A 70,664-nucleotide genomic window follows, 5' to 3' on the forward strand; every position below is an offset into this window, starting at 1 on the left:
GTCGTTTGTCATAGCTCTTCGTCGGGCATTGATTACTATAATGGCCTTCCTGTCGACAGTAGTAGCAGTAGGATTTCCGGGTATTGTTGGATTCGGCATTGTTTGTTGTACCCGGGGCAGGTCCTGTGGTAAACGCGGGGTTTTGGGCCGGTTGGCTGCTTGAAGCTCCTTGTTCCGGATCCTGTGGGTGACCGCCTTTTTTGAAATGCCGTTTTTTGTTATAGTTCTTCTTATTGCGGTACTCTTGACGAGGTTGGTCGTTATATCTGCCGTATTCCTCCCGGTGCTGACGATACCCGGGGGAGTGCTCCCGGTCGTAATGTTCATATCGTCTATTGTAATCCCGGTACCGATCATATCTATCGTCCCGGTCGTAGTTATCCCGCTAATCACCGTACCGGACATCATTCTCCCGTCGATCGCCATACCGGACATCCTGTGCCGGTCGGTCGCGGTCCATTCGCCGCAAGTGTTCCTCTTCTTCATCCCGGCTGCTGCGTGGCTCTATTTGTCGGACGGGCGGTGCTTGCCGGTTCAATAGATTATACTCGCACCTATCCGTCGTATGACCCTTGGATTGACAGATTACACATTGCGTCCTCATAGTGCATTCTAGTGCCGAGTGTCCAGAATTCAAGTAGGTTGTGCATTGTATTGCTTGCCGAAACTGGAGGTCTTCATCGGACGGTAACGCCCGTTGGAGTGCTCCCAGTGTGAGCCAGGAGCTTGTCTTTTCCATCTCTCTCACCCGGTCAATGACCTGGTCGATGGTACTTTCGCGGAAGTCAATTACGAAAACCGTGCGTAGGCAAGAGGATTAGGCTCAACGATTAATCCGACTTAATTAGGTTACTTAGCAAGATCGTCCTTAATAATCACACGCGTAAGATATAACAATGAATGCAGAACGGCAATTAACACAGAGAGATAAAAACACTAAGCTTCATTAATTATCCGCTGCCCATTACATTGTATCCAGGCCTTTAAATAGGTTTCCGGTTTGTAGTACAAAACGGTGCCATCCGCACCTGTTCGGGATCGGTCCGGATCCGAAACAACATACCGATTCCGGTCCGTCCGTCCACACTAATAGCTCACTTATAACCATTCCTTAATAATTAAATAACTCCTTCGTTTCACACTTTGGACTCCTTTGCCGGCCGGTAACATTTTTTACGTCGGAAGGTTGTTGTCTTAGACATTGGTGGTGCAGGCTAGGCTTTCATCACGACGATCGTGTTAATCTCTTCTAAGGTATTAGTCATCCTAATAACCGGCGGTATGGGATGATGGTGGTAGGTTGGCTATGTCTTGATTATAACTCAAGGGATGGTCATGTGGAACGGGTTCTTCTATCCAATATATTTACATTATTTTACTTTATTGATTAGTATAGACTCTTAACATTGCCATTACCATATGATACTTGCCAACCCAATTGAATGATTGGTTATTGACCACTTATTGTGCATACTTATAGAGAATGGCTTGTTAAAGAGATATACATGACAATGCAAATTTAGCAATGAACACAAATCTTAAGCAAAAAAAAATTCCTAAAAAATTGAGCAAAATATTTTGAAGATGAAATAATCTTTCTACCACAACAAAGAAATATAAAGTCCAATCACTCTCATACCACCTATGATTGAGTTTCTCCTCAAATGACAAAGGTATATATATAATGCATTACCATGCAGGAATTACATGAAAATTGAGCATAGAATAACAATGTCTTCATTGGTCACACATCCATAAATAATGTCATGGCCCTTTCAACGAGATTAATTAGACATCCTTAACACAAGTTGCCATTGTTTTCTATAAGGTTGACATATTTGGACTATTTTTTTCCCAAGGAAGGTATGCCATTAGTATTAAGAAAACGCCCTAAGGCTATACATGAAATATGTACACAAATGTCATGATGGCCATGTTAAGCTTTTCGGTGTAGAGTAGAACAACTCCACATTATTAGAAATCCACCTATAAAATATATTCATTTGTCCATATGGTATGAAACTCTAATCGTTGTAACTACTAACTCTACCCATAGTGTATTACCTTTTATGTTATCATAAGAACCTCTGAGGTTATGCACAGTCTTTATCCAAATCCCAAAATTTATCTGGGTAGATATTTTTTGTCACGTTGTAACTTGTTTTCTATGGTGTTGAAACATTTACACTATTATTCCACATAGATAAATAAAAGACATAGTATTGTTATCATGCAATGTTTAGCATGCACATTGCTCCATATGACAAAATTAGTGAACTATAATTTATTTCCATTTCATAAAATGTTGTTGCTATAAATGTTTGTCGTTTGGTGTTGAATGGGGGAGGGGTGTTTCCATGGAATGGTGATAAGGTAACTGAGAGGCTATAGCTAAGAAACAAAATGTTGGTGGGTGCTTTAAGGCAATAAGTTTTACTAGTGAATCATGAGAATATTTGTGCATTCTCAATTTAAAGCAAATATAAAATAACTTAGTTAAAAATAGTCATTTTACATAGATATTATGAGAAAATATCTTATTCATAGTGGTACCATACCACATTCGATGATACATATATAGTCAACCACAACATATTTGATCTTGTTGAATTTCCATATGATATGGACGATATGTTTGTCTTTTTATTATCTAATAGTTACGAGATTCTGGATTGGAAGATAATACAAACATATATAATTATTTCCCTCTCAAACTAGATCTACAACAAAAAGTTATATCACATTGTTACATTTAAATACAACATATGATAGTAATTAATATTTGAAGAAATTCTCAAAGCAAATAAACATATTCGCTTCATATATTTATGGTGATCACGAATAGCCATGTACACTACTTGAACATTAAAATTGATACAATGGACTCATTTAGAAAAGGGTTAAAAGAATGCCTGACACATTGCAATGTTCAATATAAGTTTATGTCCCACTTAATTGAGAACACTTAAGTATAGCACACAATAGTAATTAATACTTAGAAAAAATTCTCATTTGGAGTGAATAAACGTGTTAGCCTCGTATATGGTGATACCCATGTACAATGCTTGACCATTGAAATTGATACAATGGACTCCTTTTGAATATGGTTAAAAGAATATCTTAACATGAGGATGTTCAACATAAGTTTACGCTCCACTTGCATTACTGAAGTATTATTCTCGTTCTATTTTCTTGTGGGGTGCAACATCATGGGGAGTTCTTCATGGAGATGTTATGAAGTATGAAAGTAGGCATGCTTCTCATGTCTTTCACTTTTCCCACGGACACCTCTATCTCACCTCATTTCCATCTTCTATTCCACGGTTTAAAATTGAAAAACTGGTTATTTGGCGTACTATTACGTCATTAGCTCTTTGGATAATATGGAAAGCAAGATGTGATGTTGTTTTTAATGATGATCACATACATCTCCGCACCATGCTTATTGAATTGTGGTTGTTATTTGTCCATACACTATGTGGTCAATATGATGATATGTAGAGTTCAATTGACGTTCTATGACAACGTCAAGTGGACTTTAAGAAACGATGGCAAGGGCTTCACTTATTTTCAAATACAACTTCTAGTCTGAGGTGGAATTATGCCATACCTTCTTTTCTGTTGCATAGCTTGTAGTTTTTGCTCCACTTGTTTCTTATATGATATCATTTGTTTGATCAGATTTTGGTATTAGCCTTTGTATCACAATAGAGGTGAGATGAATTGTCTCCCTCTGTTTTCTATATGTACATTTCTCAAGTAATCTACTAAGGTGTATCTTTCTTTAAACATAAAAACCCAAAAAGTTTATGCTCCACAAATGATGGATCAAATTGGGTCTTAGATCCGGATCCACAAAACATGATTTCTTTTTGGAGGATTTGGATTATGGAAAGGAGACAAATATCTAGATTAACTTGGGATCTTGGAGAACTGTATGAACAAGAGGAGGTTGTAGATGCTATTGCTATGAGACATGGTTTGATGCAAAAAAACATTGATACCTTTGATTTCACAAATAGAGACCGATGAACTTGAAATATGGCAATTGGTAAGCAATATCACAAATTGGTTTATTTGGAAGGTTCGATGTTTGAACGTATTTCAAGATGTGATTGAAAACTTGTCTAAATCAATTTTGGGATTTGGACAGAGATTGCGCATAATCTCAAAGGTTTTTTAGATGACATAAAAGGTAATATGCAACAAGTGAAGATCAAACGATCGAATTTTCATGCCTCCTAAGATAGAGGCATATTTTATAGATGGATTTTTTATAAGGTGGAGTGGTTCTACTCTACACCAAACTGTTTATTTAAGTTGACGGTTAGAATTTAGAAAAGGGGCTCATCACTGAAAGGTACATCTTGTATGTATACGAATTTAGTATCTATTTTTGGAAAAAAAAGAAAGGGAAAAAGAAAGTTGATGTCCCACTTAATTGAGAACATTATTTTTGCTTCGGAATCATTTGTCATGCTTGGTTTTTGGTCACGTAGTATATTGTTTCCTAATACACGTGGATCTCAGTTCGTTAGATTGATTGAGCATGAAAATCACAATCCATTTTGGTTTTTATAAGTTCTTCTTTGACTTTTTTGGTATTAACAGACAATGGCTTAATTATCGTATCCAAAATACACTTTTGTTTGATGGGTAGAGTGGAGCCATTCAACATGCAATGTTCGTTGATATGGCAATTCTTGAGAAAAAATGGATCATTAACATCAGAAGTGGGTTAATAATAGAAATTTTGAAGGTTGATTTGACGTTAATTAATGATGATGTCACAGTAATCCGCGTATATGTGTTGGAACGGGGCGGGACCACCGAGGTCTTGAACGAGGGAGCCAGTGTCGTGAAGATTTTCGGCAACGGTGTGAAAATCGTGTGGAACAAACAAAATCGAGTAAGTGTAATGTGCACTCAAACATTTGTAAATAAAATAAGACTAAAGCCTAGTAACCTTTGAGTCCATACAAAGGGGTGCAAGTAAGGCTTGAACCTTGCACCTCCAAGATAAGAGACGAATGAACTTACCACTAAAGCCACTACTAAGTGTTTTAGATTTTGTATATTTTCTTTTTGTATTCAATATTCCGTAGGAAGCAAACATATAGAATCCGTGGGCACAAAACCATGGATACAGCCCATGGTTTTAGCCCGTGGGTTTAGCCCATGGTTTTTGCATGGAGAGACCTATAAAAGCCTATAGTTGGGCTTGTGTAAGGGGGGCAGGTGATGTAAGTAAAAAAAAGAAACTTTTAATCAAAGATCGAAGTTATCCTAATGGTGTTGTATCTTGTCTCATAAAACTAAATTCAAGGGTTCAATCTCTATCTCAATCTCTCTCTCTCTCTCTCTCTCTCTTCATCCATCTATCTATCTTCAATACTTTCTCGCTTACGCTGCTAAAAACATCGAATCCTTCCGGTCCAGGACCCCGGTGGTCCCGCTTCATTTCGCAAACACGCGAGGATTTCCTTGACACCGGTAAGTGAGAGAGAGAGAGAGAGAGAGAGAACTCAAGATTACAGAGAAAACAGAAAATTGTATTACAAGGAAAACAAAAAACACAAATGACCAACGTTACAAAGACTCTCTCTAGACACGAAGGAGAATGTGCTTATGTAATCACCTTCTCTCTAGATTTTCTTACTAGAGACGCCTCTTGGGAAAGAGGTCAAGTCTTAACTACTTAAAGAATACGTGCCATAGAACATTAACTTCTATGACACACTAGTTACTATACAAGGAGGTGGGATGGTCACACACTTGAGTATCCTAGAGTGGTTCCCACACACGGGAAGTTGACTTTGATTCTCAACACGTCCCTACAAACACAACTTTCGGTCATCGGATGGTTGGTTCAAATTGGTCTTCGGGTCGGTTTTGAATTGACTATGGTTCACTTCTACTGCTCCTCGCTCCCCCTCAAGCTCGACTGGTTGACAGTCGAAAGACCCAAGTCTGTCATGAACTGCCGCAAATTGTCGACTCCGAGTGCCTTCGTGAAGATGTTGGTTGTCTATAGGGTTGTACTTATGTGTTGTAGGTGGATATCTTCTGCGATGACACGTTCTTGGATGAAATGGTAGTGCACCTCAATGTGCTTAGTCTGAGCGTGGAAGACAGGGTTCCGAGCGAGGTAAATATTACTTAGGTTGTCGTAGTAGAGGAGAATCAGATCCTTGATGGAAACATCCAGATCCATCAAGATTCTCTTGAGCCAAACATTTCACATGCGGCGACGACCGCGCCCCTGTATTCGGCTTCGGTGCTCGACAGTGCGATTGGCGGTTGCTTTTTGCTACTCCAGGTGATGGTTCCGTTGCCAAGGGAGAAGATGAACCATGAGGTTGATTGTCTGTCGGCTTTGTAGCCTGCCCAATCGGCATTTGTGTGCCCTTCGAGTCGTATTGGTGTGGCCGATTTGTAGAGAATGCCGAAATCCATGGTTCCACTCACATACCTTAGCACTTGCTTAACATAGTCGAGATGGATGTCTCATGGAGTTTGCATAAACTGGCTAAGGAGACCGACCGAGTAACTCAGGTCGGGTCGGGTGATTGTGAGGTAGATGAGGCTTTCGACTAGTTGTTGATAGAGAGTCGGCTCACACTCTCTTGTGCCTGAAACGGTATCTAGCTTTAGATTTTGATCGAAAGGGGTAGTCATGGGCTTACACTATGTCATCCCAAACTTGTAGAGAAGATTGAGGATATAGTGCCTTTGAGAAAGCATGATGTTGTCAGGACTCCGAATTACTTCTATTCCTAGAAAGTAATGAAGCTCCTTCATATGTTTCATTTCAAATCGACTAGAGAGGAGGTTCTTGATGTGCTCAATATCTGCTAAATGCTCTCCTCCTATGACCAAGTCATCCACATAAATGATGATATATATTTGTCCTCTGGAGTCGCTCCGGATGAACAGAGAGAAGTTGGAGTTGGACATGTTGAAGCTGATTTGATGAAGATATTGCGTTATCTTCGAATGCCATGCTCTCGGTGCCTGCTTGAGACTGTAGACAGGCTTTTTGAGTGGAAAAATAGCAGTTGGATGCGTAGTCAACCCGAATCCGGACGGTTGTGTCATGTACACCTCCTCTTCTAGCTTGCCTTGGAGGAAGGCGTTCTTCACATCCATTTGGTGGAGGTGCCACCCTTTTGTTGCTGTAAACGCGACCACGGTTCGAATTGTAGTCATATTTGCCACCGAGGCAAAGGTCTCTTCGTAATCCACATTATGCGTCTATGCGTAGCCCTTTGCCACAAGCTGGGCCTTCTACTGATTGATAGTGTCGTTAGCATTGTGCTTCACTCTGAAGATCCACCGACATCTAGTTGCCTTTTGGTGGTGTGTAGAAGGGACGAGATCCCATGTCTTGTTCTTGGAGAGTGCTTGCATTTCCTCATTCATCGCGTCGACCCATCTAGGGTCGGAAAAGGTTTTTGGTTCTCAAATTGTCACCACCTTCATCATGCATGCATAATGATATGCCATGTAGTTGTTGTAGCTGAATCGGTTGACTACATTCTTTTCTTGGGTGGAGCGAGGTGGTGCTCCTCGTGTCCTCATGGGGGGACATCCAAGACACCATACTCATTGTCGTATGAGTGAGTCGATTCATTTCAATCTGAGTGTTCCTACTCAAGCATTTTGGCCTTACCTTTGGCATCCATCTTTGAACTTGGCTGTGACGTGCTTTTGTCGCTTGCAAGCTCTTATGGTCCACTCAACCTGGTTGAGATCGGACTTTCCTCTCATGTGAGCCTCGGTCAATCATCCTCCTCCGCATCTGTGTCGAACTCGGTTTAGACTGCGTCGGATTGGGCTGATTCGACTATATACCAACATGTTGATTCGTCGAATACGACATCCCTACCCACTCGTACCTTTTTGGTTGAGGGGTTGAAGCACTTATACCCCTTTTGTTCGAGCGAGTACCCCACGATGATGCATTTCTCCGACTTGGGATCTAGCTTTTGCCGCTTTTGGTCGGGGATGTGCACGTATGCAATCGAGCGAATATCCTGACGTGGGATAGGTCCAGTTTTATACCATAGAACTTCTTTTGAGGGGTGAGATCGTGCACTCCAGAAGTTGTGCATTGATTCATTAAATAGACGGTCGGATTCGCCGCTTTAGCCCAATATGATTTTGGAAGATGTTTCTCGTTCATCATTACCTTTGTTACCTCGAGTATGTGCCGGTTCTTGCATTCAGCTACTTCATTCTACCGAGGTTTGTGTCCGCAAGTAAACTCCCGTCGGATTCCTTCCTGTCGAAGGTATGTTGTGAAGGCATCTGAAGTACTCTTTGTTGTTGTATGATCGAAGGCATCGTACATGATGATTGGTTGCCTTTTCGACTTCATTCTTGAATTTCTGGAAGTGCGGGAACACTTTACTCTTCTGGTGCATGGGATAAATCCAAGTATGTCTGGAGAAGTCGTCGATGAACGTTACGTAGTACCAGCAACCACCAAATGTTGTCGTCTAGGCTAGTCCCCATACCTCTGAATGTATTACACTAAGGATCCTTTTGCTTAATATTGCACAGTTGAAGACAACCATAGATTGTTTCTCTCAAAGAGTGATTGTGTTACCCGAAAAGTGGGGAAGTGTCGGAGTCGGAAATGAAGAAGGTTCGGAGTCAGAGTCGGATTCAGATCGGTATAGAGGATCGATGAGTCAACATCTGGCCGAAGTAAATTAAAATGGAAATTATAAGTTAGTTAAAGATTTTGTAGTTATTGCCATGTTTAACAATATATTTTCTTGATGAGGAAGTCCTTCCAGTTGCCTATAAAAGGAACCGAAGGCAGTGTAAAGAACTATCGTTTTATTTAGTAATATAAAGTTAGTTTAGGAAATCTCTGTGTACAAAACGCTCTGTCAATCTATTTCCTTTCTGTTATAAATTATTATGTAAATAGCGATCTCGTCGCCTATTGAACATCGATAAGTTTACAACCCTTTTTAGTATCTATTCGTCTAAACCAAAATTCATTGATATCAACATTCGACCTATACTGTGTCGGCAATAGTTATTGTCGACCGAACAACAGATTGAAGAAGTAGAATTTATGAAAATCATGGAAGAATGTGAAGTTAATAGAAGACTATGTGGTTGTGTGAATGCTACACTGAGGTGGGGATGCTCCTCTCCTTTGGGAACGGTTATCAGTGTTGTTTGCTGAATTGGCACGCTTCGCACACGCATGCAGTTTCCTTTTCGGTAAAAGTCGGGAGTCTGATGACGACTCCATTAGATTGCATTCCTTTGAGCTTTTGGAGGTTGATGTGGCCTATTCTCTTATGCCACAACTCTATGTCGATGTTGGCTATTTGGCCCTAGGTATACATTGCCGATTACATCTCGTGAGAGCCGAGGATGAACATCTGACCTTCTCTCCAATTGCCAGCGATAAGACAGTTTTCTTTTTCGATGAAACATCCTCCATCATTGAAGCAGACTTGCATGCCTTGTTCGACTATTTGGCCAACTGAGACCAAGTTCTTTGTTATTGTCGGAACATGAAAAACGTTCTTGATGTAGGTTTGGCTGCCAACTTTGTCGAATACCAATGTATAATGGACGTATTCACACTATCCTCTTAGAGAGCCCAAGTTCGGGCTATTTCTATAAATAACATAAAGGGCAGTCGCCCTAAGTGAGTCACTATATAAAGTGACTTTGTAACCTTTTGTAAAGGTTGGTTGTTCATTGTTGTAGTTGTTGCCCCTTTTAAGAATATAGATATATTCGTTGTGCCTCTCTCTCTCTCTCTCTCTCTCTCTGTACGTATATTGTTCTTGCCTCTCTCATACGCAGGTAATTCTTCCTCACAGATTCATACTGTGTGATCTCTTCCGCACTGACGGCCTTGTTCATTCCCTACATTTGGTATCAGAGCTTGGATGTCCTTCATCCCGTTGCCGGCCGCCATTCGAATCTTTGGATCACAACATTCTGTTTTTTTCTGTTTTGTATTTGAAGAAACACAGAAGAGAGAAGAAGAAGAAGAATGAGGCTTGCATCTCATCGTGCTAGATCATCTTCGCTTGGAGTAAGCCAGCCGGCTATACTCTGTTCTTCGTGATCGTAACTGCTCGAGGTGAAATCCCCTTGTGCAACATTGACACGATCGTGCTCCACTCGGTTAAACGGCATCCGAACAGGTCACCGAACGTTGCTCGCCGCCCGTTGTAACCACTCGGTGCAGATCGGTCTCAAGACAACAACCCCAATTCGTGCTTCATCCGGCTGATCGACATTCGGGAGGATCAATTGGATCCGTCTCTCTCGTCGCTGCAGTCACCCGAAGCAGAATCGGTCCAGACAATCGGTTTCAATAATCGGTATTTTGCATATATATTCGGAAGCGAACCGGGCTCACTCCGACTCGGCAACATTCGGGAAGACCAATCGGTTCTGTCCCTCAAGTTACCGGAGTCAACTCGAGCAAGTTCAACAATACATATATCCAAAACCGAACCGACTCGGGTTCAAATCCGACTAGAACGATATCGGGTGAGCCGACCGACTGCACTCCAACAAAGTTCGTAGTCAACTCCGAACCGAGCTTCGTCAACCGAAACCGAATCTGATGGCATCAACATCCGGCTCATCGAAAATGAGTCTAAGGAGGTTCGACGGTTCGAACTTCAATTTTTGGAAGGAGCAAATGCAGGACTATCTTATAGTCAAGGGTCAGGTCGATCCAGAAATATACAAGGCAAATGAGTGGCAGAAGCTGGACAGAATCGTCTGCGCCACGATTCGGATGCACCTGTAAGATTCGGTGTACTTCACAGTGCAATCGTGCACGACAACCTTCGAACTTTGGAAGAAGCTGTCGGAAACCTACGAAAAGAAGGTCGCGTCAACGAAGATGTATTTGATCCGGCGCCTCTACAACTTGCGGATGAAAGACTGCGATTCGGTTCAGGCACACATTAACGAGTACGAAAGTTTGAGCTCCCAAATCTTGTCACAGAGGGAACCTCCTGCTTGCTAGAGGATCAAAGGTACACTCATTGTACCCTTTGTATGTCACACTCAGAGAGGGTGACTTATTTCTGGTAGATATCCATGTGTCATCCTTATGGCATGGACGACTTGGACACCTCAACAAGGCCGGCATCACGCACCTATCCAGAGCTGGATACATCCCGAAACTCTCCTTCTCGAACCATTAGTTTTGCGAGCAATGACAGTACGGCAAACAGGTAGCCGCATCACACCCGACATCAGCACCAAGAGAGTCGAGCCCGCTCGATTTGGTCCACTCGGACGTCTGTGGCCCGATGCCACATCAGTCACTCGGTGGTGCCTCATACTTCGTCAGTTTCATTGACAACTCGACTCGGAAGGTGTGGGCTTACCCCATCAGAACCAAAGATCGGGTGTTCTCAATCTTCTCAGATTGGCTCGCAATGGTCGAAAACCAGACCGGTCGGAAACTGAAGTGTCTCCGAACCGACAATGGAGGTGAGTTCAAATCTGGTGAATTCGTCAAATTTTGTCGAGAACGCGGCATTAGACGTGAATATACGGCACCATATAGTCCGGAGCAGAACGGAATCGCAGAACGCATGAATCGGACGATTCAAGAACGCGCTATATCCATGCTCCAACACTCCGGACTGTCGGATGGCTTATGGGTAGAGGCTCTACTCACAGCAGTACATATAATCAATACGTCGCCAAGTAGACCTCTAGGACTTAAGATACCTCAGGAAATATGGACCGGAAGAAAGCCGAATTATGATAAGCTGAGGATTTTCGGTTGCGAGGCATACGCCCTCATACCGAAAGACGAACGCCGAAAACTCGAACCGAGATCAAGGAAATGCGTTTTCCTCGGGTATGGACCCGACGGCGAGATCGGATACCGACTCTGGGACCCCGACCAGAGCCAAATCAACCGAAGTTCGGATGTCGTGTTCAACGAGTCAACTATGCACAAAACTGCCGAAAGGCCTATTGAAGTCCGAAGGGTAATATTTTCCAAAGTGCCAACCCTTCATGACGGCCCAACACACAACATGAGATCGGTTTCACAGGTAACCGACTTCTCTCGCACCGAATCCACAGATTCGGTACAGCCGAATGGCTCGGCTTCCGACCATCTGACATCGACACCCAGTGCGACCAGTCCAGTCATACCTCGAAGATCCGAGAGACTGTCGCAACCTCTGGAGAGGTACTCTCCCGGAATTTTCTTCACCGACGCCGGCGAACCGACGTCCTACGAAGAAGCATCGGCAGCTACCGATTCAGCCACCTGGCATCTGGCAATGGAGTCGGAAATGCACTCCATCCGCGCCAACAAGGCTTGGGATCTGGTCGACTTACCGAAGAATCGACGTTCTCTTCCTTGCAAGTGGGTCTATAGACTAAAGGAGACGTTCGACTCGACCACCCCAAAGTACAAGGCCAGATTAGTTGCGAAGGGATTTCGACAGGAATATGGCGTCGACTTCGACGAAATCTTTTCACCAGTGGTGAAAATGACAACCCTTCGTTTCATGCTCGGTGTTGTGGCTGCCGACAATTTGGATTCAGCTAGATGTGAAAACGACATTCCTCCACGGTGATCTAAAGGAGGAAATCTACATGGAGCAGCCGAAAGGCTTTGTGGCCACCGGTCAGGAACATCTAGTCTGCCGACTCAGGAAGAGTCTTTACGGCCTGAAACAGGCACCTCGACAGTGGTACAAGAAGTTCGACGATTGCATCCAGTCGGTCGGCTTCTCCAAGAGCGATGAGGACCACTGCCTCTTCACCAAAACAGCTCAAGACGGTTCTCCCGTCTTCCTCATCATCTACGTGGACGACATGCTACTCTCCGGTCGGCATACCGGAGAGATCACCGAACTCGTTCGGAAACTGCGATTGAAGTTTGCCATGAAGGACCTTGGTCCGGCAAGACACATACTCGGAATGAAGATTAGTCGGAATCGCGCCAAAAGACAGCTTTTTCTGTCTCAAACCGACTACATCGGACGTGTCTTGGAACGCTTCAACATGCAATCGACCAAGTCTGCTTCGACCCCGCTCCCCATTCATCTTCGGCTTTCTCAGCGAGACTGCCCGACATCCGGTCCGGAGGGGGAAGATATGAAGTCAGTACCGTATGCACCGGTAGTAGGCTCTCTGATGTACGCGATGGTCGCGACACGGCCTGATATTTCTCACGACGTAGGAGTCATCAATAGATTTATGCACAATCTCGGTCGATCGCACTGGAACGCAGTCAAGCATGTGTTCAGATATTTAGTTGGCACAAAAGACCACGACATCCTTTTCGGTCCAAACTCAACTTTAGGCGTAGTCGGTTACACCGACTCGGACTTCGTCGACTGTGTAGACAGTCGCAAATCAACAACCGGATATTGCTTTAAATTCGGCAATGGAGCAATCTCGTGGAAGTCGAAACTCCAGGAGGGCACAACCACCTCAACGACCGAAGCAGAATATGTAGTTGCCTCCGACGCAGCGAAAGAAGCTTTATGGCTCGGTCGGCTGGCGCACACGTTTCGGCAAGTCGACTCCGACTCGGCTCTAGTTGTCTACAGCGACAGTCAGAGTGTCGTTGCTTTGTCGAAAAATCCGGTTCATCACAACGCCTCCAAGCATATCGAAGTTCGATATCACTTTGTTCGAGACTGCGTCATTTTCGAGAAAATCGGTCTAGAGAAGATATCCACAACCGATAATGTCGCAGATGGAATGACCAAGTGTCTTTCGGCAGACCGGTTCCGGTCTCTTCGGCAACAGATGGGTGTAACAACATATCAGTCCGGTTGAAGCCGGACATAGTGTAGGACGGTTTCGAACAACAGACATCGGTTCACTGACGATCGGCTTCAGCCTTTCCGACCCGACCAATTCGGTCTTCTGTCTACGGATCATGCCAATTCGAACAAAACCGACCTGTCCGAGAACCTATGCCTATACCTATATTTTTTAGATAACCCATGTATACGCCCATTACAGGGGAGTGTCGAATACAAATGTATAATGGACATATTCACACTATCCTCTTAGAGAGCCCAAGTTCGGGCTATTTCTGTAAATAACATAAAGGGGCAGTCGCCCTAAGTGAGTCACTATATAAAGTGACTTTGTAACCTTTTGTAAAGGTTGGTTGTTCATTGTTGTAATTGTTGCCCCTTTTAAGAATATAGATATATTCATTGTGCCTCTCTCTCTCTCTCTCTCTCTCTCTCTCTCTCTCTCTCTCTTTCTCTCTCTGTGTGTACGTATATTGTTCTTGCCTCTCTCATACGCAGGTAATTCTTCCTCACAGATTCATACTGTGTGATCTCTTCCGCACTAACGGCCTTGTTCATTCCCTACAAACTTCCCCAAATGGGACATTGTCGACATGTTGAATGGGGTGAATTGTGTCATCCCAAGTTTCCACATACCTGGGTCGTTCGGGCTTTTGTAACTCTTTGAACCAATCCTCATGGGATGTCATGTGGTTGGATGCACTTGAGTCGACAAACCATGCATCTTCTGGGTTGGAGGTTGTCATTGAGTTTGCTTTGTGCCTCATCACAAACATTCTGCCCCGATTGTCATAGTCGGAGTTGGAGGCGTAGTTTGTGAGTTGACGGCTTGTGGAGGCTGACTCACTCTTCTTTTTTTAACACTCCACCTCATAGTGGCCGAATTTACCACAATATCCGCACTGAGCGGGGTTATTTTGTCGGCTGGGTCCGGCATGATTACTCCACCTTCTTCCAGACGCTCCTCTTCGCTTGTTTGAAACGTCTTGTTGGTAGTAGAAGTTATGTTCTCAGGGTTGCTCTTGGTTGTGTCGGCCTTGGCCAAATCGGCCTCTTCTTCCACAACCGTTGTCGTGAAGATCCGTCACTAGGCGCAGATCGCGAGGCGGAACCGTCGGGGTTCTAGACCGGAAGGACTCGAAGTTTGCACAAGCTTTAGCGGGAAAGGAATTAAGATAGATTGAAAGAGAGAGAGATTGAGATAAGATAGAACGCTTGATTTTAGATTGAGAGAGAGATTAAGAACTCTTGACTTTAGATTTCAAGAACAAGGTATATCATGAAAAGGATAACGAATTTTCTTCTTAATATTAATTTTGATTTAAAGTACAAAGCTTTCTTTTTCCAAGAAAATCCCCCATTGATCTTTTTCATTCCCTCTTTTATAGATGCCCTCATGCATTTGAGGGTTCAAGTCATGCATAAAATGTATGTTTGCCATTTGGCGCTCATGTATTACATGTGATGCATGATAACCATGTCACTCATTTTAGCTCTCATGTATAAGAATTTATATGTAAAATTACAATGATAGAAATATAATTTCAATTAAATATTTTGGCTTAGTGGTAAGCCGATTGACTCCTAACTTGGAGGTGCAAGGTTCGAATCCTTACTTGCCCTCCTTGTATATGTATATATATTTATATATTTATATATCTAGTCGCCGGATGCCAGTTTTTGGCCGGTTGGCCGGATGTCGTCGCCTCGCCAACACCGGTTGCCGCCGCCTTGTCTGCCCGTCAGATGCTGATACCGTTGGATCACCGGCTCCGTCGGATGCCGATTCTGCCGGATCACCGGTTCCGTCGCCGCCTGACGCCGGCGCATGCCAATCACCGGTTACCATCCAGTTCCGTTTTGGTTGGCCAAAACATTTACAAGTGGCTAGGCCACCTCCACTTTTAGTTTAAGTTGCCTTGAACTCTCTATGCTCCACACATAGACACAAAGATAATAACTTTTGCTCTACCTTATATATGGTGAGAGCCTTATTTGTCCTGTCTATGTGGGATATCTCATAATTTTATCTTTTTCTTTCGCACTTTCTTACCCACATAAGTTGACACTTATATGTTCGTTTCTTATGTAGTAAAGTGCATCTCTTCAAGATCTTCGTCTTTTATACTAAGATATTAAACTTACTTAGAATTAGTATATTCACTATTATTGTTTTATATGATTGACACTTGATTTTGTACGTTTTATGTGATTTTCACACCATTGCCGAAAATCTTCACGACATTGTGTCCTCTTCCTCCATCAAAGCTCGAATAGACCATGTGTCCTTCTTGCGCATTGTTTCTTGTTCTAACATGATTCTCCTCGACCAACAACATTGATTGGAGATCGAAGGAGGTGACGGGAACTCAACGCTCCTTATGTCCAACGCTCGGCCACAACCGAGATTCTTTTCATACACAGAAAACGGGAAACAAATGCACGACACAAAGGAGAGAAAAAAAAGGTAGACAGGATGTTTACGTGGAAAACCCAAACTGAGGGAAAAACCACGGCAGCCCACAGGCTACAAACTATCACTATATTGGAATGTACAAACAGTGAGTTCACGGAGGCAACGACCTCGTGCTCACGATCTTCGCCACAGGCGGCGGTTACAACAGAGGCAACGACCTCGTTCTCTCTCTCTCTCAACTTGTACACTGTTACACACTCTCTCTTCTTGCACCAACAAGAAAATGACAACTACTACTAGAAGTTTGCCCTAAGTCATATTTATACTAATATGACTTTTCGGCTATTTACAAATATAGTCTCGATGGACTCTCAGAAACATATTTACGAATATGTCTCTTGATCCGGTTCTCACCGGGTCTGTACCATCCGGCTCTCCGTAGCCGGGTACTCCTCATCCGGTTCATACCGGGTCTGCACCATCCGGCTCTCCGTAGCCGGGTACTCCTCATCCGGTTCATACCGGGTTTGCACCATCCGGCTCTCCGTAGCCGGGTACTCCTCATCCGGTTCATACCGGGTCTGCACCATCTGGCTCTCCGTAGCCGGGTACTCCTCATCCGATTCATATCGGGTTTGCACCATCCGGCTCTCCGTAGCCGGGTACTCCTCATACGGTTTCGGCCTCGGCCGAGCTTGTTCATCAGCATTGTTCTTCTCCCTTCCCATCCGGAGGGACCTGTCTCCCAACAGGAGGGAGGATTCTCCCTCGCGAGGATAGTCAACTGAATGGCTCGAACTGAGGTGCTAAGCCTCAGAGGCACATCTACACCACTTCTTCGTCGTCAATCTTAACATTGATCGGCATGAGGGCATCACACAACTCCTTGATCTTCAAGGTGTAACTGTCGATTGGCATGTCCCTCTGTTGTATACCGTTCAACTCTTGACGGAGTTGAAGCTTTCTTGCAGTCGTGTTGGCTGCAAAAATCTTATTGAGTTCCCCCATGCCTCCTTTAGCGTTTTGGCTTTTCGGATGTAGCCAAACATGTGATCGTGGACGCATGATGCAATGCAGTACAACACATGACTCACCACTTCTTCTTCTTTTTGATACGAATTGTGCAGATTGTTGCTGCAATGATCAGCCGATTCTTTCCGAACGTGTGCTTGGGCACAACACACGTAAAGGTGATGGGCTTGGATCAAGCTACCACACACTCTAATACCATGTAAAGAATCGGAGATGATTATGTGCAACTGAAGCATTGTGTGTGTGTGTGGAGAGAGAGAGAGAGAGAGCGCTCAAGATTACAGAGAAAACAAAATACTATAATACAAGGAAGTTGAGTATCCTAGAGTGTGTTCCCACACAGGGGAAGTTGAGTTTGATTCTCGATAAGGCGTTTAACCAAACTGTTCCCGGATAACTTCGCCAACACATGGGCTCGGCCATGCTACTAATCCAGGCTGGTCAACGGACACCGGGCGATGAGCACACAGGCTCAGATGCAGGTGTTATTCCGGACCAACTGTCATAGACACACCAACCGCAGACTCGGACGAAGCATGGATGACAAGGCTACGAGGAACTTAAGAAGCTAGGAACGACATTAGAGCATGTTGTCGTGAGGGAAACCGGCTACGAGCGAAAACGAAGACTTGAGCGCGTGAACCACAACATACACGGATGCACGCATTTGTAAATTATTTGTACATAGTCTAAGAATAGGTCGGTGTGATGTGGACAGGATTTGATATAGACACATTAAATAGATTAACAAATTGAAACGAATCTCTATCCAAAGTGACAGAGAATAAATATGATGTACTTACAAGATGTGATGGCTCCTCCCTCGGGAACCTATAAAGGTCGGGAGAGAGGGCTAAGAGATGGATCGTGTTATGGGGAGAAAGGAGCGTTGTCGGACACCTCTGTTCGTGTGGGAAGCTTGGGTGCTCCCGACAGAGGCTCCACGTTGTATCTCGTCTTTGGTGTGCGTGTGTGTGAGTTGTCGAGATAGTAGTGGCTCAGTTACCGGCGAGCCAGTTGTAATCCATTCTTAATCGATTGAGGGTTTCTTTCTCTTCTAATTGTCTCTTGCATCAATCTGTTCTCGACCAAGCCGGTGAAGCTCTATGCTTGCCGACACACGCTCTTTGTTACACATTTCCCCTTTTCTCACACTCCTCGGTCCAGGACCCCTGCGGCCACGCCTTCGTTCCTTACACGTACATGTAATTACGCGACAACGTAGATAGAGATGAAGAGGGAGACAAAATGGAATGAAATGAGAATACTAGATTGATGTGTCAATGACTAGTGTTGAATCCCTTAAAAGAGACCAAGGAGGTTACAAGTATTTATACAAGTTCTGAGATTGAATATCTTTAAATTATACTCGAGAAATATCTTTAGAATATACATATCTAGAATATACCATAAAATATTTCTAGAATATACTAACAAGAATATATGCTAAATTACACAATATTAAACCATATTCATGTTCACAAGAGTTTCCATATGTTCTAACACAACACTATGTACTAGGTGTGTTATAGGTCAGAGGTTCAAATCTAGAATGTGACATTATCTCCCTTTTTACGCCACCTTCCCAAACTGGTCACCGGGTTGTGGGGATATCGATGATGAAAATATTGGATCTCCTTCAGGACATTTTGTAAATTCTTCGCTAATTCCCACGTGGCGTCAAACGGGGGGTAACCCTTCCACAAGACAAGGTATTGAAGGTGTGGAAATAGGAACACGAACACAAATGGGCGTGATCGACCATGTGCGGCCCTCACCGGGAACACGAATAGTGTGAGCGACCATGCACAACACTCACCGAGAACTAGAACACAAACGGGAGTGAGCGACCATGCGGTCCTCATTGAGAATTGGAACGTGAGAGACCATGTGCGAACCTCATTGGGAATTGGAATTGGAACACGAACGAGCGTGAATGACCATGTGCGATCCTCATCGGAAACTGGAACAATAGGTGAAGGAGTGCAGGTGAAGCGGTCGTCTCGACTTCTTCTATCATGAGAGGGTAAATAGTTGAGATTGACCCAAAACAGGACACAAACGGTAGCACTAGTGAGAAACTGACGCAATCCCCACCATGAAAATGAGCGGTTGTAACCCCCACCGGAATTGGGAAGGTGAGCGATCGAAAGCAATCCTCACCCAAATCGTGATGCAAAATGATACTTATAAATGATAGCAAGTAGTGTTGAAATACTTGTAACCTTCTTGGTCCCTTTCAATCTTGGAACATGTATAAATACTTGTAACCTCCTTGGTCCCTTTCAAAGGATTCAACACCAGTCATTGACAAAAGGTTGCAGGTTCAATACTCACTAACTACGTATTTGGCGTCATTGTGTCGTGACACCAATAGTTGGATCCCAATGATGAGCACACGGGCTCGGAAACACAGATAATGCTCGAGGGGAATGGGAAAATAGAATGGAGAATATAGGCTCAACACCGAGAGAAGAGTCAAACACAGCAAATGAAATGGATTAGACAACAAAGAAATACAACTGGACTCGGTCAGCAACAGAGCTTTGCGCTCTACACGCACGTGCACACGGAGAATCTAGTGAGCCTCTGATTGGGAGCACACAGACCTCTAGCACGGAACAGAGGCCTCACGACACGACAATAAAAGGATGGATAGCAAGAAAACGAGCACACAATTCTCCAATCTGACAGAGCTTCCACCTCCTAAAACGACCGATCCCATAACAATTCAAACCCCCCCCTTTTATAGCACAAGGGGAGGCGGGGAGGCCATTACATCACGCATAAAGAAAACCGATTCTGTCAACGATCTTCCCCTTGGTTTTCCTCCCTACACACTTTTATCCTTCTCCATTTGTGGGTCATTAAAGTACCCATCCAAATCACAATGTCTAATACTTATTAGTCCTAGAATATTTACATACAAGGCCTCGTTCGTGTGCATCGTTGCACACCCCCGTTAACACGCATCCTGGTCCTTCTTCTCCTATGGTCGGAATCCTTCATGACAATGAGTGGACTAAAAAGAGATGGATGGAGGGGTTTGGGTACGAAAATGTTGAATAAATGAGCAAAAAATGTTTATAATGGTTACATTTTAAGTAAGGGTGTTGAGAGATCAAGCTCAACTTAGTTTAATTATTTAGTCAACCATGTAACTTCGTAGTTACCTAGATATACTCTAATTAGGAGTGTTGACTATAACGCCTTAAATAGGACCTTGTACCTAAGTGGGATATTCTAGATCCTCCACTCCTAAGTACATTCAATATAGGACCTACATCTTAGTACCTATATTCTATTCACACTGTACACATGTGCACCTTTGCACATGAGATGTATATATACCTCATTGTGGGTATATATAGGACTTACATCTTAGTACCTATATTCTACTCACACTGCACACATGTGCACCTTTGCACATGAGATGTATATATACCTCATTGTGGATATATAGGACTTACATCTTAGTACCTATATTCTACTCACATTGTACACATGTGCACCTTTGTACATGAGATGTATATATACCTCATTGTATTTGATGATAATGTTGATGCTAATTTAATATAGAGTTAATCATCCCCCATCTTATGTTCTTCATAAGTGTATCATCCTCTCTCTCTTCCTCTCACACACATACACACACATATCACATAATCTTCTGTGCTTAACTTAATCACATAACTAGGTACTAATTAACCCTTGCTTAATTACCTAATTCTTAACAAAGGGCATATTGATAATTCACGATTTGCAATGTCAAACAATGCATTGTTAGTATTTCGAGTTATTAAATTTATGTTTTTTTTATTTCCTTAGACATTTATGTGATTTTAACATCAAATACCCTTAGTGTTTGCTATATGAACTTTTCATATACAATATTCATACTTTTTCAACACAACCAAAATTTGCACCTATTTCTAGAACATTGTCATTAAATGACCAAAATGGGTGCATATGTTGAGTAAATGAGCAATTTTCTTTTATAATGGTTACATTATTAGGTAAGTGCGCGTTGATAATCATCATTAGTTTTTTTGGATAAAGGTAGATTGTTTGGAATTGCATTGGTGGATATAGCATGCTGAAAAAGCATTGTAATGGTTCCAATGTATGAGTTGCAAGGGCTTGTCTCTGGATGCCACAACTTTTGTTTCTATGTATGGAATAACTTGGAATGTGTTGATTGCAAAACACGTTGAACATGAGCATGTTGAAGAATATTGAAATGGTTCATATCTATGAGTTGCGAAGGCTTGTCTCCGAATGCAACTACTTTTGTTGATGTCTATGGAATAACTTGGAATGTGTATATGGAATAACTTGCAAATTAGTTTATTGTTTTCCTCTACTTTGGAGTACATAGATTTGTTTCCTCAGCCATTGTCTTACACAAGGCAGGTTGGGATGAGGCACGTTGATAAATCATGATTTGCAATGTCAAGGGATGCATTGTCAGTATTTCGAGTTATTGAAATTATGTTTTTATGAGTTTTTTAGACCATATGTGTGGCTTTTAACATAAGGTTTCAACAGTGTTTGTTATATGAACTTTCCTATACCAAATTCATACTTTTTCAACACAACCAATATTTGGACCTACTTATCTATTGGAACAAAGTTTGAGATTAGCCAAGAGGCAACATTCAAGTGCAATATAATATGGTAATCTCAACCACGTAGAGGTACTTGCGTACTCTAGCATTGGGGTAAAATGGAAAGCTTCAAACATGAATTCAATTGCATTGCCAAGCTCTACTGCATAATTGTGCAAGATGATGTTTCAATGTTACTTCAAGTCCAACTTTCGCCTCACTTTACTTACTATTACTCTGCTACTACACCAAGTCTTATTGTTGTTAATTTACGTACCACCTAATTTACAACTACATTTAGTTGGGATGCCATCGTGGAATGGTCGGAATATAGCGGGGGTTGAACGCATGACCTTCTCCTCTCCACCCGACACCACCTCTCTCTCTCTCTCTCTCTCTCTCTCTCTCTAAATTTTTCTTTGCGATTGGTTTGTCTGCAACATCGATTGGCAGCCATGGAGTTCTGGGGTATATCTGTCTCATTCCTTTCTCTCTCTCTCTCTCTCTCTCTCTCTCTCTCTCTCTTTAACCATCCTCAACAATTGTATCAGAGAGAGATTCATTCAAAGCAGTGAGAAGAAATAAGAAGCTTCCATGGAAGGAAGAGGAAAAAATAAAGTACTAACAAGAAAGAGAAAGTTTCTATGAGATAATGAAATCTTTCAAGGCATACACAGGCACACACTTGTGTATTGTCTGTATAAATATTTGAATATAAACAATATGAATGGAATATTTCAAGTCACATACAGACACACAGGTATGTATCTATATATTAAACATCCACAACTTATAAGTATGTTTTGATACTAGAGATTAATAGAAAAGAATACATCAGGACACGGAACAACTAGTACATTGATGCATCTAGAACGTTGATGTTTTTTGGTCTCCACTATATTTTCATGTTGCGAAACATACATAATCTATTTGTCATTCTTGAAACTCGTCCATGTTGCTGTATCAGTAGTTTATACAAGCTCACGTGAATAGGAGCTACGGTCATACCTTGTTGAGATAGATAGATTATATTACGGTTTGCAGAGGTAAAATATGTGATGGAAAGACTTGAATGAAGGTTAAAAAAATCATGGGTGGTAAGATGAACAAGTTATTTATACGAACATAAAGAAAACATTAATAGAGGAAAGTGACATGCCTGATTGTTGATTTTCAGGGATTGAAGTGCCTAGTGGCAAGCCAGTAACTTGTTATCCTGGTGATGATTCTTATCTACATGTTACACAGGTCAGGTTTTTTCATCCTCTACATGTACCATTCTTTTTTCACTTTTCCTTTTGACATATGCATGCTCAAAGAAGGCCACCTTAATCTGCTGCTGTAGATTGCCTTGGGGGATAAGCCGGAAAAAGGGAACGAAAGAGTATCTTTAAGAGTGAAGGTTGAAGATGATGAAATTATCATTGGAACATTGTCACAAGGGAAATGTGATCAGATGACAGTGGATTTGATCTTCGAAGATGAATTTGTGCTGTCTCACTCTGGAAGTTCTAGTGTCTTTTTCTGTGGCTATAGAACAAACGCTGTTGGAGAGGAGGAATATCCTTGTCTAGCTCAAAAATGCGTCCCATCATTTGCTAAGCAAAGAAAGTATTGTTAATTGTTAACATTAGGCTTCTTAACTTGAAGATTAGTACAAAGTTTAATGAGGAGGAAGATGAATCTGAAGGTATATATTTGATCAGTTGTCCTGATTTCTAAAATTTTCTGTTTTCCTCTATGCCATGTTTTGACTTTTGATATATAATTGTAGAGGATTTAAAGTTCATTGCTGATGTAAATCGTTCTCTCCATTGGTTACCAGAATCTAGTGAAGAGGAAGAGGAAGAGGAAGAGGACGAGGACGAGGACGAGGAGGATATACAAATGCTGGATGTCAAGGACAATGGTATTTCCTGTGTGCACATATAACGTTAATTAGGAGTTATTGTTTAAGGTTAGATTTAGTTGGTCTAACATATTCTAGATGGCTGTGGTCTAGATACTAGACCTAGGTTTTAGGGATATCTGATATATTAGGACTAACTTCTCTTGAGCATTTTCCATGGATTCTCTTATTTTTAACAATGGTCGCAAGCTCAAGTTATTATATTGGACATCCCTAACCCAATGTATGTGCTAGGCATGCCTAGATTTAATATGATATGCATCTAGCCCTCTAGGATATTGGTTGTGAAGAGAGTTTTCTCTAATGCTTCCCTCACTAATCATAATTAATTTTATTTCTGTTTCTTTTGCAATCATAATTATGTGCTAATATCGGTGATGGTGTCTCCTTCATATCAATAAATTTTGAGCTCTTGTGAATGATTATTCTGTCATCAGGTAAAATGCCTGAAATCATGAAGCCTAGAGAGAAGCATCCTTCACGTGTGGTTGAGATTCCGATTGTTGAAGTTAAGCCAGAAGTTCCTGAAGCTAAGAAAATGTCAAAGAAAGAGGTACAGAAGAAGGTTGGGGTTCCTGTGATAGAAACAGTTAAGCCACAACATCCCAAAGCTAAGCTAACATCGCTGAAAGAGGAGATTGAAGAGAGTGATGAAGATGTGAGTATAAGTTTCCTATCAAGAACAACACGATTTGTTTTCCTTATGTTTATGAACCAAACTAAATGCGATGGTTTTCTACAGAAAGATTTTGGCAGTGATGACTCTGAAGAGGAACGACCAGAGGTAGAACAAAAAACATAATGGTTTGTGGAGTCTCAGAGTGATTGTGGTGGCAATTTATGAATTCTGTTCACTCTCTTTTCAAATCAACCTTTTTAATTTCTCAAAATGCTTTGCTTTCTTCTTTTGGTTTGTCAAACAAACCTATTTATCTTCTCAATCCCATGAATGTCTTACAATTTGTCCAACCTTACTGATATACTACAGTCTGACCGAAAGAGATATCTTCCAAAGAAACAGAGTTCTAACAAAAGCAAGAAGCCCAACGTCCCTTCTGAAGGTAAATATTGCAGTTTAGCAAATATCTTATAGCTAGAGCGTGAAATTCATACCTTTATTTAGATCCTCTTTATACAATATGTGGTTGTTTTTTTTATGTAATATGTGATTGGTTTAGTAGGAAAGCCGGATTTGGGAACGCATAAGCAACAGAAAAAGAGTGCTGGAAAGGTTGTACAAAAAATAGAAATATGTGCTAATGAACATTGATATATTTTCTTCTCTTCATACGTCTGAATAATCTCTGTAATGCAGGATGCTCAATCCATGTCTCCAAAGCTCGGATCATACATTTGCACACCTTGCAATAAGTAAGATTTTTTGTTTATTTTTAGCTTCAGTGATAACTGCAGTTTGTGGCTCCTCCTAATGATAATCTGTTTTGATGTAGCTTGACTGTCAATTGCTGGTTGTGGGGAAAATATATTAACATTAAGTTTCAAAAAACAAAAAACAAAAAACAACTTTTACTAATAAAAAACAGGGTTTGTAAAGTCTAAGGTAAATGTAACATGTTGCAAATGATGAAACAACTATGGTTTTAGGGCATCCTCCGACGTTCTTATTGTGGCAGTTACAACCATCAAAATTTAAGCCAGGAACCAAAACTAATAAAAACAGTGAAATAAAAAGAAATTCCCTTTCACTCCTTCATTCCTAGAAGTTCTTGGAGATATGGAGGATATGAAAATTTCTAGCACTAAAATCCAACGTTCTGCACATGGTTATCTATTTAATAAATGGGATTTGATTTCAGATTTATGGGTTAATAAATGTACAGCTTTGAAATTGTCTCTCTAGCTTAAGATCATGATACTTTAAGATAAATGGGGGGCCAACACGACTTGGTACCAGCAATTGGTACAAAGCACTCTCGTGAGCCTTCTGGATGGGGTATTTGAAATGGTAGAATATAAACAGATGTAAAAAAGGAAATAATTCAGATTTATGGGTTAATAAATACGGCTTTGAATTTGTAAAAATGGGATTTAATCTCATATCTATGGGTTATTAAAAAAATACAGCTTTGAATTTGGCTCTCTCACGTAAGATGATGATAGATTAACATCCCCAGGGAGCCAAAATGACCCAATGGATCAACAATAACTACAAAGTACTCTCCCAAGCCTTTTGGGTGGGGCATTTGAATGGTAGAACATACAAAAAAGTACAAAAGAAACTATAAACTATTTTAGTCGCTGAATTTCACTGTTTTGATATTCCATGATATTGGGATGGTTCCATCCTCATTAGGAGTTCTTGAAAGCTAGTACAAGCCTGTAGGATTTCCTGAAAACCATGTCTAATGTTGTTCTATGTGAGGTGTATTCCAAATGCCACGTTCTCTTGTTTCTGGTACAGTTAAAGCAACATAGATTACATTTCCTCTTTTTCTGCATCAACTTGATGATGTGTTTCACATCCTTTTCCTCTTTTATTGGGAATGAGTATATTGGAATCCTCTCCATTTTGTTGGTGGGTCTCCAATATGGTCGAGTAAAGGAAATATACATGTTTTCACATCCCTTTCATTTCTTCTATACGCACACTCAAATATTTTTCAACATGCCATCTTGCAATCCATTTTCAAATGTCTTGAACATAGTTGGAATTTTCTTTTGGGGTTTTGTGGTAAGCATCCAATTTCTCATATATCCTGGGGAAGGCAAAATAAGTGCCTCCCCAACATGTTTCTCGGTACTAGCCATGATACTCGCCACACTCAAGCCTACCTCCAAGCCACAAAGTACTTCCATCACCAAAAATAAAACTCCTATGCCACAGGTACGCTTATGAAGTAGGAAAGATAAGAATAAAAATGTCTATGCAAGTTTGGTTGCAATTCAATGCATGTGCGCAACAATTTGATTCCTACGATACTAACTCATATCTCCCTCCCTCTTTCACCATGAATTTCCTGCAATGTTGTGCTTCTCATAAGTCAAGTATAACAATGCACCAAACCTCAATCCATTAGAGGTTCTTTACCTCATAACCTCACTCTAGCAGTAAACAACCACGAACAAGCAAGTAACAACTGAGTTACTCTATACAAGAAACCCTCGCTTACAAAAGAGCAAGTAACAACTGAGTTACAACCAAGCAAGAGATTACAACTTGAAATCTTATCTTGTATTTGAGAACAGCAAACTAAACTATTTTGACGAAATGAATTTCAACACAGAAAATGTTACATTCTTTCAATCTCTTCTTCAAGTAATATGCAAACATTCAGCTCTAGGTATGCAAAATGCTCGTCTTGGCTCAATCTCTATTTGGTAGGAGGAAATTCTGAGTTGGCCTATTGCTCAGCAAGCACTACGGGGCATACAGATGTCCATGTGCCTCATTCTCTTTAGGAATCATCCTCTGAAAAGTTCATGAATTGGTCTTTGTATTAGGCCACCTTTGGAGGAAGTGGTTGCCTCGGTGTGAGCCAAGTCTTTGGGTATAGAACTGCCATAGATCTTGCTGTAATACCTTATTCCTTTATCATTTTAGAGAGGCGTACAATGTGTGAAATTTGGAGAGATGTACAATCTTGAAAGGGTGCCAAGGTCTCGGTCTTGAGGCCATTGTTTTCAAGCCACATCATCACCGGTGAGTACCATGATCCTTCTGCATTTTCTGTTGTCACCATTTGCTTCGATGCTTTACTTATAATTCTTTAAGGTGGCTTGGTGAATCCGGTTGTTGAGTTTCACTTTCTGGAATATTGCTTCTACCATCATGGGGGTTGCTGCCAATTCAGCATAGATGGATCTAGGTGGCAAAGCTCTTGTTGGACATGTTAACTTATAGTCTTTGCTAGTTCATGAGCAAAGTAGATGAGTATGCGTAATGGTGAGGTTAGTGATGAGGGAGAGGGTGGTTGTGATGGTGAAGGTTTTGATGGTTTGGTTGGTTTTGATATTGGGCGCATAGGGGTTCTCATTTGCTTGTACGATATTTAGTGTGTAGTCTCCCCAAAAGCCTACAGTTGTACAAAGTTGCCAATACATCTCTGTACATCTTTCCTTGTACCAGTGATTTTGGGGCATGCTCTGAGGAAAGTAGTGTCTGAATGTTGTTCGAAAAACTATTGATGGCGATAGTCTGGAGCGTAGGAGAGAGTTGGAAGATGAGGGCATGGAGGGTTATGTCTGGATCTAGATGGTGGATTCCTTATTGTACATGTTGACTAAAAGTTTCTACTAGTTCATGGTTAAAACAGATGTTTGTGTTTGAGGATGAAGTTGAAGGTAAATGTTGTTGGGACTGATGGGTAGAGGAATATTTCACCTAGACTTGAGTACTGCATAATACGCTCAAATAAGACATCATAGGGTGATTCGGTTTCTATTCATTGTAGGCTGATTCAGTTTCTTATTATGTCTCAGTTCCTTGATCTTTGTTATTTGCTTCTTCATATCCGGTCCCCACTCCACTACCTGTATTATGTAGGGAAATAACATAGTGCAACGAATAAGACTTGAGCCTTTGAGAGTTTGGGTCAGATCCTCGTGTATTCTGTGCATCCCTCTCCACCTGTATGCGTGGGTATAAAGTTCGTCTAAATAGAAATGTGATACCTCCCTTCACAATGGATTGTGTCCAGTGGTTTGCATGTATGTGGACTCCCATTTAAAGCCCTCCACTCAAGATAGATCTTTTTTTTGCTATCTTGCGTCTATGTAATGAGGATGATTTCTTCTTCAACCATCTCCTCTACAATTCTTCCCAGTTGTGCCCAAAGTGTGCTGTTGTTTCAGACTGTGATGTGTAGCCTTGATACAGTTATTTCATAGGCCACAAATCCCTATTCCATGGCCTCGATGTTGATAATGATGTGATCATCATAGCAAATAGTCTTCTTGTCTTCCTTGTGTGATTGTAGGATCTGTGGAATACACAGTTTTCTGAGGTTGATTTGCGTCGTCATGTCATCATCAAGGAAGATAGGAAGGCCATCCAACGACCTCAGTATGACTTGCTTGTTTAAAAAGGCAATTCTTGCTACTTCATTTGGAAATTGTACATGTGTTAGTTAGCAAGCTGCAATGTTGTCTTTTCCCCCTCTCTAGGATTTGGTTAATGGGGTTTCTTCTTCTCTGGTGTACCTTGGCTTGGTCCAAAGTGTCCTTGCTCGTGGATGACACCTAGTCTTCTTGTGAACGTCATCTGCTCTTCTTCAAATTTGGTGTGTACAAGTTTAATTCCGTGTTTTTGTAGTTTTTTAGCTACCTTCACCCATCCAAATTCTTTGGCTTTGATTTCTAGTTTCACTTCTTCCTTGACTTCTTCCTTCACTAACTTTCTTTAGTTAAGCTTTAATGTCTTGATGTCATGTTCCTCTTGAATGACTTCCGTATACCCTTTTTCAACTTGGATAATGTTTCTGATGTTACGGTTAAGTTTGTCCAGTTTGTTGTTGGCAAATTTCTCCTTCAGCTCAAAGTTTTTTTTTTGAGTGCAGAAATTCAGTTTTGTAAGGAATTAATCAATGTATATCTAAGTTCTTATTAAAGTCTATTAGAGGACAGAAATAGGTTCATGGAACAAATAGTGATTACAAATATGGATGGGATTACGTTATAAAACTGAAAAAATTTAAAAGTTCTTGGTTTTCTAGAGGTCCATGATAATGGCCTTAATGCATGTATGAAAAGAAAGAAAGAAATATTAGTATCTTTTAAGGGCCAGAAGTAGCCTATGAGACAAATCATGATTACGAATATGGGTGAATTCATGTTATCCTTGCTGAAATAAAGAGTTTGAGTTGGACAATTTGTTTTGGGAGCATGTAGAATGCCCATGTACCTCGGTCTCTGTATGAATCCATTCTGTAAGAAGTTTATGAAACGATTTTTGTAGGCCATATTTGGGGTGATGTGATCCAAGTCTTTTATGTAGAGGTGATAATAAAAGAGAACAGATTTTTTATTCTCTACAATGAGGCTGATTTCGATCTATTGAACCAAATAAGTATATCATCTTGGATGTGACCCTTTCATATATGACGGCTTGATGATGATTTCATTTCCTGATGTTTGTAAAAGGTGTGCCTTATAGTAGGCATGTTCCAACACTGATGAGAGAGAGAGAGAGAGAGAGAGATTTTTAACATTTCAGGAAATTTTCCAATGAATCTGCGCTGAAGCAACACAATAATGCAAAGCATAAATGAGGGGATTATGGTCTCTCCATCTGGAATTTAATATGCACTGTTTTCTTTTGGGTTAGTTATATGTATATAAAAAAAGTTTCCTGCAAGGCAAAAAGATGTTTTTGTTGACAAATATGATTTTAGTGAATAGCTTTGTTTAGTATTCCTGTTTTTTGTGCTGGTTTAAAATCCCCAGTTTATTGTTATTTTGTTTTTCTTGTTTGTTCAAACTACTTGGTCCGAATTGAAGAAGATGGATTAAACCTTTATGTATTGAAAAACTATAAATACCAAAAAACTTAGCTAGCAATAGAAACAGAAAGTGCGTCTATCTTTTCCTATGGAGAATTTGGGTTGGTCTGGGAAAAGTACTATTACCTTGCTTGGAATAATCTATTTTGCCCTCGTGATAAATGCCATGGACTCCATAACTAATGATGGAACTTTTTCTTGTATTACTTTATTCGTTGGTAAGGAACTGATTATATTCTAGATTATACATCACGACATATATGAAGGATTCTCATCTAACGTTCTCTTCGGTTATATCGGCTCCCATCTCTGAGTTATCCCATCACTATCTAGTTTTATCAGGAAACTTAATATTTTCTGGTATGGATGGTGTATCCATTAGTTTGGGTAGTGCTCCTCGCGAACTCTGTTTCATTTATCATTGTTCGAAGTGTAATAAAATTGATTATTATTGGTAGAGTTGGGAAAAGCAAGATGACTATGATTTGTATAAAGACTAGCTGATTTGATTTTTGTCAGTCTGGTCATACAAGAGTTCTGCTGAAAAAGGTTGCATATCTCAAAGAAGAAAAAGGTGTCAGGTTTGTATCAATATTCAAGCTAAGTGTTAAATGAAATGAAGTTATATTTCAACTAGCAGAAACTATTTGCATGTATATTTATGACTACCTTCTTAGAAATGTTCATATTATAGGAGCACCGTACAGTTTCAATTTCTTGCTTACACATAGATTGAAATATTCATATTCATCAGTATATGAATATTTCAACTCATATTATAGGAGCACCATACAGTTTCAATTTCTTGCTTACACAGATTGAAATATTCATATTCATCAGTATATTTGCTTTCAAGAATGTGTTCATAATTAAACCCTTTGTGAAAACAAAGCCATGATGAATGAAACCTAATAATTCTTTTGTTAAGTATTGTTAGATTAAAAATTTTAACATTGCAATTTGTAAAACGAGTTTATTAGAGTAAAAGTGCATTAATGAATTCAAGACCTTCCAACTTAGAAGACCAATGCAAAGACTAGCAAAGCTCTAACCCACCTCAATTTAAACCAATGTTTTAATGTTTGAAGTAATGTCAACGTTTACTGTTGAATGCATTCATCAAAAATGCCTCAGGTATTTCAATCTATGCTCTCACGTATACAATACTGTTTGCTCCAGTTCTCTTGAATATTGTGTAAATTAAAACTTTTAATTCCCTGTCACCTTGTCAAAGACAAACTAGATTCTAGCACTCATGACCTTTGATATTCATAAGAAATCCATTTAACTCATTCCATAACTCACCTCTTTGATACTCTTGTGGTTAGCATCTAAATATAATCACCTTTTTTTATACAACTTTTACAGAAAAAACAATATGAAATTCCAAAATTATACATATATAAAGGATATAATTATGCATCCCCTTACCTGTGTTATTTATTCATGGGGCCTTTGATATTCATAAGGAATCCATTTAACTCATTCCATAACTCACCTCTTTGATACTCTTGTGGTTAGCATCTAAATATAATCACCTTTTTTTATACAACTTTTACAGAAAAAACAATATGAAATTCCAAAATTATACATATATATAGGATATAATTATGCATCCCCTTACCTGTGTTATTTATTCATGGGGAGTTCGTGACCCTGAATCCAACATTTATAATTAAAATAGTGTAATAGTTATTGTGAACTCAAAAAATTTACAATCTTGCAAAACATCATTCACTTAACACCCATGTCACAATCAATGTTTACAGCGGATGTGACAAGGAAACAATGAAGGCACACATCTAAACAAAATGCTTTCAAGAATAAAGTTATTTTCTGCTTGCAGTTATGTGGTATCTTTTTTTAACGGGACATTCTTCTTCAAAACTGAAAACAAACCACCTTTTTTCTTCTCCTTATCTTTTTCTTCCTCAATAGCCTGCAGATAAAACATTTTACCAATTTATTAGAAAACCATCCCATAGTACTGTTGGATATCGTTGCATCAAGGGAGATGAATGAGCATAAAACACAAAACAAACACCTCTTTAAGAATCCTCTGAAGGATTATTGTTATTTCAGAGAATTCAGGCCGTTCTGCCGGATCTTTCTGCCAACATTTGTTAAGTAGTTCTGCCAGTCTTGGATTCACATCTTTGCGGATCGTAGGCCGCAATCCCTACAGAAAATTAATAACTCAAAACAAACAAACAAACATGTCTCTCGGCATTTTAACTATCATAGAATTAGATGACATATTTCGATAGCCCTTCAAAGGAATAGTATTGAAGCTGAAACCTTTTCCACTACTCCTACTGCTGCCTGCAATGGTGTTAGATGCTCATACGGTAACTGCAAAAGGACATATCAATCTAATTAAACGACTAAAGCATGCATATATTCAAAATACTCTTACAACTAATGAGAGGGCCAGTCTGACAATTACATAAGATACATTGATTCGTGCTTGTTTTCAAGATTCAGACTTCATCAAAAAAAATTCCAGTGAAATGATTTGGATGGCCATGTCCATATTCAGATGAATTTCATCAAATTCATTTTCATACAAGTGAGTGAGAATTCACGCAAAATAAACCAAGATTATCGCAGGTTTAAAGACTAAAATTCCAAATCTAAGGATATTTTGAAACTTTTTAAAAGGCTTTTTTAGTAAAAACCTTTTAAAAGGGCTTTTTAAGCCTTATGAGGCTTATATAGGAAGCAGGCAGCGTGACCTGCATGCAGAAGAAAGTGGTGCCATGTCAATGCTAACATGGTCTCACGCCAGCATCACGCTAACTCATCTAACAGCCACCCTCATGCCACCTCATCAACTCCAGATCCTTTATCAGAAAAAGCAAACGCTCAAAATGAGCTAGCGCAGAAAAAGAAAAAAAAAAAAAAGATGTTTAACGTGATAATAAAAATGTAATAAGGAAAAAGAAGCAGCAGCAAAACTAGCTTTAAAGGGAAAGCCTTCAATTTCCTGTCATAAAGTGAGGATGAGCATAGCATAGAGAAGAACTAAGCAGTACAGAACATTTAGAGCAGCAGAACTTTTGGTGTTAGTGTCTTGTGAAATTTTCACTAGAGTCATTTGGAAGTTCTTGGAAGAGATTTTTGTAATAAGAATTCAGAGGGAGGCAACAGAGTTGGGTGTTTCATATCAGAATCCAAGAACTCACCGTGTTTCAGTGAAGCATCTCGAACATCATTTCAGTGGAATCATCATTCGATTTTATTCATCCAATTTTGGGCATTCTTTCCTAGTAGCATATATAGGTTTATCTACCATTTCTAAATATCTCTCTGACCATTGTAAGAGCTTTTAATTCTTCTTCACCTTCTAAATATCTCTTTGACCATCAAACATCGTAATAGTGGCATATATTATGGTAATGATTGTAGGCATCAACAGTTACTCATTGAATATGTTTTTTCCTTTATTTTTTAGAAATGACTTCTGAGAATCTTTTACAACATAGAATGAGCACATGCTTACCTTGCCAGTCAGCAGTTCCCATATCACGATTCCGAAACTAAATACATCAGCTTTGTGATCATAAGGTCGATGTTCAATTACCTGTGGAATATCATAAAGCAAGTTTTATTATACAGGACACAGAGAAATTTCTCATTGAATGTCTACCTTGCACTTCAAATTTAAAGCTTGCATTAGAAACACATATTTCCTGAAGGTAGGACATATGTTACCTCCGGAGCCATCCATCTGTAGGTACCAGTCTCTGCTGTCATCACTACGCCAATTTGTGATTGGACACGAGCAACCCCGAAATCAGCAACTTTAATAACCTAAATTAGAGCACACCTTTATACATCACCTCCAAACTTCTACTCTCACACTCAGAGATAGGAACTCTGTTACTTCTATTACCTCATGTTCATCAATTAAAAGATTTGCTGCCTTGAGATCTCTATGTATGATATTGGATTGATGAAGATAATCCATCCCTTTTGATACATCAATTGCTATCTTAATCACAGTCGGTAGCTTAAATGTACCATGTTTTTTATGCAGATAGTCATGGACACTCCCTCCTGACATGAACTCTGTTTTCATCAAATGGAAATTTATCAGAAGCCAGCACATACTGAAGTCTTAGATGCAATATGGAGTTGGTTGTGCACCTGTAACAATGCATAGCTTGGGAGGTCGAGTGCAAGCGCCAATAAACTGTACAACATTCTTGTGGCGAACTTTTCTATAAGACAATCAATATGCAATTTGCAAATGGCATAATGTGAAAACATCTTATAGTTATTGGATTGGAAGGATATATTTTATCACTAGTTAGTTTTCATATGGATCTAACCTACAACTCTCAGGATATCTTAAATATATCACATTGGAAGGGCTTACAACAGATTGTATCACAGTTATAGATAGCTTCCTTCACACATTGGACACCATAGAGGAAAACTGCAAATCAAGTTTCTTATACATTCGCCTAAGATGTTCATTCATTCACCACACAATGGCATATTTCTATATGGGATGTATGGTCAAGTTTGACAGGCATCACAAACTGTTTAATGATCCTTGATAACACATTATCACATTCTAATGTTTTCCTGCTTTAGATAAGAAAATAAATTGTAAAGACAATAAATTAACATCTCAAAGAGCCCAAACATTTTTGTACTCCAATATCCTAGTCCTCACAGCTATAGCCTGTGTGCCAATCAAGGGGGACAACAACGAAAAAGCTTGAGAGAATTAAAAAGCATTAGAGATACTTATACAAATTAGAAAACCCAACAAGGATGGAAATGATTTAATCCCTTCAAATGAATATCAATGCCAATGTTTCTATGCATACATTGAAATGGACAAAAAACATTTCCTAAAGAAACACTTTAACCCACACCTCATGATAGAAACCTCCTGAGCAAATTCTTTTTGCAGGTCTTCATTTAATTCTGATTTCAGAACTTTAATAGCCACATCTTGGCCACGGTATGTACCCCGAAACCTGCATTAAATTGGCATTTTTAATTCTTAGGCTAAGAAAAAGTTTGAAGCTAGAGAAATGCTAATACTTACAGATCTCCAAATGATCCACTTGCCACTTTATGATCATATTTAAGTAGTTCAGGATCGATTTCCCAGTCATCAGTACCATAAGATGGGATTCTAAGGAACTCCAAATTTGAGTTCCTAGCAAATGGTGTTACCACATCATCAGGAGGTTGTCCAATGAGACTTTTTTTCTCAATTTCTTTCTGTCATAGATCCAGATTACCACTAAAATTTATTAGCATTGACCCAGAATTTATCATCCTTCCAGAATTCCAATGATGACCTAATCGCCATTAACGTTAACGCACTATCTAAAAGTGCAATTAAATTAATATGACCTCTTAAAGACACAAAAAACTTTGCATTTATATAATCATAAGAAATTTTATGTCACCCAGCTTTTTATTTAAATTCTTGGAGTATTACTGGCTTCAAAATGAAACCCAATAGATATTATCTTGATGCCGGTTTTCCTACAGATGAATATATTATATAAATGGCTGCTCATGGATCTGCATACCTCTCCAGAAGCTATCATAACTTCCAATTGTTGCTGCAACTCTTGGGTATCCTGTCATAAAGACACATAATCCTGACATTCATAACCAAAATAGAGAAAGACAAAAAGTGGATTTATATGTCACGAATACATTGCTTATTAATACAATGATTCCAATACCTCAGTTGGCCAGCCATCTACAACGAAAACATCTAAAGAAAATCCATCATCAGTTGAGAATACATGAGCTTCACGGATGTTGAGTCCCACTTCCGAAAGGGCATATGATATCTGCACATCCCACATGCTATAATATCAGATGTAAAATATTGCAGTTTGTAGAATAATATTTTATAAATCAAAGCATTATTCATAATCCCTCTTTCAGTGACACAATTTACCTCACCAAGAAGTTTTTGTTTATCTGAAGTTGAAAAGGTAACTTCGTGTATGGGATAATGTCTTAGTCATCCAACAAAAGGAAACGTTTAGTAAGTGGACGGTGGTAATAAGAATTGACGGATGCAGATACATGCAAGGCCAGAATTACTATCTATGATTGCTGAATCTACATAACATATGCACATCTTACCTGGATAAATAGTCATCATCACTACTGATGTCTTTGTCATTATCACCTCCTGACGATTTGTTCAACCCTAGTGCCAATGCCTCTAAGTTTACAGAAGATCCAAATGAAGGAGGAGCAAGAATGCTGACATAAGAAGCTTCAATCTTAGAGGTATTAAATTAGGACTATAAAGAATGAAATAAAAGAACAAGAAACTTCAAAGATGACTTGATACCTTAACTTTGCAATAGCCTCTTGTTTTTTCTTTGGATTTTTTGAGTCACTTGCTTCTGAATTTTCCAATCCAGTGGGGAGAACCTATTTTCAACAAACCCATAAAGTAAAAGGAACCTTCATATCTTGAAACTCAAATTGCATATCTGATTACTTTAGTATCACTCAGCAAAAAGACATTTTTCTTGATACTTTTCCAGGCCAATACCTTAATAACAATAAGAAGCTTCAAGCGTAAATTTCTAGAAATTTTCTCATTGTTTTAAAAGCTTTACCTCCTGAAGAGGCTTTCCATTTCTAATTTTATATTGTACATGCTTAAGCCTAAGGCTTGCATCCCTTCAATTCTTTGTAATTTAAAATCTATACTTCTTCTGAGATCTAACCAAGGAATTTTCTTTGCCTTCAAACCTTTCAACTCACTAATCTCAATCATGAAGAATCTAGGAATAGCCTTGCAAAATTAAAAGTCCGGTTGGAAGTAGTGAGAAAATGAAATTCAGAAACATCAATAAATAATAAAAGGTTTTTAGGCTGATATCATCATGTTCAACATATGTGGTAAAGCTAAACCTAAACTTACATGAATAGATCTAATATGGAAAAAAGGAGGGCCCGTTTTGTAAGTTCTTGCCAATTCCAGTAGTCTTTTGTGCTCCAAAACATCTTCAGCCCTATCAAGATTCACATCCAAAGCATATCTGCAATAAATCGCCCAACATTTTTGAGCTCACAGCACAACCAAAGCACACAAAGGAAGAATTGGCAAAAAACTAGAAAGCCAGAAAACAATGAAAAAGGCAGTATGAAGTCATGATGTGGCTGTTATAGATAAAATCAAAACATCTCAAGGGGATAAAGGATGACTGTACATGATAACTTTTTGTACTGTCATTGCTTTCATTCTTTGTTTTACTTTTTCTTTTTTCTATGTATGTGCCGATTGCATAGACCAAGAGTGGATTGTACTCAAACATTGTATGTTATTGATCCCATGGCTCAAGTTCAACCTTCCATGGATGTTAATCAAATTCTCTCTCTCTCTCTCTCTCTCTCTCTCTCTCTCTCTCTCTCTCTCTCTCTCTCTCTCTCTCTCAAAACAAGGTCAAAAGACTAAGTATCACACTTTGAAAAGCTTTGCATTTGATCGTATTTGACTATGCTTTCCACACATCTTCAACCAAATTCCAATCCTTGCACGAATTTCTCTCACAATCACAATTTGCCCCCTCGATTGCAACATCCATTGGTAAAGTTCTTGAACATTGAGAGTCGCTACTCACTTTCACATGTATTTGGTTGAACTGTAATATTTTCGGTCTCATAGGTCATATTTGACCTCCTGAAAACAATAATAGAATCTATCTATCTATCTCTCGCCTCGTCTAATTTCAAGGAGATTAAAACAAAATATAAACGCATGAAAACTCATAGGAGGATTTCAACCAGTTTGAATAAAAATAAAACAACGTAGATCCATGATTTCAGAAAGATTAAATGAAAATACATTAACATCAATATGATTCCAGTTCAATACAAATGTCAAAAAACACATCAAGCCATATATGGTTTCTAACCAGATTTTAATACAAATGCTGAGGACACGTCAATACCCATATGTGTTTTTGTTGAAAATACACAACAACAGTATACCAAATATAGAGTAATTGGGTATTTTTTATATACAACCACATACCTTAAAGGTAGACGTTGGAAATGAGCATGAAGATCATCTACAAACCCGACACTATCAAGAGCTTCACTACAAGAATCCCGTAGCCGTGTGATAATGTTTTCGCACACCTCTCTCTTCTTCGCATTTGCCAAGTCAGTCGGTCGCTGCGCATCAGATTCCATGGAAGCTGTAGAAACCCTAATGTCCTGATAAATATCTACAGAACAGAGCAACTTTAGGGCCAAATATGCACTTAGTTACTTAAGCATTTATTAGATTTGTCTGTGCAAGAGACATAAGAGATTTCTAGGTGCAAACGCCATAGGAGATTTCTCTCTGCAATATGAAAACCTGTATATTACAAGGGAAGAAAGAAGAAGCAGAACTTACCATTTTTCTGCTGTTATCCACCCTCTCCCAAAGTCAACAAAATTAAAAGTAGATAAATTGTTTCCTCTCGCTTTTGGTTACAGCCACAGGAGTGGGTCTACTCCATGGCCAGACGAAGAAGAAGAAGAAGAAGAAGAAGGCATGAATCCCACTCCATGGGCGGTGGGACCTTCTTCCGTCGACTGTACGTACCGTCCATATCTCACTTGAACACACAATATGTATGTACTGTATACAAATTACAAATTACAATATGTACATCATTTGACAACTTCTCCTCCTTGACCAACGAACCAACCAACACATGGTCCCAACACCAAGACCCGGCCTTGGGACCATACCATCTTTCCTTTTGGGCACATACTTCTTCTTCAACACACGGAACATGAACTGCTACGTATTGTACTCGACGTTCTGCTGCCAAATAATTGTGTTTCTTAGGTAGGGGATTTGTTCTCTCACATTTTGTATTCTCGTCACTTTTTGCCAAAAAAATTAATGAAATACAAAGAAGGGATGGGTGCCCGTCTTTGCTAACAGTAGCGGCAACTTCCTTGCTCGTGAGCAATCAATTTGTTGTCGCTATGTGTGATTTGACAATGTCTTAATTGACATAAATTTCTACATCCCTCGTTAGTGAAAACTTCTAATAGCATAGGAGGTTATGAAGCCAAATGAGGAATCCGTACGATTTCTCAAATAGTTTTGTTGGTCAAGGTGAATGGGAAAGCCCAATGACTAAGAATCCATTAGATGTAGTTGTCCATACCTAACAAGCGAACAATGTTGTTTGAAATTATGAATAGTACAAATTCACCAAGTGTTCAAAATCAACTCATCTCCTTGTCGTACACATAATGTCATAGCTATTTGGAGTCAGTATTGGTAACAATAATATTTATAATCACATTCTCAAACTTTTACATCAGTTAGATGATTGCTTTCATTAAGCATCCCTGTTTCAACTACATTAAGAAAAAGCAAAATACACATGTTTTGATGTTGTAATTGATAGTTTATACAATCATAAGGTTCCATTAGACATGCTAAAAGAGTTGATAGTTTACATCAATGTACTTTTCCTTCTTGTGTGCTGAAAAGAGTTGCAAAAGTTGTCTTACTCAATGAGCTATAGAATAAATTGTATCCCCAATACATTATTATAACGTATATATGATATTTTCGATCAAGATAGGATTGTCCACTATTAAAGATGCTATGTATAATGATCTCCACAATTATTGTTTGCATTACTTTCAAAGGTCAAATAAAACACGAATTTCGACAAACCTTGTCATGGGGGTGACAAACGAAGCCAATTCCTAAAAACAACAATTTTCAAACAAGGATGTTTTAGACAAATTGCCCAAAATCGGACCTATTGAAGGTTGATTACCTAATCTACCCAAAGAAAGGCTAATTTAGTTATTGGTCTTAATTTGAAAAGAGGGTCTAAGTAGAGGACCGATGAGTAGTGTAGCTATTTTTCATCAAATGAAGAAAGTGTGGGAACAACACACCATGGACACGTGGTTCCATGTCAGTATAGTTATGGTTGTTGCAATTGACGTTGCTTGGCCAAGAGGCACCAAAAGTCAACACTTAGGATTGGCCTCAACCCAAATTCCACACTAGTCACACCTTTCCCTCTCATTTTGACATAGTGCCCTACACACATTCCTAGGGGATAGGATCTTATATCCATGAAATACCTCCTATTCAAATGAAAATGATAAATATTTAAACTAAATTCCCCCTAAATCTTAAAGTTTGTCCCCCCCCCCCCCCCCCCCCCCCCATAGACAAACCATGAACACACATTTACTTGAACACTTGTGACTTGATAGATATTTTACACACCTCCACTTTCACACTCACATAATCACCCAATCCTAAACAAGCACACATGGTTACACACACATTTTTTAAGCTAAATGCACACATCCTCCTATATTATTATATACAAATTCCAGGTGCACCAATTCACATTTATTTACACACACACACTAACAAACAAACTTTAAATATATTACAAATGTACGCATTAATGATTACACTTAGGGTTGCAAATGTATGCATTGCACATTACTCAAAAATATTTCAAGTTGCAGCACACAAGAGGAGCACGCAAATTTTATGTGCACATACAACATGTTAAACCCATACATAATGCACGTGTGACAACTACACTAGCAAGTGTGAAGGGAAAATCATCACGAGCCCAATCACAAAATCATCGCAAATTTGCATTAGGCATACAAAACATGGAAGCATTTGATTAAATTTCTAGTGAATATTAAGGTTTGAACTCACGACTAATTAGATGGATTGCTCAAACTTATATAATTTGTTTGATGTACACTTTCTATGGGAAACTATATTACAACCATTATTTTCAAATAGGACATAAAAATTTCTTGACAATAAATCCTTTACGGACCATTTGTTTACATTGGTGGAGGCGAATAACTCCTTATGGATTCCATGCTTATTGTCTTCAAAGTGGCCCTTTTGCATAGTTTAATGGTCATCCATGATAGGAACATTTCTACTAATCCCTCATTGTTTCTATATCACGAGTCTCTATTGTTGAATTTTGACAAACTACCCATATTTGTTTATGTTTGCGAATGAATGTATATTTGTCACATCTTTTTCAAATAAAGGCACCAATCTTCAAAATTGTCGCCTTAATTATCTTTCAATCCACCACCCCTAATGATCATATCTCTAAAACGTTAGAAAGCAATGAGGTTAAGCATAATAATGGTAGCCAAGTATTTAAATTGCCAAAATCATGAGTACTTAAGCACATATTCATGGATATGCATCATAATTGCCAATCGAAAAGTTAGGAATTGCTTTGGATTCTTTCGAATGGAAAAAATCCATTGTGTTGTATAGAGGTGCAATGAATGCATATAGTACATGAGCATGTTGTGTCGCATAAAAATTGCAATTGGTACATATGTGTTGGAAAAAGCTCAAAACAATTAACATTTCTCTCGAGGGCATGATCCAATGATACTTGAAGAGAGATTTAGTAACTTAATGTAATTAAAGCACAACCTTTGTCAATTTGATATTTGGATATCTCCTTTAAATGTACATTCTTGTAAAACCATATACAACATTGATGAGTACCAATGATTCATTCAGATCTTGTGCAAAAGGGTGTTGATGTGCCTTAAAGTGTGATTGAGTTAAGCAAAGTGTTACGTTCATGTGAATATGTACACACACACACACACACATGTTCTCAAGTGGGAAAGGATCATAGTTATATTATTGTTAAATTTTAAGAAAGAACTATAAAGGTAAAATTATAAACATTTTTCTAGGTATTTCTTGTTATGATATTTGAAGTTAAAGCTAAGTCTCTCTCTCTCTTCCCCCGCGTTAATCATTGCCTTGATCTCAAGTTAAACGCTTAATCATTGTACTTAACTCTAGGTTGAATTTAAAGCATAAACTAATGGTAGCTTAGTTGTATTGGTGATGTTTCGTTTTGTTTCTCTTCAATTGAGTGCTCAATTTGTAATAGAGTCTCACTTAAGCATTTATTTGATCATGTGAAGGTGATTAAGTTATAGAGTAGGATTATGTTGGGATTACGGTCCCTTCGCATGGGATGGTCGGATATCGGAGATGAATGCCGACAAGCCCGGTTTCGGTTTCGGATCCGGATGACGAAGACCCCGGTTTCGGTACCGGATGACGAATGTACCCGGAGAGCGATCCGGATGCAGGGACATATCCGTGAATATGTTCGCTATGGGCCCCTGAGGCTACAGTTGTAAATAGCCCAAAGTCATATAAGTATAAATATGACTTAGGGCAAACAATTTTGTTGTTGCTTCTCATTTTTCTGTTTTTCCACTCAAGAGGAGTGAAGTGTAAGCAGCCGTGATAGAGAGAGAGAGAGATAGAGCGCGAGAGAGGAAGAGGTAGACGCCTCTGTGTATTTCCGCCGCCTGTGGCGAGGACAGCGAGCTCAAGGTCGTCGCCTTGCAGCTCGCCATTGTATACTTCTCTGTATAGTGTTGGGTTGGAGTCTTGTACTCCCGTGGTTTTTTCCCGTCTGGGTTTTCCACGTTAATCCCTGTGTACTCGCGTTCTTGCTTTTTTTCTTTTCGTGTGGTTCCTATTTTCTGCTGCATTGATCCGCGATTACTCGGTTGTGGCCGAGTGAAGAAGGTGAATAGAAGCGTCTATTCCTTGCAAATTGGTATCAGAGCGATTGTTGCAGAAAATGGAAGGCGGCGGCAGCGGGCAGCCGGGGATGATGGTGCTGAACGCACAGAATTACGCCGACTGGAAGATCAAGATGGAGGATCTTCTGATTGTTCGGGACCTGTACGAACCGATTGACAGGTCGGAAATACCGAAGGGGGTACTTGAGTCGGAGTGGAAGCTCCTGAACCGGAAAGCCGTAGCGACGATCCGACAATATGTCGATGTAAGCGTCCTACAACATGTGGCGAACGACACCAACGCATATGAGATGTGGAAGAAGCTGTCGGGCCTCTACGAGAGGAAGAATGCGTTGAACCGGACCTCCCTGATGAGGAAGATAGTGAACCTCAAGTACCGGGACGGCGAGAGTATGGTTGAACACGTAAGCACGTTCATGGGATTCGTGAACCAGCTTGCGGCGATTAAGTTCCCGTTGGAGGATGCAATGCAAGCCATCATCCTGATGTGTACATTGCCAGAAAGCTGGGAGAACTTGGTGGTGACTCTCAGCACCTCCTGCACCGAAGATAACTTGTCCTTACAAACGGTAAAGACAAGTATTTTGAATGAAGAAGCGCGTCGGAGAGATAAGGAACCGGCCTCCGACCCGAAGATGTTGTTTACCGAATCGGATCGGGGAAGACAATGGAACCGGAGTCCGCAAAGACGGGAGAAGTCGGGGACCCGGTCGCAGTCAAGAGGAAGGCCCACATGCTTCCACTGTGGGAAGCCGGGGCACTTCCGAAAGAATTGTCGGCATTACCGAAAAGACAATGGAACCGACAACACCGATTCGAAGAAGTCACCGGAGAGAAACGGTGCATACCGGGGAGCCACGGACCGGAATGGTTCGGATCGGCGAGGACAGGACCGGAAAGGAACGACGGCACTCGCGGCAAGTGAAGAGGAGATCATGCTCATCACCGAAGAAGGTGAACTAAACATTGCCGGCGATGAGACGACCTGGGTGGTCGATTCCGGAGCATCGTTCCACCTGACCCCGGAGAGAAGATACTTCTCATCCTACACAGCCGGCGAGCATGGCTGTGTTCGGATGGGAAACGAAGGTACGTGCCGGATTGCCGGCATAGGAGACGTGTGGTTGACAACCCCGACCGGATGCAAAATGCTGCTGAAGAATGTCCGACACGTTCCGGAGGTCCGACTGAACCTGATTTCGGCCGGGAGGCTAGATGATGAAGGCTACACGGGTAGCATCCGGAACGGTGTCATGAAGTTCAGCAAGGGGAGCTTGATAGTGGCTCGGGCCCGGAAGGTCAACACACTGTACCTGATGAATGCCCGGTTATGTCCGGAAGAGCTGAATGTGGCAGCCGACACTGCCGGTGAGCTGTGGCACAAAAGACTGTGCCACATGAGTGAGAAGGGGATGAAGAGGCTTGCAGAAGACAACCTTATTCCGGTGAAGCATGTGCACCTGGAGAAGTGCACCGACTGCCTGGCCGGTAAGCAGAACCGAACCTCCTTCCACTCAAGGCCACCGACGAGACGTAGCGCACCATTGGAGTTGGTGCACACCGACGTGTGTCAGGTAGAAACGAAGTCACATGGCGGAGCCCAGTACTTCGTAACTTTCATAGATGATCACAGCCGAAGACTGTGGACGGCACCGTTGAAGACAAAGGACCAAGTGTTGTGCGTCTTCAAAGAACTCCACGCGAGAGTGGAAAGGGAATCCGGCAAGAAGCTGAAAGCGATACGAGCGGATAACGGAGGGGAATACCGGGGGCAGTTCCAGGAGTACTGTCGCTCGAAGGGAATCCGGCTCGAGTTTACTGTGCCGAAGACGCCGGAACTGAACGGGCTGGCCGAGAGGATGAACCGGACCATAATGGAGAGGGTTCGGAGTATGCTGGCGCATGCGAAATTACCCAAGGGGTTTTGGGCTGAGGCAATGTCGACGGCGACATATGTGATAAACCGATCACCCTCAGTACCTTTGGACGGAGACACGCCGCAGAGAGTGTGGACCGGTAGGGAAGTATCCTACCGGCATCTGAAGGTGTTCGGGTGTCTCGCATACGTGCACGTGGCGAAGGACCGGAGAGGAAAGCTAGATCCGAAGACCCGGCCATGCATATTCCTCGGTTACGGCGACGACGAGTTCGGCTACCGAGTATGGGACCCGGTCGACAAGAAGATATTCAGGAGTCGAGATATCGTCTTTATGGAGGACAAGACACTCGCCGACTGGGAGTCGGAGAAGAAGATGAAAAGCTCCAAGTCGACCGGTGAGGATAAACTCTACGAGGAGCAGTCCCGACCGGCAAGGGACCGGTTAGCACTCGAGGACCCGGCCGAAGACGGTGAAGAAACAGAACCGGCCGAAGAAGATGAAAATGATACCGGAACCGGCCCCGATCCCGAAATGGATTCGGATGAAGAAGAAGAATCGGAAGAACCGGTTACCGAAGCTCCGAAACGGAGATACCCTCAAAGAGAGAGAAGGGCCCCCCGGAGATTTCCGGAACCAGAGCACGTGTTGCTAACCGACGAGGGGGAGCCGGAGAGCTTTGAGGAAGCGAAGCATGACACCCAGAGCCGCAGGTGGTTGAGTGCCATGCAGGACGAGATGGATTCCCTGCATGAGAACCACACATATGAACTTGTGGAGTTGCCGAAAGGAAAGCGGGCACTTCGAAACAAGTGGGTGTTCAAGTTGAAACCGGGAGATGCCGGAAAACCCCCGAGATACAAAGCCAGAATCGTGGTGAAGGGGTTTCAGCAGAAGAAGGGCGTCGACTTCGACGAGATATTTGCCCCGGTAGTGAAGATGACCTCCATCCGGACGATGCTGAGCATAGCGGCAAGCATGGACCTCGAGGTAGAACAGATGGACGTGAAGACGGCATTCCTTCACGGCGACCTCGATGAAGAGATCTACATGCAGCAACCGGAAGGATTCGAGAAGAAAGGGAAGGAGCACCTGGTATGCCGGTTGAAGAAGAGCCTTTACGGACTGAAGCAGGCTCCCCGGCAATGGTACCGGAAGTTCGACTCCTTCATGACCGACGAAGGGTACCTCAAAACACAGTCCGACCACTGCGTGTTTGTGAAGAAGTTCGAAGGAGGAGACTTTCTAATACTCCTCCTGTACGTGGACGACATGTTGATCGTCGGACGGGACCAGGTCAAGATCCGGATGCTGAAGAAGGCTCTTCACCGAACCTTCTCAATGAAGGACCTGGGTCCGGCGAGACAAATACTAGGGATGCACATCATCCGGGACCGGAGCAAGAAGCAGTTGTGGCTGTCACAGGAGAAGTACGTGACGAAGGTGCTTCACCGGTTCAACATGTCGGAAGCAAGACCGGTCGGATCGACCCTCCTAGCAAACTGCAAGCTGTCCAGCAAGCAAAGTCCCAAGACAAAGGCTGAAAAGGAGGATATGATGAAAGTGCCGTATGCCTCAGCCGTCGGGAGCTTGATGTACGCCATGGTGTGTACGAGACCGGACATAGGATATGCAGTCGGAGTGGTGAGCCGGTACATGAGCAATCCCGGCAAAGAGCATTGGAACGCGGTCAAGTGGATACTCCGATACCTGAAGGGCACAGCGAATGTGTGCCTCCGATTCGGCTCCGGTAAACCCGAACTCGACGGTTTCACCGATTCGGATATGTCGGCTGATGCAGATACCAGCCGGTCCACATCAGGGTATGTGATGACGTATGCAGGGGGAGCTGTTTCATGGCAGTCGAGGCTGCAGAAGACGGTTGCGTTGTCAACTACGGAGGCGGAGTACATGGCGGCTGTTGAAGCCGGCAAGGAAGTAATATGGATGAAGGACTTCATTAGAGAGCTCGGTATCCGGCAGGAGGAGTACCGACTCTACTGTGACAGTCAGAGTGCAATCCACCTTGCGAAGAACGCGACCTATCACTCCCGGACGAAGCACATCCAGCGAAGATATCACTGGATCCGGGAAAGGATAGAAGACAAGGAGTTCGTGCTGACAAAGATCCACACGGACGAGAACGGGTCGGATATGCTGACCAAGGTCCTCACACCCGACAAGCTGGAAGCATGCTGGAAGAGGATCGGATTGGAAAGACATCCCATGCCGAAGTGAAGGGGGAGTTTGTTGGGATTACGGTCCCTTCGCATGGGATGGTCGGATATCGGAGATGAATGCCGACAAGCCCGGTTTCGGTTTCGGATCCGGATGACGAAGACCCCGGTTTCGGTACCGGATGACGAATGTACCCGGAGAGCGATCCGGATGCAGGGACATATCCGTGAATATGTTCGCTATGGGCCCCTGAGGCTACAGTTGTAAATAGCCCAAAGTCATATAAGTATAAATATGACTTAGGGCAAACAGTTTTGTTGTTGCTTCTCATTTTTCTGTTTTTCCACTCAAGAGGAGTGAAGTGTAAGCAGCCGTGATAGAGAGAGAGAGAGATAGAGCGCGAGAGAGGAAGAGGTAGACGCCTCTGTGTATTTCCGCCGCCTGTGGCGAGGACAGCGAGCTCAAGGTCGTCGCCTTGCAGCTCGCCATTGTATACTTCTCTGTATAGTGTTGGGTTGGAGTCTTGTACTCCCGTGGTTTTTTCCCGTCTGGGTTTTCCACGTTAATCCCTGTGTACTCGCGTTCTTGCTTTTTTTCCTTTCGTGTGGTTCCTATTTTCTGCTGCATTGATCCGCGATTACTCGGTTGTGGCCGAGTGAAGAAGGTGAATAGAAGCGTCTATTCCTTGCAAATTAGTCTCTGTTTCAATAGTTACTTTGCATCTTAGTAGCCTTAGAGAGATCGACACTCACTCACGTCCACCTTGTTAACAAAAGGCTTAACAATGGTGCACTCTTGTACATAGACCATATATACTTTTCAAGAAGAATGCCAAGAGTATGAAGTAGCTTCTAGTGAGAAGACAAAAATACGCTATAAAACGAGGTTAGGAAAGTGGTTTGTTGAGTGAGTTAGTTCATTCCATTGACATGTTGGCTCCTCACGAACAATAGGTTGTGTTTCACTAAATTCCCATAACAATGAATGGATGACGTTGCACCAATGCATGGCGAGAATATGTCATTGTTATCATAAATTATTGCCCATCATGGACAACAAAATATTATATGAGACAATTTTATATGTGTGGACAAAAGAAGGGGCACGAGTTAATGAATAAGGTATTGGACAAAAAAAATGCAAAAAGGCTTGGTGAATAGACGAACAAATGCTCAAAAGACCAGATGTTATGAAAATGCAAAGGTGTGGGTAAGTGAACGAGAGGGCGAGGACAACAATGACGATGAAAACATACCCCTTGGAAACAACCACCCAATGATGATAGTATATTGACAATGTAAAGAATCGGATGTGTGTGTGTGTGTAGAGAGAGAGAGAGAGAGCTCACGATTACAAAAAAACAGAAAACTGTATTACAAAGAAAGCAAGAATAACCAACAGTTATAAAGAAAGAGAGAAGGTGCTTATGTAGTATTCATACCACATGCACTAAGGGTTGCCATTGGACAACTTAGAATATCATCTCACCAACTTGAGATTGAGAATGGCCGTACTAATGGAGTCCCTGGGGAGGAAAGGATACGTAGGTTATGTCACATAGAGATAGAGGATGAGTATCACTTTACATGCAAGTGTCCAATCTATGCCGAGATAAGGGCAAAATACCAAGACATACTTGGTTCCTTTCCCACCCTCCCCAAACTATTAGATACTCTAGATATAAAGAAATTAGGCAAATACATTCTAGAGCTAAAACAACACTGAGAGAATAAGGTACAAAATGTTGACAATAATGTTGCTAATGTTCACCAACATGTAACAAATGAAGTTTTTCAGGAACAGGGGGAGACAACAAATGTCGACACACTTGCACCACTCGGCCTTTCCCTTGACGAGGCAGAAAACCAAAGAAGAACCAGACATCCTCGGGTGCCGGGTTTCAAAGCAACTCGACGTGGTGTGGAAGCAATAATGAAAATAAAGGAACGTGAGCTACACCGCCTAGAAGCCATGGCTAGGGCACTCTCTACATTGGAACCACGGGTCACACCCACATCAAAACCCTTTGACCCCCCACTTCTTTTTGAGAAGCTTGGGTGGAAATAAAAATAGAATTAGTGTAAAGTCACTTCCTTTATCGAGTATACCATGTATTGTACACTACTATAACTCTTTTAGTTTAAGTTCCATGTTTACTTTATTTTATTTTAGTTATGATGACTGGATAAATACTCATTTTGTTGTAAACCAATTGTCTCATGGGCCAAATTTGGCCTTAGAAGACGTCAATATATCTTTCTTTCTTTCTAAGTTGTCTCACTACTACCACCTCTTGGGAAAGAGGTCATGTCTTAACTACTTAAGGAATATGTGTCATAGGACATTAACTTCTATGACACACTAGTTACTATACAAGGAGGTGCGGTGTTCACACACTTGAGTATCCCAGAGTGTGTTCCCACTCACGGGAAGTTGAGTTCGATTCTCAACATGCAATATATGGGACATCAATGATGGTAATATGATGACCTTTGTTGTGTTTGACACAATGATATATTGGTGAAGCATCATTATACTAGTGCTAACAAATATAACCTTTATATTATAACGAAACCAAGGAGGAGGGTGAATTCTTGATATAATATCATAACATGAGAGAGAGTAAAAAAATCATCTCAAGATTTTTTATTGACGCTCTTTATGGTCGCCAAGAGGGTGGTGATGGCTCATACCCAAAATCATGACGTGCATTTTAATATGTTACCACTCGGTTTTGAATACATCACCATCATATGTGTTATTGTATTTTCATCATCAAGGTGTGGCTTGTCAATATTGACAATGGTAGAACCATGGGTGGTTTGACCATATAATAACCTCACATACTATACACCCACACAACCTTATATTCATCCAAACATTGTACATAAGAAAGAAGGATCAACGAAACGTACGACTGATTGGTGGATTGAGGACTCGTGGTGACAAACAAAGCATGAAGTCATAGACAGCCAATGGAAACAATATTACATCGACTTCAGGAAGACACTGAAGATCTTTGTACACGAGGAGGGTTTCTCTCAATAGTTGATCTCAAGTAGATCAATGTCAATCACAAGATATTAGTCCATCGTGTCATTCCTTCTCATATTAATTACTATTCTAACATTTGCATTGTCACTTTGTCTAATTCTTGTACACCCTTGTCTCCCTCTTGTGTCTCACGAGCACTCATGCCTCTCGATGTCTTAATTTTACTCCCTCGTTTCATCGTATCAAAATTCTTCCAAGCAAAGCCAATCATTCTCATTTACCCACTTGCTTGTTTTGTTCATTCATCTTCTTATATGCTTCTCCTATCTTATGATCTTTATCGTTTGTTCACGTACATCTTTGCTAATCTATCTTCTTGTTTGCCACTTGCCCATCTAAACATTTGAATGTCCAACCTTCTTGCATCTTCTCGCATGATCCTTCAGTCGTTCGCACATGGTCCTTCTTGCATCCACACACCTACTCACTCTTTTTTCCTACATGCATGGCGTTGTCTTTATGAATCAATCAAGCCATTTTTTTGAACAGGAAATAATGGGGAATTGTAACAAATACACGTGATTCTACTTCGAAAGCTTTTGTCATTGGCCAATGGCCAATGTTTTAGTGAATGATAAAATAGTTTTCTCGAATAATAGGTACAATTGTATTATACGTAAGAAGATATATATTATACTTGATAATGTTTAGGTTGAATGACTCGATCTCATTGAATGAAGATTCCTCTTTGTTGTGAATGTCGTAATGTACAAGCATATTATGCAAAGACAAGAAGGCCATGCATACATACATCAATATGATTAGAGGAGTGGGCAAACCCCAAAATCCAGATCATCAAGCATAAGCATTAGTGGGGAAACCAATGATCCAACACAGTTCAAACTTGAGAGAGAGAGAGAGAGAGAGAGAGAGAGAGAGAGAGAGAGAGAGAGAGGTAAAGGCATATGTACGTATGTATAAATATGGGGGCGGAATATAAATATCAAAAAAATATAGATGTTAAATAATAGGAAAGGAAATTAATGTCCAATTATGTAAATATATAATAAATACCAGGCTGGATTCTGTGTATTAGGTTTGGGTATGTTATGTACATATGTTATGTATGTATTGCAAAAATTGCGAGAGAAACAGAGGCCAGGCAGCAGAGAGACTGTTGTTGAGGAATACTTTCTCTCTCTCTCTCTCTCTCTCTCTCAGAGAGTGTTTCTTTCTTCTCCCTCACATTGAGAAACTGTTTGACCCCATTCTGTCCCACAGCAAGACAACAGAAAAAACAGGGTTTGTGTGTATCTGTGTACCGTCGTGCCTTACTCTACATCGCCATAGCGATGGCGAGCTCTACAACAGGTACCCAATTCTTTTACTGCTACAGATGCGATAGAAACATTAGAGTTCCTCCAACATCATCCTCATCAGAGGCGGGAGATGCAGGGGAACTTGTTTGCCCTGACTGTGGAGAAGGATTCCTAGAAGAAGTAGAAGCACCACCACAGCCTTCAGATCTTTCACTGCCGCCCACGATTGGTCCATGGGCGTTCAACGAGGCCCCTTTCGGTTTTGCACGTGGCGTCAACCAACCGAGATCTGGCGCACCACCTATCTCGCCTGCTGCAGCTGTGAATATGAATACAGGTATGGATGCAAACGCTCGTGGAGTGCCCCCTTTCGTGGACGTATTCTCAGCAATTCTTCAACAGATCCAAAACACACAACCAAATTTAGAGATTTTCTTTGATAATGGAGAAGGACCTAGACGGTTACCTGGTAACCTTGGCGACTACTTTTGGGGTGCGGGGCTAGATCAACTCATCCAACAACTAGCCGAAAATGACCCCAATCGATACGGGAACCCCCCGGCATCAAAATCTGCTATCGAATCCATGCCCACTATCATCATCTCCCAAGAACATCTTGGCACAGAGGAAGCTGCCCTGTGTGCTGTTTGCAAGGAAGAATTTGAATTGGGCTCCAAAGCTCGTCAAATGCCTTGTTTGCATCTATACCATTCCGAATGTATACTCCCTTGGCTTAGCCAGCACAATTCATGTCCAGTATGTCGATATGAAATGCCAACCGATGATGCCGAGTCGCAAAGAGGACGCGAACAAGGGGTCAGGGATATGACCGCCACCATAGAAACAGCCTCTAATAATCTGCCCTCAAGTCAGGGTTTGTCTAACACGACCATTCCAACAGCAACAATGAGTGGTAATCGGTTTCAGATTAACCTTCCAGGATGGTTTCGGAACACCAGAGCAGTTTCGCGCCAACCCACCAGAACAGTTTCGCAGTCACCCGCAAATGCTCAGGTGGGAACCTCAAGCCAAGCTAATAGTGCGGAGACAGTATCTAGTGGCCCTGCAGCTGGGGAAAGTATAGATACTCCTGGAGAGACTTCTCGACCTCATCGTGGCATTGGCATTGGTGATAATGATGATGATGATGAAGGTGATGGTGATAGAATCATGATGGAAGCCCTCCATGAAGATCTGGATTAGTAGGTACACACCCTCCCACGAACCAGAAAAAAATTTGTATATGTTGTTGTAAGTATTATGTATTCAGTGTTCTCTTTCTCCCCTGAGGCAGAAGGTGTTAAGCAAGGTGAAAGTTTGTTGAATTAAAATTAGTACTGTGAACATATTGGTTTGAATATATATAAACTTCAATGAAAAAACATATATCATTAGCAAAGCACAATGCAATGCAATGCCTTTGTTCTTGTATGATTTGTAAAACGCTAAAAGAACTACATAGTAGAAGCCATATATTTGTACATACAAAAGCCATATTCATGTGCAAAATTGGCGTTTTATACATTTATGAGAATGGCAAAAAGCTACGATGAACATTTTCTCAATGTATTTTAATTCCAAAATATTTTGGATATTCAGCACGACAGAAATATTGACACACTTTCCTATTGGATTTTTCTTTCTCATTATTCTCAAGTAAACAATGCCTAGTTTAGGCTTCTCAAATAGCTTTTTGGATTGAAGTTTCTCATAAAAATAAATCAAGAGAGTGCTAAAAAATTAGAAAATAATCCATATTCTCTTGACCTCGCATGTAAAGGAGTTTTTTGTTTGTTTTCTGGATTTTGTGAAGGTGGCTAAGGATGTTTTGGGATCTAGGAATGGAGAGATTTTTGCAGATGTTCATAAAACGCAAAGTTTTTCTTGCTATCAGGAAACTATATGGCAAGGGGTTCGGGTAATGAGTTTTCTATTCAAAGATTCTGCCAATGGTATCCTGTATTGCAATGGAGTTTCCATTTACATTCAGAATGCAATTATGGTCATTATAAGATCTTTGTTATCCACCCATGTTAAATATTTGGCCTTCATGAAAAGAGCTACCTTTAAACGCACATGTTGATTGACGACACTCTGTATCAGGGATTCTTATTCATAAGGTAATCCTACTATTTTTTTACCTTATGTTTTCTTGACATCCATTGAAAGTGTGTGTGGGAATGCAAACGGTTTGATGTGAGATTTCCTCGTCTTTGATCTAGAATTGTCTAATATTCAAGACTGTTGGTAGCTAGCTAGCTAGCTTCTATTGTTATGATGGACATATATATTGGTCTGTAATGAATAAAGATGTTACACATTACCTTTTGTTGATCCATTCTATGTTGTGGAGGAAATTTGAATGTGTGGCAAGAAAATTTTAGCAAATGGTATTCATGTCTCAATCCTGTGGATATATAAATCTGGAAGGATATTCAGAACTCTGAGCTTTCTTCGGTGGTAGATGATTCTGGAAGGATGTGAAGGTTATTCCGAAATCGAGCGTTTTTTTCTGAAATTTGGAACATGTAAATGATTCCTCAGGATATTTGGATTCAAGTCGTTTGTATAAATAACTTCTGGGTGTTTGTGGAATGCCTTACAGGGGATATTCAGAACCAAGAGAAAAAACAAGGTGTGTAATAAATTGGACACGCCTACAGCAATCTATGTCTTTTCTTGAATGTCTGTGACCACCAGAAACTAAATAGAGAAATATAGCGCATTTGTATCTCTCAAATCCCAAAAACTTGAATGAAATAAGTTACTTTTTGTATATCAATGGTCACTAAAGTTTAAAGCAAAATATGGTTTTTTGGTTATACCTTTGATCACCAAAGAGGAGGAAAATGTCTTTTTTTGTGATAACCAAACATTAGATGAAAATGTCTGGTTTTTACAGGTTTGATAAAAAAACCTAGATGAAAATCCGCCTGGTTTGTATATTTTTTATCACCAAAACTAGATGAAAATATCCTGTTTGCATACCTCCAATAACTGAAAACAATAGGAAAGTTGTGTCATTTTTGTGAATCATTGATCACCAAAAACTAAAGTTAAGTAGTGGTTGTGTGTATATTTGGTTTAGATGAAAAGCTATAATTTTATTTTTTGGAAAGAAGAAGAAGATATAGTTTTATATGTTTTGATCAATGAATAAAGACTTTGCACCCAAAACTTGAGGTAATGGTACATCAATCTTTTGTCCTTCCCAAATTTCTTTTCTGATCCATGCATCCTTGGATGGAAATTGAGGGCATACATAAGTTGGAGTCTCCATGAACCTTGGTAAGCATAGGAGCTACAAGTGTAAACAATTGTAATTGTTCTTCATGATGATGTCCCCGTCTCACTGATAACATGTGTGATAACAATTTGACAATGTGAATAGTCATGTTAGTTTCCCATTTCTTAAGCATGGATTGTTATACAATAATCTTCATTTGCTTATCTACCCGTAACATGTGCTAAGGTCTACTCTTAAGTAGATCTCTCTCACCCAGCTCTTCAGTGCCTCAACTTTACATTGTGGGAATTTTCTACCTCGCCTATCAGACATAAGACAATTCTTCATTTGCTTCTCTACTCGTAACATGTGCTAAGGTCTACTCTTAAGTATGTAGATCTCTCTCACCCAGCTTTTTAGTGCCTCAACTTTACATTGCGGGAATTTTCTACCTCGCCTATCACACATAAGACAATTCTTTATTTGCGTCTCTACTCGTAACTTGTGCTAAGGTCTACTCTTAAGTAGATCTCTCTCACCCAGCTCTTCAATGCCTCAACTTTACATCGCGGGAATTTTCTACCTCTCCTATCACACATAAGACAATGTGATGCACATAGTCTTTGGTGATCCTAAATAATTGGGGCTAGGTTTAAATCTATGGGTTGAAGGCCCATCTATTGAATGTAGTCGTGATGATTTTGTCGATTTGATGCATTGCACTAGACGTGTGTGCTGCGTGCAAATGTAGGTTTTAGACAATGCTTGAATGTTTGGATTTAGATAATTCTTTGAAAAGATCTATGGTTGGAGGACAGAATTGTTATAAAAGCTTGTACTACCCCCGCGGTTGCTATTATTTGTACCGGATTTGGATTGGGGGTCCTCAAAACTCTTTCACAATGGGACCGTCGCGTCTAGCTATATCATACGAACCAATAGAGAAATCTTTATGAAAGAAATTGAACGCGTCAGGTTTAGATAAAAAATTGAACCGCCCCGTTGTGATACTGAACCAGCCAGCAGTACCTTGATGTTTGGGAAGCGATCTATCGTGTGTATTGAATGAGAGTCAATATCAGCTGGGGCTGGGAATGACTCGCGAGTGGGCATCAACGGTTGACACACCCGATCTGCCTTAACCCTTCTCGTAGAGGAGGTGCCTTAGAAAAAATGGTTATGTTAATCTGAGATTCCATGTCATTATATGCCTATGTTTTTTTCCCAGGTGTGGGGTATCGTGTTTATTCAAAGCACCACCTACATATTTATGAGACACATGACTACCATTTCCTCAAAATTTGCTGACTTAATCTATAAAAGGTCATTCGAAGCACAATTCATCTTTACTACTAGCATCTTTCATGGCAATTGGATGAGCTTTCCCCAAAAGACAGAAATTTCATTATCTCGGAACTCTTCATTTTTAATCTGGGAAAGTTGTTAATGATCATAAATAGGTTAACGAGCATTACAAACAATCTAATGAGCGTTATTGAGATGTAAGTTTTAAAAGTAAAAACAATGTTGCGCTATGCATGTAATGTCTTTTTATTGAGTTTATTATAGCGTGCTGGACATAATGATCATAAATGGGCTAACTAATGCTACAAGCAATTTAATATGTGATGATGAGATATAAGTTTTGCGAGTTAAAACAATGATGTGCAATGCACGTAGGCTTGTTCTTCAGTGTATTATTGTCCTTGGCCCACAATGTCTTATTATTAAATCTTCAATATCATGTCAATCATTGGTTCACAGGATAGAAGAGGTGGACCTCCCACCTAAAGACGATGGGATTGGAGGACGCGAGGGAGGGGATGGAGTAGCCTTGCACACGACGGAAGGCACCAGTCCCGCCAACGACTGCAAGCTCTGTGCCGGGTGGCGGTGGGAATGCGAATTGGCCATGTTGACAAATGGTACCATTGAAAACACCATCATTATAGTCAATAGTGTTAAAAATTTGCTCTTTCGCACTTGAAGGAGACGAAGTGTCGATGGAGAGGCCACGAACAGTGCCTAGACTTTGGGATGTGCGACTGAGGTTGACGGTCATTGGCAATGCAAACCCATTGAGGTCAGCAGTGATGGGGCCGGATGATGATGTGGAATTGGATGATGTAGAATTAGTTCCGGTGGCATTGGCCAAGACGATGGAGTTCACACCGCTCTCAATGTGCAAGAAGTATACTATGGTTTCAGGTGGAAGCCCAACATCTGTTGATGAGGATGCACTAACTATACAAATGTTTGGGAGGGTTGATAGGAGTATCATGACTACGAAGAAGAGTGTAGTTAATGCCATCTCTTTTAAAACCTTCGGTGCAAAACACAAATGGAAAAGGAAGAAAGTTTTTTTTGTGCTTGTTTCAAGTGATTCCTATCTTTCACAACACTCACATTTATATAGACAAATAAAATGAAAGTAAAAGAGACATGTTCCTTTAAGGAAACTAAAGCAAGCATAATGCTCAAAGTCATTAAAAAACACCCATAAATTTTGACGTTAATGTTGACACATTGACGAGTTTTGGGTTCTAGAAGAAGAATATATAGACTTACAAAACATTGCATCTTTTGAATTGAGTTTGTTTGGAACATTTTCTTTATTGACTTGCCTAAGACCTGTTCAAATTTGAAGTTGAGACTGCCCTACTTAATTTTGGCTTCATTGAGACCATCACTACCATATCATTGGGCTCCATGGATATTACATCACATGTCTCCATGCATCCAATATGCTACATAGGATTAGCAACAATTATCATATATTGACACATTAGAAAGATATAAAATATGTTCTCCAATTACCCTTGCATTTTGAGTGATCCATTCACAATATTTAGTGCAAAAACCTCTTTGCTACAATTGGTCCCATCATTTTGTGCTCAGAACATCCTTGCAAGGAAAAACTTTTTGGTGTCTTTAGGTCAAATTCATAACAACCCTGAGACCCAATAAAAGGGGCTTTGTATCGGTGAAGATTTAATTCCACACACAATTATGAATTTTATGTTCTAAAATTGCTTCCTCATCAACATGGAATGAATTTCACCATGTATATCACACTGATCAGCCAACTAAAAGAGTGGTGTTGATTGTGGCTTCTATACCATTAAAAACAAAAAGTAGTTAAGTCATTTTTCTTGTCTTAGTATGTGGTCTGCGGCTGGATATGTGCTACAAATACAATCAGACCATCGTTACCTTGTGGTCCTTAGTGTTATTCTACAATAACACATTGTGAATTTACTTGGTGCTACAAATACTTGAATCGAAGGGATGAAATAATGGAGGTTTCTTTTTACAATACATGTTAGGGCTAGAGACCCACACAAGCATATCTAATAGAATGCATGCACCCCTCAAGTCTCGATATAAAACTAGGAAAGATAAAGGATGCGGATGGTGTGATATATATGGCAAAATACATTCCAGGTTTTTTTCTTTTGGTTTGAGGGGGGGGGGAGATTTTGGTAAAAGACATGTATGGTTTTCTGACTAGTGCTGCAGTACAAAATATGGTTTTCTTCTCTTGCACAAAAAATATTTACAACTTTTGGAAACAGACAAGATCCACAAATGGAGTTTAATCAGCATAACAAAATGAAGAACCACAAAACCCAATAAAATAGCATTAGAAGAATGAAAAGGGACACCGAACGCTTTTCATATTTTTTATTCCACAACATTTCTTTTCAAAGATGGTAACTGGCTACCCTGAGACTTTTTTATGCTGGGTTGTCGTTTCGTTTTTGAGACCTTATTCTCACATCCTTTATCACCTCGTTTGCTATGCCGAGGTATTACTCTAATGGGAATGCCACCGAGGTTGAAATCTTCCCGCAATGCCGATGCCACAAACCTCAAATCTGTCTCATCCACATCCCCGGCCCCTGTGATGAACACAACAAAAGTGGGAGGTCTAGCTTTCACTTGTGTAATATACCGCATCTTTGCTCCATAACCACCTTCTCCTTTCCGTGGATGCCGACTCAATACCTATTTGATAAAAACCATATAAATTGGACTTAGATTATGTATTTAATTTCAAGACAGCAACTAAAGCTAAATACCTCTAAGCTTGTGGCAGTATTTACTGGAATCAACCCTTAAATTTCCGAACATTTCAAGAATAGCTAAGTTATCAGTTTTCAGGAGCTCTGCTTTCTCATTATTGGGTATATTGTATTTTCTTCTGTGTATGTTGTGGGTTTGTTTCGTTACAGAAGAGATGAGAATTTATAGACAATGTTGAATCTGAGCAATGTTAGAAACAATTTATCCCAGAAATATACTACCAAACAAGATTATAATTCTTCCAGTCTATGTCCTAAGTTGAAATCATCGACAATCATTCCAAGGTTCACGCCTTTACTGTAGGCTGAGTTGGAGATTCTGTTTCAAGTAAAGGTATGTGAGGGATATTTCGGTGCCTTTGCCCAAATGTGTGTGCATATATGAATGCAAATGTAACCTTTTGAAGCCAGTTATTTAATCGTGCTGTTGGCAGCCTTGCATTCCACCTTTCATAACTCTCAAACACTTTTCGCATTATCGCTGCTCGGCCTTTCCCCTCAATAGCTGAGACAAAAATAATCGGAATGCCTTCAACCTGCAATGACACGAACATGGATGACAATTAATAACTTCCTCTAATGATGGTTTGATATCGCTACAATCTAAGTCACATTAAATATGTTTCTATTTGCAGTGGCACGCCCCACAGGTGAAAAATGAATCAAATAGCATGTATATGCATACAGAGAGCTTTAAAATAAAGTACATATCACTTAACCATACTTGGATATTTTGTTGTCCATATCATTACATGACAATCATTATGTAGATTTTTTAACTTTGTCATAGTCAGGCTTAGAACTTTTTACTTAGACTGACTTTGTGATTTAATAAAGATTAAATGGGCCAAACCTGAGGTAAAACCGCATTAACTTCTTCTGGGACTGCCTTCATGACTTTATTCCTCAACTCAGCTTGATCTTTTCCTTTGAGAAGATCCATCTTGTTGACAACCACAACAAGACCGCGGCCTTCTTGTGTGACCCAGCGTGCAAGAGCTACCTCTGACTGCAACATACTCTTTCTTGCTTTTGCAACCTGTACAAAGGCAAGGTAAATAAAAACAAATTTTACACCTTTTTCTTATCTGAAAATTCATCCATACGTAGAAAGAGAATGGCAAACACAGTTTTGAGAAAGATATATCCAAATTAATAAGTGTAGAGTCAAGATTATCTACATTCAGGAATGCTTTGAGAAAAGTCATTATTTGATCAAGGATGAGCTATTATTTCATGTTCTTCCTAATGGTGATAGGCAATTTGGGAAGGCTGAACATTTGGACCAGGTCTAGGTACAAACATCCATCCCTAAATGTACTATAATGATTAACTTCATGCACAACGGGACTTCCATGCTACACAGTGAAAAGAGATGTCTAATTTCTGAGTACTTCAATAGTAATGCAAATCTGTGTAGGCTCTAAAGAGAGAGAAAGGGTAGCTAAAAATAGGCATCATTACGCATGGTATGAAGAATGAAAGAAATTAAGTAGTGTAATGGGGAGCAAGAAAACCAAGGTAAAATGCGAAACATTATGAGGAGAAATAGCAGTGTGAAGCTGTCATAATGGAGCAACAGAATGTATATAAATTTATCTTAAATATACAACAATAAGAACAAAAACAAGGAAATCCTCAAAACTGGAGAAAATAGTTTCAGGAATTGGGTAATGAAAACTAAGGTGAAATGCTTAACATTATGAAGACAGACAGGCAATGGTGAAGATGTCAGAAAGGAGCAAGCGTATATGTATACGACAGCAATGGTGAAGATGTCAAAAAAGATCAAGGCTATATATATAAGTTTATCTTAAGTCCACAACAAAAACAAGGAAATCCTCAAGATTGGAAAATAGAAATCAATCTCTTACAATCACAATCAAGATGTTGTCTTTGATAGACAACAGAAATACAAATTCAAACCTCATTTCCATCTAGCACGAGCACAACGATATTAGACCTCATTAGGCTTCGCCTAGCATGCATAGCACTAAGAGCTGCTGGACCTTCCTTTACTTGTGCCCTTTGCATCCACCCAGCTGTGTCTACCTGCAAACATAAGAAAACAAAAGGCATATAATGATTTATTTTAATATTAGTCCTTTGATCTAACCATTTTTACCTATATTGACGCCCTAGTACACTTACAAGGTAAACAGTTTTATTGTTATAAGTGAACTTCACCCTCACGGCATCACGTGTTAAACCTGGTTCCGGCCCTGTGAGTACACGCTCTTCTCGAAGCAAAGAGTTCAAAATAGTCGATTTCCCTACATTTGGACGCCCAGCTATTGCTAGCTGGAGAGGTAATAGAGCACCTTCACTTGTTTCATCGGGGCTTGGTTCTAAGCTTATGAAAAATAGCATAATGTTTTGATCAAGAACATATATAAGTATGCAGTAGTAATGCATACTTTTAGTAAGATCATCCATACCTTTGGTATTATTGATGTACTCTTGGGCTTGTTCAAGTAAAGGTCGCAGTGTGTCATATAGATCTGTCAAGCCTTCCCCTGTCTCAGCTGATATAGCTAATGGGTCACCAAACGCTAATGCATGTGCCTCGCCTAAGGTAGCATGAAGAATGCCAGTAGCATCGGTGTGTAGTCCTTCAGCTTTATTCACAACCAAGATAATCGGAATATGTATGTTTTGCTTGCGAAGCCACTTTCCTACTTCTGTGTCTAGTGGCTGCAACCCCGCTCTAGAAAGAGATCAAAAGCTCATACACATCAGAAACAAATAGAAAATTCATGTACCATCTCTCATATACCATGCCTGTAGTTCCCCAAAATTCCCTCACTTTTTCACTATCTCCGCCAGATAGCCTCGGTCAACCCAAAGAAGAAATGGGGCGAACAGACCATAAATTGCTCAAATATTATATATAAATTGAGAAATAGAGAGTTGAGTTTCCCATATAAGTTTTCTTAGGGGCATTTGAGGAAATAAAGAAAAAATCAAGGGTATTACAGGAATTTCTTCGCTTGAATTTTACAAAGAAATGAATGGTGTGCTATATATTACCTGCCATCAAGAAGAAACAAAACAAGATGACATTGGGCAAGTGCAGTTGATGTTAACCCAGCAGTTCGGATTAGAACGCTATCTGGATCTGCTTCTGTTTCTAAACCAGCAGTGTCACAAGCAACAAAGCGCAAATCACCTATTTTTGCAACACCCTCTCTAATGTCTCGAGTGACATGACCATCAGGTGTGTTATAAACCAATGCCTCCCTCCTTTTTGTCAATCTGCAAACTTACAAGTGCAAGAACCACAATCATCAACATTGTGCATATTTAAAATAAACATGAAATCCCATACACACCACATCAATCAACATGAAAGAGATTATACAGAATGGGCAGCATCAGCATGTAACTCTTGCCATAGTCCCAGGATTGTATAACATCACATCTAAAGTAGGTTAATCAACCAACTTGAACTTGCTCCTATGAAGGTGAAGAATGGTGTATACTTTTTGTGTGGTGAATAGTAACATGTATGGTTCTTACTATCAGAAATTGGTAATTGTGCATCATTGAGTAGTTGAATGCAATCCTACCTAATAATGTTATCTGAAGGGCTCATACATAGTGGAGGTATGCTATATTTTTACAAGCTAAAAATATGAAAACATCTTATTGCACATTAGAAAAAAATTAGATTTTGCATTCAATTTACCAGTCGCATCATTGAGTAGTTGAATGCAATCCAACCTAGTAATGATGTCTATAAGGCTCATACACACAGGAGATATGCCATATTTTTACTGGCTAAAAATATGAAAACTTCTTTTTACATTTTGTCCTTTAATTTATCAGTTGCCACATGTTTAGCCCATTGTTTAAGACACATTGCATGTTCATATATACATAGATATATGTATATCTGACCACACCATATCTACACACAACCATTCCATGGTATAGATTCTAGAATGTATAATTCCTATGACCTCTGGATAAAGTGGTAGATACATACCCCAGTAGATTTGGGCCATATGAAAACATCCACCATGTGCCTCAAGTGCCCACAACCACAAAAGTAGCATGCCTCCATATATAGATTTCTATTGGGGTTTTCCGTTTTAAATAAAGCTGATTTTCCAGCCTTGGATCTTCCAAGAATTGTGACCCTTAGCAACCTATTCCATGACATAGATTGTAGAATGTATAATTCTTATGACCTCTGGATAAAAAACTAGTAGACAGATACCCCTGATAGATTCATGATATAACACGTCTCCATATATAGATTTCTATTGTGATATACAAATACATGGAAGAAAGTCTCTTCTAAGCCATAAAATAGTCAGTCTCACCTACATAAGCTTTTTAAGATACCAATTAAATAAAGTTTATTTGCTAACATTCGGATCTTCCACCATTCAAGTATTTTCCAAACCTCTAACAAGGCCTGACTCAACAATCAGGTCTGTTAGACCCTATTCCCATTATATATAAATAGCATTTTCTAAACTCTGTTAAAACATTGTCTTGCACTTTTTCTCGTGTTTTATTAAATTTAGTGTTCTAAATATTTAGATTTTGTTAAATGCAAGATTAGAATTGAAAAATATTTAGCATTGCTCTTCAATAATGCTATTAAATCTTAATGATAAGTGGCTCTTAATATAATGTACCTGTTAAATAAAGCAGATTTACCAACATTGGGTCTTCCAACAATCATGACTCGAGGCAGCATTTCGATTTTAATATCCACTCCAGGAGCATTATCACGAGAAACCTTGCTATTGCGTTGCCTTATATCTAATTCAATGTCCAATGGCACTGTCTCTATCACCACACCTGAAATGTCTGCATCCTCCACCTCTTCTGAGGAATTATTGCTACCGATTGCATAGCTATCATCATCACAAATCATACTCATTTGTCTATCCATGACTTGATCTCTATTAATGTTGCAGCTTTCATCATCATAAACCACGCCGATATGTCTTTTCGTGAACTTTTCTCTATTGATGGTATATATATCATCACCAGGAACCACGCTATCTTCCTCCGCCCCAATGACCTCTTCTTCACTACTCCATTCAGTCTCCAAGTCTCGGCATTCCGCATCTGATGTATTATGAAGTTTACTTTCTCCTACTTTGCAGAGGTCTCGAAGATGACGTTCTCCCTCAAACTGCAGCTCTGATGTTTCCAACGAGAACGCTACAAAAGATAAGATTGGAAGGCTTAACGCCACCATATACATACGATTTGCGTGCATATAATTATACATGAGCATACACGTAGTCATATCCATATGCACGTATTTTCGAGAAGAGATCGTGGAAGAAGTACTACCTTATATATATGTACAGCATACAACATATGTGCATACAAGTAGGGATGAAGAAGCCAGGAAGTTCGTAAGGAGGCATACGTACCTCTGAGGGTTCTGCTGAAGCAGCACAAGGGAGAAGAAGATGAAAAGTGAGAGTGGTGCCATTGTCGTGGAGAGCAAATTGAAGAGTTCTTTTTAGCAGCGTTTGCGAATGCGGGTGCAGGTGCAGGTGCAGCGGAGGAGAGCGGAGCTTCTGACCTGCACAGGCTCCCAAGAGAGCGCTTCCAAGCTCTAATTCGCATGACAGGAGAGATTCATACACATACACACTCCACTCCTCCTCCCTTCAGGTCAATGCATACATATATGAATCATGATATACATATACTCTAGACTCTAGAATCTACATAACATACATAACTACTCCGAGGGTTTATACATACATATGTACATCATAATTCGCCTCCTTCATCTCGCATCCATACCCTACCCTTGTCTACCCTATACACTTCCATTTATGTATGTATGTATGTATGTATGTATAGAAATGCACCCACATGATGTACCCTCCACACATTACATTACATTGCATTGGATACGTGCCCGCATAAAGTTTGCTTGTATTGCCTACAGTACATTCGAGTTGATCACGTCGTAAAACTCTCAGTCCTACTTTAGCATTGCATTTGGGTTGCCTGCTCCCTACCGAAAGAGAGCCTATATTCTCCCAATCGGCCATGTGTATGCATAGTGTTCAATGGCCATCTCATCACTTTGGCCCCTTCCTTGTAGTTTGTTATGGCCCTCATCTTCAAACTTCTTGCATTTGAATAATGTACACCTTCCGATGATATGGGGGCCGGGGGGGGGGATGCTTCTAAATAGAACCCACAAGTCCTTAACCACTTTTGAACTGGTTCTTGGTGGACTTGCATATATATCAAAATGATGTGGATCAACGATCTCAAATCTTCACTATTATTAGTTCATACATAATTGGATTCTCAAATCGAGATTGGGCCCATGACAACTTTGTTGATGATGCTCGCATGGTAGGCATTTCCTTGCAGTCAGTTAATGTCAGTTTGGCTCGGCTTGTGTTGTGTCATGTGCATAGTTTGAGATTTTGTTAGGGCTTTATATATTACCAACAAAAGTGCATAGTAAAGTGATAAAAAGGCCTTGAAGCACTTCTCCCATTTTAAAGGATATTGCAATGACACTAAGGCTTTGTATACTACGAGGTGTTACATCTCTAGTAAAAGGGATACGTGAATTGGTAGAAAGGAATACATTCGCTCGTCATAAACAACATTCCATTGATGTACACGGGAGGATAATAGTTATTCGACTGGTGATTATTTACTCGACCACCATACATCTGGAGAATGTTACATATTTGGCTATTGGACACTATTTGGTTTGTTCTACTCTGGCTTTAACCAACCCATAACAGCGTAAACATGCGTATGCTCGTACCATATATCCACGTTGGGCTAGTTCAAATCAGGCACTCAATTTTTGGGACATCAATCCATGATCCCTTATAATTGGGCACTTTGTATACGTCGTCGTTGCTGATTTAGCACCAATGTCAACACATCTCTGAAATGGATGAACTTGTAGAGTAACATCGCTAGCACTCAATCACGATGGTTCTATATCATCAACGTATCAACCAAAAATTGAAACAACAAAATCAAATGGTTCATTATGCGCAAGGACTACAATCCGTAAAACTATCAATCACATGTCAATCCAAGCAGTTAATTGATTTGATAATGGCTTTAAGTAAGCGGGCAATCAAGTCACCAAGCCCACCAATTCAAGAAAGTGGAATATTTTGTAAGTATTAAGACGACATTGGTAGCTACCCATGCGTAGTGGCATTGGATGGAATTTCATATGAACTTGGTCATGGGTATTGATTGATAGAGCAATTAAATACCATAAAATACTTAAAGAGTAGAAAAGCTTATATCAAAGAGTCCAGGATTGACGATGTGCAAGGGTTTATCCTTAATGCACATCAAGCCTTTTCCAAATACTAACACCCCACCCCACCAAGGTTAGTCACTTGCTCACCTACCTTTTCTCTTTCATTCGTTTCATAGCATTCTCAAGAAAATCGTACGGGTTACTTTTATAAATATCCGAAAGAGAAGGATTCATGGCGACGAAAAAGCAAGCAGTCCATCTCTCTGTTTGTATCGTTTTATGGTCCGCGGGGCGACCCACTGCCACTCAACCTGTGGCCATGGAAACCCCTAAACCATCTCCTTCCTCTTCCTCCTCGTTGTTTTCTGTCATGGCTCTAAAAGCACACCATATTACGCCTGCGTCCTTGATGACCTCATGTGACCAGGAATCGGCGGTATCAGAGAATCCAACGGCATTCAAAACCGAGATATGGACCCGGATCCCTCCGGATCTTCTCGAGCGGATCATCGCAAGGCTTCCTGTAACTTCTATTCTTCGATTCCGAACAGTTTGCAAGAGATGGAATCAACTACCATTTGAGAAGCAATTTCTGAAGATGCAACCCCACCAGGTTGGTGCGTGCCCTCCTTTCCTTGGTACACATAGCGATATATTATATATAGAAGGTTCTGGAAAGTGGCATTGTATCCCATTTAATTTCTTCCCATCAAAACATGTTGTGCTTGAAGCTTCGGGTGGTGGAATTCTCTTGTTCTCGAAGAGCAACCTTGCTAGCCGGCTCGTTGAAGCTTTCTTTGTATGTAATCCCATCACCAAGCAATGGTGTGAAATCAAGGGTGGTTCGATTCGATTCATTTGCGTGACTTGTGTCGATGTGGATCATCAGTCACTTGATTTCAATGTAGTTGTAGCTGGTTGGATCGATCGATCAGATCGACACATGGGTAAAGCCCCATTGATTGAGATTTATGACTCTAGGAATCATTCATGGAGTGTGAAATTAGATTCTAGGGATGAGACCTTTTCTCAGCTTCGGGGCGTTGCTCTTATCAGAGCCACTCTTTATTTGGCTGTCTACTCGAGGAATTTTGCCAATCTTGAAATATTGTCATTGGATATGGATGATCGAGCCACGAAAGTCTGTGGTGAATTTGGAGAGGGATCAAAGTTTCATTGCTTCGGGCAATATAGAGGAAATCTAACTGTGGTGGTTCAAACAATCAAAGTGATAGAGATATGGCAACTGAAGCAACAAGCGAATAATATAGCCAAGTGGATGTTTTTGGATAGGCTGGCTGATGAGAAACTCAATGCATTCTCGACAGCAGCTGTTGCTGGAGGATTTGTTTTTTTCAACTATTATGATGAGCCAATCGCTCTCTATAATCTTTTTGATCAAACATGGCAATGGGTTGATTATCCACCTGGACGAAAGTATTGGTTAGGCATGAGACCATTGGCATTTGAACCAAGCTTTGCTCCTGTAACTAACTGAAAACAGTGAGGTATGTGGCTGTATTCCATTTTTAACGACATACCTACAAAACCCCTCTGGTGGTGGTGGTGGTGAGGATTGAAGAGTTCATCGCTTCTATTAAAGTGGTAATGATTTATTCTCGAAGGCATTTGCACACTAGAAGAATGTGTGCATTTGGGAGTTCCCATTGATTTCGAATACCTGATTTGTATTGTATATAATTACAAGGCCATTTGCTGCCTTAAGGAATTGTTCCTTTCCAGTAAATATTATTCCACCAATTAATTCCATGATCATGTTTCTTCTCCAATGTTTGGTAGATAAGCTTCCTTGTGTCAATGATGAAATCATTCTCTATAGTAATGTAATTAGATACATTCATCATTAATGAAGACAATCATTGATGTTTGTGTTTCTAGCTTTATAGTGTTTTTGTGCTTTTCTTGGACGGACCTAACATTTTCTTCAATGAAGCACACTTTAACTTCTCCTTGATCAAAGACACTTTTCACCCCTAAGGAAATATTGTTCACTGCAAAAGACAAAGGCAACATAGCTTTCACAGGATGAGTAACTTCTTATCATATTTTGTATTTCCTCATTCCTCACACAAATATGTCATTGTATTTGAACTCATTAAACATAATAATTGGAACTTGTTCTGGCAACACATATGAAGAGCTTCAAATAAAGTTATGTATGTGGTAAAACTTGAATCAATTGCTACATGGTCAAAGTCTCTAGTTCCCTCTCCACTCTCAATCTTGGCATGTATTGTCCCCTTCATAATTGCAATGTTGTCAAACTATCTTGGTTGCAAGGAACTATAAAAGTTGAAGGTTAATTTAATGTTTTATCGGGTGTGATCAAGTAATGCAAAGGAAACCTTTGATTTCATCTAATTATAATGGCAAAGATTATTTGTTAAGACAAGGAACTATAAAAGTTGAAGGTTAATTTAATGTTTTATCGGGTGTGATCAAGTAATGCAAAGGAAACCTTTGATTTCATCTAATTATAATGGCAAAGATTATTTGTTAAGACGTTTCTTGTCTCTTTCCATGGGATATGTGGTCAAGTTCCACTTCTTGCACAAGCATTATGGTAAAGACATCACTCAGGCAAAGGCTTCATTCTCCAAATGTTGATTACAATAGCATTATGTCCCATCAACTAAATTTTACTGAATTTTCTCATAAATTGTACACATTTTGCCATGCATCACTAGGCATGCATTGGGCTAGCTACACGTTGTATGTGCATTCATCGAAAAAGTGTAGAAAGAATTTGAATGGCGAGAATAGGAGATATGTCTTCATATGATACAACCTAGAGTCTTAAGGCTTATAGATTCTATGATCTAGATTCGATCTAAATGCGAAAAATTGATATGCCCAATTATCCTAGATGGGAAAGTTGAGACATCACAAGGAAGATATATCACAAACATTCCAAGTACATAAGGGAAATGTGCAAGAGTAGAGTTGGAGGATTGACCAAAATCATCTTTGAAGTAGCGGAGATAGCCGGGGCTTCCCTTATCAAACAAACATAGATCTAAGAGAGAGAGAGAGAGAGAGAGAGAGAGAGAGAGAGAGAGAGAGAATAGAGAACTCTTCACTCAATATGTATGTATATGGTCATGCAATTTGGAGCAGTGGAGACAGCAAAACGTGTTGTGTGTTTGTACCCACAGACAGACGTACATACTTGTGTGTGTGTGTGTGTGAGAGAGAGAGAGAGAGAGAGAGAGGATCGGGATGACAATGGTCCTTGCATCGTCGCTGCCATCGCGATCATCTTCGGCTGACGTCACGCCCAGTAGGTCCCTTCCGAAATCGGCAGTGGTGGATAGAGCCGTCATTGTGGGGGGAGGCCTTGGTGGCCTCTCTGCAGCTCTCCAGCTCCGCAGAGCAGGAATCGATGCCCAGGTATACATACATACATAGGGGTTATTAAAATTTCGATTTACTAATTACTTCTAATCTTCTAGTTGCCTTAAAAATCTACCCCTCCATCATTCTCTGTGCTATGGTGATGATGACTATGCGATTATTGCAGTTTCATGTCTGTCCATTTCAAAGTATGATAGGGTCTCTTCGCCACTGAGGTGGCACCATAGAAACATCATCTTTGTACCTTCCTGATGTTGCCATCTGCCATCTCTGAAAGTTATCAAGATTGCATTTGGATTCAAAGATGTGGCAGCTTGCTAGCAGTCTGTGCAGTTACCCATTTATGGTTAGTGTTGATGTCAATGCCTAAGCATGTGAAATTGTCGACAGATTCAATAGCTTGCCCTTTTAAGTGAGGTATGGTTAAATACATGGCTGCTTGATATTGTGTGTCATGTAGTTGACTTTACCTACATTCACCAATGAAACAAATTCTAAAGAATGGGAGATACACGTTGGAAAGCATCAACACCCATGATAAGAGCACCACGTTGTCTGAATAGTGAAGCAGCATAACCAAATGTTGCCTAAGGTTAATACTGAAAGTTGCTGAGTTCGTGCTATTTACATGATGAAATATTGTAAATGGTCCATGACTAAGCTAAATAGTGTAGGCGAGAGAGGGCACTCTTGCTTTACTGTGACATTGGTTCCAACTCATCAGAGAACACATGTTGTGTATTTATCACACGTCGCATCTGCTCATATGGCCATACTACTGCAGTTTGGTACTCATTTGGTACACCAAGTTTGTGATACGTTCTCTGAATCTTTTTTGTAGTAATATATTGAAAACGTTTTTGAAGCAACATTATAGAGCTTCTCCCTTGACTCAATGCTGTTAATTATAACCGTGAGGGTAAGTTAGACACTCTGTTGTGGAGTGTTTCAGTCTGAAGCAGGCTTAGCGTTATCATGCTACTCTTCCCATTTACCACTTTTTTCCATGATCATACTCTACAACTTTGCAAACGTAGAGTTTACCGTGACAGTACAGTGGTTAAAAAAGCTCTAACTACTGTACTATCATGATAGACTCTAGCGAGAGAGAGAGAGCAATAGAGAGACAATACTAAAGTTGCGCTAGAGTCAAAGTGGCATATGAGACCCAGAAATGTTAATGTCGTATGATATCTCATCCATATGAAAAGAAACACTCTTTGAGTGACGACTAACTAAAACTAGAATGGATTCTAGTATGTCGATGAAAGAACTACCCGATTACTGAACAAGACTACCAAGGATATGTGGTGATATAAGAAATGCTATATGCATAAATTTCTCCTCATTAAAGGGTTATTGTGGACAGCTCACCCAAACATGATGACAATGTTTAATGATGAGGCTGAACCCAGAGAGTGGAAATAGTGTGTGGTCAGACTTCTGTGAGTGTCTTGGCACTGCTGCACCCACTCCTGTTGTTTAGGACAGTCATATTATTGTAACTGCATATTTTGAT

At 40.3% G+C, this 70,664-nt stretch overlaps 7 protein-coding genes and 1 pseudogene across 14 annotated transcripts in view; 5 read left to right on the plus strand and 3 right to left on the minus strand.

Annotated features, from left to right (window-relative positions):
* Positions 1 to 22,318: 22,318 nt before the first annotated feature.
* Positions 22,319 to 23,484, plus strand: LOC147868078 (histone deacetylase HDT1 pseudogene; annotated as a pseudogene).
* LOC147868079 (uncharacterized) lies at positions 23,412 to 30,119 on the plus strand. Of its 4 annotated transcripts, none has more exons than XM_087315036.1 (8): positions 23,412 to 23,553; positions 23,689 to 23,772; positions 24,210 to 24,430; positions 24,515 to 24,556; positions 24,761 to 24,833; positions 24,951 to 25,003; positions 25,088 to 25,143; positions 29,945 to 30,119. In XM_087315036.1, exons 2-8 carry the CDS (start codon positions 23,751 to 23,753, stop codon positions 29,997 to 29,999), a joined length of 522 nt encoding a protein of 173 aa, XP_087171162.1. In that variant the 5' UTR covers positions 23,412 to 23,553; positions 23,689 to 23,750; the 3' UTR covers positions 30,000 to 30,119. The 4 variants fall into 4 exon arrangements, with proteins under 4 accessions (XP_087171162.1, XP_087171155.1, XP_087171167.1 ...); XM_087315029.1 differs by having other exon boundaries at positions 23,453 to 23,553; positions 23,707 to 23,772; XM_087315041.1 differs by having other exon boundaries at positions 23,453 to 23,553; positions 23,707 to 23,772; positions 24,954 to 25,003; positions 29,945 to 30,117.
* Positions 30,120 to 31,783: 1,664 nt separating this feature from the next.
* LOC147868080 (serine/threonine-protein kinase STY46-like) lies at positions 31,784 to 38,787 on the minus strand. Of its 2 annotated transcripts, XM_087315061.1 has the most exons (17): positions 38,641 to 38,787; positions 38,272 to 38,467; positions 37,159 to 37,276; positions 36,577 to 36,659; positions 36,363 to 36,485; positions 36,172 to 36,232; positions 35,951 to 36,061; positions 35,792 to 35,842; positions 35,296 to 35,474; positions 35,120 to 35,224; positions 34,380 to 34,453; positions 34,126 to 34,301; positions 33,945 to 34,043; positions 33,733 to 33,813; positions 32,529 to 32,582; positions 32,275 to 32,409; positions 31,784 to 32,169 (listed from the first exon to the last, which is right to left on the minus strand). In XM_087315061.1, the coding sequence occupies exons 2-17, from the start codon at positions 38,430 to 38,432 to the stop codon at positions 32,077 to 32,079; spliced, it is 1,704 nt and encodes a 567-aa protein (XP_087171187.1). In that variant the 5' UTR covers positions 38,433 to 38,467; positions 38,641 to 38,787; the 3' UTR covers positions 31,784 to 32,076. The 2 variants fall into 2 exon arrangements, 1 of the variants encoding a protein (XP_087171187.1); XR_015529338.1 differs by lacking the exons at positions 31,784 to 32,169; positions 38,641 to 38,787 and adding an exon at positions 32,909 to 33,073 and having other exon boundaries at positions 32,328 to 32,409; positions 38,272 to 38,621.
* A 12,361-nt stretch (positions 38,788 to 51,148) lies between these two features.
* On the plus strand, positions 51,149 to 53,550 carry LOC147868081 (E3 ubiquitin-protein ligase RING1-like). Its single transcript, XM_087315075.1, has 2 exons — positions 51,149 to 52,428; positions 53,036 to 53,550. Exon 1 carries the CDS (start codon positions 51,256 to 51,258, stop codon positions 52,423 to 52,425), a length of 1,170 nt encoding a protein of 389 aa, XP_087171201.1. The 5' UTR covers positions 51,149 to 51,255; the 3' UTR covers positions 52,426 to 52,428; positions 53,036 to 53,550.
* A 2,433-nt stretch (positions 53,551 to 55,983) lies between these two features.
* LOC147868082 (uncharacterized) lies at positions 55,984 to 58,054 on the minus strand. Its single transcript, XM_087339355.1, has 5 exons — positions 58,009 to 58,054; positions 57,724 to 57,837; positions 57,017 to 57,079; positions 56,891 to 56,907; positions 55,984 to 56,834 (listed from the first exon to the last, which is right to left on the minus strand). Exons 1-5 carry the CDS (start codon positions 58,052 to 58,054, stop codon positions 56,199 to 56,201), a joined length of 876 nt encoding a protein of 291 aa, XP_087195481.1. The 3' UTR covers positions 55,984 to 56,198.
* Positions 58,055 to 58,073: 19 nt separating this feature from the next.
* On the minus strand, positions 58,074 to 64,168 carry LOC147868083 (GTP-binding protein). Of its 3 annotated transcripts, none has more exons than XM_087315094.1 (9): positions 64,083 to 64,168; positions 63,936 to 64,049; positions 63,183 to 63,717; positions 61,564 to 61,788; positions 60,685 to 61,240; positions 60,460 to 60,585; positions 59,387 to 59,572; positions 58,932 to 59,069; positions 58,074 to 58,456 (listed from the first exon to the last, which is right to left on the minus strand). In XM_087315094.1, the coding sequence occupies exons 1-9, from the start codon at positions 64,132 to 64,134 to the stop codon at positions 58,133 to 58,135; spliced, it is 2,256 nt and encodes a 751-aa protein (XP_087171220.1). In that variant the 5' UTR covers positions 64,135 to 64,168; the 3' UTR covers positions 58,074 to 58,132. The 3 variants fall into 3 exon arrangements, with proteins under 3 accessions (XP_087171220.1, XP_087171229.1, XP_087171213.1); XM_087315103.1 differs by having other exon boundaries at positions 60,685 to 60,881; positions 60,972 to 61,240; positions 63,936 to 64,150; XM_087315087.1 differs by having other exon boundaries at positions 63,936 to 64,150.
* A 1,902-nt stretch (positions 64,169 to 66,070) lies between these two features.
* LOC147868084 (F-box/kelch-repeat protein At5g15710-like) lies at positions 66,071 to 67,543 on the plus strand. Its single transcript, XM_087315132.1, has one exon. The coding sequence runs from the start codon at positions 66,090 to 66,092 to the stop codon at positions 67,266 to 67,268; it is 1,179 nt and encodes a 392-aa protein (XP_087171258.1). The 5' UTR covers positions 66,071 to 66,089; the 3' UTR covers positions 67,269 to 67,543.
* Positions 67,544 to 68,972: 1,429 nt separating this feature from the next.
* The window catches only part of LOC147868085 (uncharacterized), a 7,796-nt gene continuing 6,104 nt past the window's right edge, over positions 68,973 to 70,664 (plus strand). The window contains exon 1 of one of the 2 annotated variants that reach the window (XM_087315114.1): positions 68,973 to 69,181. In XM_087315114.1, coding sequence (XP_087171240.1) covers positions 69,011 to 69,181 — 171 coding nt within the window. In that variant the 5' untranslated portion in view covers positions 68,973 to 69,010. The remainder of the gene's footprint in view (positions 69,182 to 70,664) is intronic. The other variant, XM_087315120.1, reaches the window with a different exon arrangement.

This window comes from Azolla caroliniana, unplaced genomic scaffold (genome assembly GCF_043228905.1).
Source record: "Azolla caroliniana isolate FFs.n. ecotype wild unplaced genomic scaffold, voAzoCaro1.0.p SCAF_1, whole genome shotgun sequence".
NCBI classification, from domain to species: domain Eukaryota; kingdom Viridiplantae; phylum Streptophyta; class Polypodiopsida; order Salviniales; family Salviniaceae; genus Azolla; species Azolla caroliniana.

Bases quoted from the DNA above. Each gene is read 5' to 3' on its own strand.
- LOC147868079 (XM_087315036.1), top strand. From the start codon at position 23,751: ATGCTGGATGTCAAGGACAATG. The intron at 23,773-24,209 runs GTATTTCCTGTG...TTCTGTCATCAG, and splicing joins GCTGGATGTCAAGGACAATG to GTAAAATGCCTGAAATCATG. The intron at 24,431-24,514 runs GTGAGTATAAGT...GGTTTTCTACAG, and splicing joins TTGAAGAGAGTGATGAAGAT to AAAGATTTTGGCAGTGATGA.
- LOC147868080 (XM_087315061.1), bottom strand. From the start codon at position 38,432: ATGGAATCTGATGCGCAGCGACCGACTGACTTGGCAAATGCGAAGAAG. The intron at 36,062-36,171 runs GTAAATTGTGTC...TGGGATGTGCAG, and splicing joins AACAAAAACTTCTTGGTGAG to ATATCATATGCCCTTTCGGA. The intron at 33,814-33,944 runs GTAACATATGTC...GATATTCCACAG, and splicing joins ACAGATGGATGGCTCCGGAG to GTAATTGAACATCGACCTTA.
- LOC147868081 (XM_087315075.1), top strand. From the start codon at position 51,256: ATGGCGAGCTCTACAACAGGTACCCAATTCTTTTACTGCTACAGATGC.
- LOC147868082 (XM_087339355.1), bottom strand. From the start codon at position 58,054: ATGCTGATTAAACTCCATTTGTGGATCTTGTCTGTTTCCAAAAGTT. The intron at 57,838-58,008 runs GTAAATATTTTT...TATCTTTCCTAG, and splicing joins CTTGTCTGTTTCCAAAAGTT to TTTTATATCGAGACTTGAGG. The intron at 57,080-57,723 runs GTATTTGTAGCA...AAATTTGAACAG, and splicing joins ATTTCATCCCTTCGATTCAA to GTCTTAGGCAAGTCAATAAA.
- LOC147868083 (XM_087315087.1), bottom strand. From the start codon at position 64,134: ATGCGAATTAGAGCTTGGAAGCGCTCTCTTGGGAGCCTGTGCAGGTCA. The intron at 59,573-60,459 runs GTTTGAATTTGT...GCCTTTGTACAG, and splicing joins TCGTGCTAGATGGAAATGAG to GTTGCAAAAGCAAGAAAGAG. The intron at 59,070-59,386 runs GTTTGGCCCATT...GTGTCATTGCAG, and splicing joins TTAATGCGGTTTTACCTCAG to GTTGAAGGCATTCCGATTAT.
- LOC147868084 (XM_087315132.1), top strand. From the start codon at position 66,090: ATGGAAACCCCTAAACCATCTCCTTCCTCTTCCTCCTCGTTGTTTTCT.